The sequence below is a fragment of the Xenopus tropicalis genome, chromosome 3, assembly GCF_000004195.4.
Source record: "Xenopus tropicalis strain Nigerian chromosome 3, UCB_Xtro_10.0, whole genome shotgun sequence".
In the NCBI taxonomy this organism is placed as follows: Eukaryota; Metazoa; Chordata; class Amphibia; order Anura; family Pipidae; genus Xenopus; species Xenopus tropicalis.
The window spans coordinates 11,310,013-11,382,101 of record NC_030679.2 but is presented as its reverse complement, the minus strand read 5'-3'; the positions used below and the strand labels follow the sequence as shown (position 1 = coordinate 11,382,101).

Here is a 72,089-nt window from a genome sequence, read left to right as displayed (position 1 = left end):
AGTCACAATGGAGACGAAAAAGTCGCAGAACATACGGAAAAGTCGCGACGGCGACAAAAAGGCGCAAAAATACTGATCATTACGAAAAAAACGCATTCGGACGCCTTCGGACCGTTCGTGGATTAGTAAATCTGCCCCTTAGGTTCTAGTAAAGTAAAAAAGTTTTTCTGCCAATAGGTGCATACATGCTTCCGGAAGTGACGTCACGTGCGTACGCCATTGGCTGCTGAAGCCAAAGAATTGCTGCTCGTGCAAATACACTATAGCAGTCACAATGGAGAGCACATAGTGGTGCAGTTCATTACGGTGCTTGTGTCCAAACCCACTCCCACACTTCCACATGGTTACCTATGAGTGCAAACTGCCTGTTCTGATAAAAAAAACTGGACCTATTGATGGGAACCCTAAAGCTGCCACCTCAGTGGACCTGGAGGCAGCTCTATAGTTAGAGTCCATATTAATGCATCAAAGCAATTGCACCTGATTTACACAGAGCGCAGCTGCATTTTTACTGGAATTATGGATAAAACATGGAGATTTGGGTCCAAAATTGCACTTTGCTCATAGCACTTGCCTTTTGAAATGTCCCTTTAGAGCAGGGGTGGGCAAACTTTTAGGCTCAGGGGCCACATTGACTTTTATAGTTTGTCAGACGACAAAGCGAGACACACCAATCCTAGGCGGGCCGGATTAAAAAGACCAACGGGCCGGACGTTGCCTGCGGGCTGTAGTTTGCTTTAGAGGATCTGTTGTATGAGCAGAACTTTTATGTATTGGTCTTCCAAAATGGTAGTCATAAATGGGCCTAGGGAGAGTCACCAGGAGAGGATGCTTCAATGCACTAATCAGTGTCGTTTATATATACAGCAGACCCCATGGTTGCAGGGGGGGTCCGGACAACAGGGGCACTCAATAAAATCTTGAGTAGTCAAGTAGTTTTAGTGCTGCTCTAAGTCCCAACCTGGATTTGGGGACCACAAAGAGCTGGGCCTAGGGGGAGGCAGCCAACCTAGGGGTTCCAGTTGGTCCAATTGATTAATGATGCTGCGTGTAGCTCCGCCCTATTAGATCAATGCCCTGCCCATAGGCGGAGGGGGCTTTTTGAGTCCAACAAACAAAAGTAAGAGGGGGCTGGGGAACAGACATTCCTGTATATACTCATACAGGCCCAGATTTGTGGAGAGGCCACAAAGGCCCGGGCCTAGGGCGGCAGAAGTTTTGGGGCGGCATGCCACCCCGCCGCAAGAACATGTCCCCCCGTGCGCACTGGGGGGCGCGTTCGCGCATGCGCATGGGGGGACACCCACAGGGGCGGCCTCGGGGCGCCCAGGATAGAAATCCGGCCCTGTACTAATACTGTCTCATAATTTGTTTTCCTGTAGTTTTCTCATACGTTGCTGCTCCTAGCAGCCAGGCAGCATTTTGATTGACAGGCAAACAAATTGAATAAGAGAGGGTCTGAAATGAATGGTGATGAAACATCTGGCAATCAATTCCCCTGAATATTTAGAAAAAAAATCAAGTGAATAGTTTGCCTTTAAATTCTGACCAGTGAGGTGTGCTTGGAGGACCAAAGTCCTGGCAGCTTCCTAAATCAAACATCATTATCATTCCATAAAACCACAGATTTCTAATTAAAAAAGAAAAACTTCAGTGTGGGCTTTTTACTCTCCAGTTTACTTGTTTACACTCGGAGCAGTTTATTGAGGAAGCAGATTCTTCCAATACCTTCCCATGCTAAGCCGGCCTATAAAACCTTAAGCGCTGGAATATTTGCCATGGGGAGAACGTTCCTTGTGCGGCTGCATTCTCTAGGAGCCGGAGGGTTAATTTAAATGGGCAGATCAGATAGTAGCACTAAGGTGGCCATACACGTTGCAACTACGGTCTTTCCCAAGAACTCCATTCCACTAACGTTAAGAGATGAATCGGCAGATATTCAGGTAAAAACAAAGGAATTCTTACCAGTGTCGGACTGGCCCACCAGGATACCAGGAAAACTCCCGGGGGGCCCAGGTGTCAGTGGGCCCGTTTGCTCACCCAACCATTTGCCTTGTATGCCTGTACCAGGGGTCCCCAACCTTTCTTACTCGAGAGCCACAGTCAAATGTAAAAAGACTTGGAGAGCAACACAAGCACCATAAAAGTTCATGGAGGAGCCAAATAAGGGCTGTGATTGGCTATTAGGCAGCCTCTATGCACCCTATCAGCTTACAGGGGGCTTTATTTGGTAGGAAATCTTGTTTTTATTCAACCAAAACTTGCCCCAAAGTCAGGAATTCAAAAATAACTCCCTGGTTTGGGGGCACTGAGAGCAACATCCAAGGGGTTGGGGAGCAACATGTTGCCCCGGAGCCACTGGTTGGGGATCGCTGGCCTATACCATAGCCACTAATCAATTCTAAATGAGAAAAAGCAGAAGAAATAGAGAAAAGGATAGATAATCGTATGTAAAATGAAGTAATTAAGAAATTAAAGAAAGTGAGTGAACAGGGAAGGAAAAGTGGTCTGGAGAGTGGGCCTAGGGTCTAAGGTTTTCTGGTGGGCCCTCGGCACCCCAGTCCAACATTGATTCTTACCCCATCTGATTCAGCAGTAACGTTTGCCAATGTTCAACTTCAACGGCATCCAATCAAAACTTTCAGTTCAGCCTGATCAAGGAGATGAACAATATCCAAGGCTTTTACTGATGTTGCTCGACTTGTCTCCCATCATACATGCACCGATTATCATAGAAACCTTCGCTTCAATATCAGTGCGTGTATGGGCACCTTTATGTTCTTCCTTAAGCTGACTAACTAAGATATAATTACCCCTTATTGGGGGCAGAACAGCCCTATTGGGTTTATTTAATGGTTAAATGATTCCCTTTTCTCTGTAATAATAAAACAGTACCTGTACTTGATCCCAACTAAGATATAATTACCCCTTATTGGGGGCAGAACAGCCCTATTGGGTTTATTTAATGGTTAAATGATTCCCTTTTCTCTGTAATAATAAAACAGTACCTGTACTTGATCCCAACTAAGATATAATTACCCCTTATTGGGGGCAGAACAGCCCTATTGGGTTTATTTAATGGTTAAATAATTCCTTTTTCTCTGTAATAATAAAACAGTACCTGTACTTGATCCCAACTAAGATATAATTACCCCTTATTGGGGCAGAACAGCCCTATTGGGTTTATTTAATGGTTAAATGATTCCCTTTTCTCTGTAATAATAAACAGTACCTGTACTTGATCCCAACTAAGATATAATTACCCCTTATTGGGGGCAGAACAGCCCTATTGGGTTTATTTCATGGTTAAATGATTCCCTTTTCTCTGTAATAATAAAACAGTACCTGTACTTGATCCCAACTAAGATATAATTACCCCTTATTGGGGGCAGAACAGCCCTATTGGGTTTATTTCATGGTTAAATGATTCCCTTTTCTCTGTAATAATAAAACAGTACCTGTACTTGATCCCAACTAAGATATAATTACCCCTTATTGGGGGCAGAACAGCCCTATTGGGTTTATTTCATGGTTAAATGATTCCCTTTTCTCTGTAATAATAAAACAGTACCTGTACTTGATCCCAACTAAGATATAATTACCCCTTATTGGGGGCAGAACAGCCCTATTGGGTTTATTTAATGGTTAAATGATTCCCTTTTCTCTGTAATAATAAACAGTACCTGTACTTGATCCCAACTAAGATATAATTACCCCTTATTGGGGCAGAACAGCCCTATTGGGTTTATTTAATGGTTAAATGATTCCCTTTTCTCTGTAATAATAAAACAGTACCTGTACTTGATCCCAACTAAGATATAATTACCCCTTATTGGGGGCAGAACAGCCCTATTGGGTTTATTTAATGGTTAAATGATAATAAAACAGTACCTGTACTTGATCCCAACTAAGATATAATTACCCCTTATTGGATGCAAAACAAGCCTATTGGATTTATTAATATTTTACTGATTTTTTAGTAGACTTAAGGTATGGAGATCCAAAATACAGAAAGACCCCTTATCCGGAACACCCTTGATCCCGAGCATTCTGGATAATGGGTCCTATACCTGTATAAAGCTATCAGTAACTGATACAAGAGGTGAAGAGAGCCCTGCCCAAGAGAGCTTACAATCTACAAGGAGAAAAGGTTGAGACACAAGCTTACAATCTATATATGAGAAACTGATGTATTTATAGGACAGGGCCTGAATAGAAAAATAAGGAATAAAAAGTGATAATAACAATAGTGTTTTTGGCTGCTGGGGTCAGTGATCCCCATTTGAAAGCTGGAGAGTGTCAGAAGGCATCAAATAATCCAGCAACTATAAGAAAATGTATTAAAATAAATACAAGTCAAATATTCTCTTACAACAACAACAACACAAAAGAAGAATTAAAGCACTTCTTTATTTATGAGCAATTTTGCTGTTGGGTGAGGACAGAAAGATGCAGCCGCGGTATCAGCTCACAGCTGTTCTGTGATAGAAGAACTCCGACTCCTATCAATGCGAAAACGAGAGAATCCAGCAGAGACAGAATGAAGACAGGGAGACAGCTGCTCGACAAAAATGTGCTGCAAATGCGAGGAAAGCAGAGAGCGCGGTTACCTCAGCCCTCCAGACTCACTAAGTCAGCTTAAAAAAAAAAAAGAGTGCGTTATTTCCAATGGTTTGCACTCGCAGCAAAGGGCTGGTGTGAACACATATGAAACAGGTGGGGGGCACGGGGTGACTAATTACGTGAATCACAATCGCCATTTGCATGTTCAGAATATGACTTATTAGTATTTTCACCAAACATTCAGCAGTTGAGAGCTGACGGGCTGCAGTTTTTCCAGTCAACTGTGCACAAAGAAAAGAAACTGTAGATAGTGGTGGAAGGGCTTTCGGGTTGTTTAATCACACACAAAAATAATCCTTTACAGCTTGGGGGGTAATGCAGTAACAGATAGTCTGCCCCATACCAACCAATAGGCATTTATATATAGATTGTAAGCTCTACAGGGCAGGGACCTCCATCCTCTTGTGTCTTTAAATCTTAACTTATTGCAACTGTATCTTGTGTTTATAGTTATACCTTGTATTTATCTATTATTATATTAATAACCTATTAATGTATTCTACTGTACAGTGCTGCGTACATATGTAGCGCTTTATAAATATATACATACATACATATTGGTCAGTTGTTTCCTACAAAGGGTTACTAGCCCCTAAATTAGCTCTACTAGTACATTACCACCTTGGCACTTCAAAGGTAATATATATTAATGCACAAACTTGGGACTTCATATGATGCCCCTATATTGATTAATTGTACATTTTACGCTTTGCACCGTACAATCATTGCCTTGAATATATAGCTGCCAATATAAAGAAATGCCAGCTGATAAGATGGACACAAACCAACATGTTTTTCCCTCTTGGTGTCCTGCCCTTTTCTGAATTGCCAGTGGTCTCTGTGCTCTAAAATGGAGCGCAGAGACCCTTATGTGCCCCATGAATACTGTGCTCCTGCATTTTTCAGTGTTGTATTTATGAGGGGTGGGTGTGGGAGGCACTTACACACAGGGTTGGACTGGGGGGTGCAGGGCCCACCGGGGCTCCCGCCCCAAGAGCCCTGCAGGTGCCCCCGCCGGCCACGTCCCCTAACCCCCTCCCCGCAGGGGCCCCCACCCGACTTCCTCCCGAGTGCGCGTAAATTTAACGCATCAGGGGAGGAACTGTTGGGCAGGGGGAGCACCGATAAGGTTCAGGTCTGGGCTGCTGGGGCCCACTAGGGCTGGGGCCCGCCGGGATTTTTCTCGGTGTCCCGGCAGCCCAGTCCGACCCTGCTTACACATGCCCCAAATGCCCCCTAACTTGTACATCTTTTGAAATCCAAATCCAGTGCAAGATGCAAAGACCCCATTTTAAATGAAGACTAAGGGCCACACTTTTGCGCCTCTCACACTTTTGCATCCAAGTCCATAGAATATTACCTTTTAAGAGCCCTTCTTGCTTGGTACAAGTGACAGCACTTCCAGCCACACTTGCCCCTAGTTGATTTGACATGAACAGTTTCTTAGCCCAGTTGTGCTTTACAAGTTCAGTACCTTTATTGCTACCAAAGATGAGTAGTTAACATTGTACGGCTGAGCTTCCACCATACATTTTTTATAGGATTTCATATTCCATGATTGGCTGCTTCTTGCTTAATAGGCCCAGGAGTCAACCTGTGTGGTAGCACTTGTTTTCATTGCATTTTATATCCTTCGTTTACTTTTCCTTTACTTTGTAACTTAGTTGTGCTTAATACAGGGGCAAGTAAAGCTGAAATCAGCTGGGGGTGCCAATTTAATACTCATGGGGGCCCATTTATCAAACTACGATTGCTTCCGAATAGAAAAAAAATTGTTTTGTTTTCTTAGTTTTCGTACTGTGTGTATTTTTTCAAAATTTACACAACAAAATCGTATTTGTTGCAATGAGTATGAAAGTTTTGGATTCATTCAAGCTTCGGTATGGTGACTTTCCTTGGGCCGGGTTGGAGCTACAGAGTGCCATTGAGCCCTATGGGAGACTTTCCTTGGGCCGGGTTGGAGCTGCAGAGTGCCATTGAGCCCTATGGGAGACTTTCCTTGGGCCAGGTTGGAGCTGCAGAGTGCCATTGAGCCCTATGGGAGACTTTCCTTGGGCCGGGTTGGAGCTGCAGAGTGCCATTGAGCCCTATGGGAGACTTTCCTTGGGCCGGGTTGGAGCTGCAGAGTGCCATTGAGCCCTATGGGAGACTTTCCTTGGGCCGGGTTGGAGCTGCAGAGTGCCATTGAGCCCTATGGGAGACTTTCCTTGGGCCGGGTTGGAGCTGCAGAGTGCCATTGAGCCCTATGGGAGACTTTCCTTGGGCCAGGTTGGAGCTGCAGAGTGCCATTGAGCCCTATGGGAGACTTTCCTTGGGCCGGGTTGGAGCTGCAGAGTGCCATTGAGCCCTATGGGAGACTTTCCTTGGGCCGGGTTGGAGCTGCAGAGTGCCATTGAGCCCTATGGGAGACTTTCCTTGGGCCAGGTTGGAGCTGCAGAGTGCCATTGAGCCCTATGGGAGACTTTCCTTGGGCCGGGTTGGAGCTGCAGAGTGCCATTGAGCCCTATGGGAGACTTTCCTTGGGCCGGGTTGGAGCTGCAGAGTGCCATTGAGCCCTATGGGAGACTTTCCTTGGGCCGGGTTGGAGCTGCAGAGTGCCATTGAGCCCTATGGGAGACTTTCCTTGGGCCGGGTTGGAGCTGCAGAGTGCCATTGAGCCCTATGGGAGACTTTCCTTGGGCCGGGTTGGAGCTGCAGAGTGCCATTGAGCCCTATGGGAGACTTTCCTTGGGCCGGGTTGGAGCTGCAGAGTGCCATTGAGCCCTATGGGAGACTTTAAGCAGTGAGGAGTGACTAACAAAGTGGCACCCTCTGTGACTTTAGCTTTCCTTGTTGTAGGTATGATTATAGACTTTGAAACACTTTTCTTTAACTATGTAGTTCTAAAAGAGTCCTGTTATGTGCTCATTTGGCCAATTTGTATGCAGCCCAAACAGAAGTGTAAGACTTTCTGAGAGAAGCAGAGGTAATTATCTTGGGAAGAATGAGTAGAGAGATAAATCTGATTATAGCACTTGAATTAAAGAAATGTATATATCTAGGTTTTTTTATTGAGAAAAAATGTTCCTTTGCCATCAAATCTTTTAGCAATGACTATGAATACTCTGATACTGTAATGTAATTGAGCCTTTTTTAGTTATTTTATCCTATTTGATAAAAAAATGTAATTCATGTTACTGTTCAAGGCTCTTTTGGAACAGTTTGGTCTTTTTGTAGCCCAAAGGCATTCTTGATAGCCAGAAATTACTGTCAGTATAAAGAAAATTCATCACGAAGATTCAACATTGGTCAAGTTCTCTCTTGAACTCCATTCCGACAAAAAAAAGTCTTGAGATTCTTAGTAGCTTTCATGATTCTTGTCTCCAGCACTTTCTCGCCAAAGACTTTTAAGAACCCATAGGTCCTGAGATCCAGTTAAACAAATGTGCACATCAGCATGGATTTGAACTGAAATATCACACCACCTACTCCTTTTCTTAAGCATTCTGGAGAATAATGAAGATTTAGGAAAGCTTAGCCTCCCCATAAGGAGACAAACTTCTAAATATTCTTATATAATTATAAATTCTCCAGTAGAAAGCCTTCTGTTGGTAGCCTCCTCAAACTTGAATCATTAATTCGTAAAAAATTAACTGCAGCTATCCTGTATGAGTTAAAATGACCATACATGGGCAGATGTAATCTGCCAGTTTGGGTCTTTCTGACCGATATGGCATCTTATGCCTGTGTATGGGGCCCTCTAACAGGTCTCCCCGACCTATATCTGGCCAAAAACCAGCCACATGTCGATCAGGCAGGCTTGATCTTTCTGTCGGATCAACGACCCCATTGGCTTATTGATGTGGTCCTCGCTCTGATTTCTCATATCGCATTAGCACAATATCACCTGCCCAAGGTGGGCATATTGGGGGAAAGATTCACTCGTTTGGCAACCTCACCAAAAGTGTGAATCTTACCGTTTATGGCCACCTTTAGAAGATTTCTCATGTTATCACTTCTGCAGCAGTTAATGTTCCTGGGTCCTCAAGCATAAGCTGGCCGATATTATCGTACAGAATTTCGTTTTGTACGATATTCTGTGTGTGTATGGCAGCTCGACGAGATGACCGATATCGCAAAGGCTGTGGATATCGGTCGGTGATTGGGCAGGTTAAAAGATTTTAATGGCGCTTAAGCAAAATCTACGTTAAGGGCTGAATCAGCAGGTGGAGGTAGAATCCCTTTTATTGTTTCTATCTCCATATCTGACGATTCAACCCTGAACATCAATGGAGGGTGGGAACGATCTTTCCTGCGTCCTGCGTCCTTTTGTACAAAAGATCGTTCTTGCTATGTGTATGGCTACCTTAAGGACCCACATCAGGGGACCTCGGGACTACCAAGATGCAAACATATCATAGAATATCATAGAATCTAAGGATTACACTAACCAATGAACTATTTAGGACTGGGACAAAAGGACGAATTGTCTAGTTAGATAAAAGAATGCTGATTTTAACAAAGGGTCTATGGAACCCCAGCACTGATTCTGGAGCTGCTGCCACCCCCTCTCTCCCGCTCCCCACTTAGAACTTAAACGTCAGAGCGGGTCCAGAGGGGGGCGCATTGCTAGTGCACTATTGCGCTCTCTGCACTAGCAGAGCTGAATTTTTGTTTTTAAAAACGAAAATTCAGCTCTTAAAGTTACCAGAGGTGGCTTTTTGACGCCCCTGGTAACTGGCACTGTGGAACCCCTTCCAAGAAAACTGTTTCCCCTGCAAGTTGGTACAACCTATAGATTAGCATTTGATTTCTTTATGCTGCTTTCATGATAGGGGAAGCTGACTCTGCAAAAAGGGTTTTGTATAAAGGGCTCAGAGGGACCTGGTCAATAAGCAGTTTCCAGTTTCCTGTATAACAGGTCATCTTCTAAAGTTTCTGGAGGCCTTAAGGCATGGAGAAAATTAGTTGCCTACAATAGATCTCTGCTATCACAGATGACTAGCTGCTCCTAAATGCCTTTGCACCAGCAACAATAGGAGTTGCCAGTGGAAAGGCCTATGGATGGCTTCGGCTATCTGAAGTCAAGTTTCCTCTTGCAGACAACTTCACGTGACCAAAGCAAATCGTAGGTCTTTCCACTGGTGAATCCTATTGTTGCTGGTGGAAACACATTTTGGATTGGTTAGTCACCCACAATAGCAGCGATCAATCGATGGTGACTTAAGCTGGCCATACAAGCACCGATAATATCGTACGAAACCTCGTTTCGTACGATATTCGGTGCGTGTATGGCATGTCGGCGAGTCGACCGATATCGCAGGAAGCTGCTGATATCGGTCGACTCGCCGATCGGCCAGGTTAGAAAATTTTGATCGGGCGCCATAGAAGGCGCCTGACCAAAATCTGCCGTCAGGGCTGAATCGGCAGAAGGAGGTAGAAATCCTATTGTTTCTACCTCCTTATCTGCTGTTTCAGCCCTGATGGTGTGTGGCGGATCTGACGATGTTTCGTGCGACGACGGTCGCACGAAACATCGTCAGATCGCCACGTGTGTGGCCACCTTTAGTCTGTGGGGCATTAGCCTAAATGTTGGTTTATCATGGAACACAGTAAACTCTAGTTATTCTATAAGCTGCTAATCAAAGGTATCAAGAGCGGTGCACAATAGTATGCTCCCAATGGATGTGTCTAAAGAGCATCCATTCCAATGCATCTGATGTTGCATGATTGCATGGAAATGTATTTGGCTTGCAAATGGCCAGTGCAAATTCATAGCGTGAGAATGCAAGACAGGAGTATGAGTTCTATTAATTGTTTTTTTTATGGAAAGGCATTGAAAATGCTTTATTAATACTGGCTCTCCAACTGTAAGAGGTATAGTAAGCTTTGTGTAATAACCCTTCTGTTATGAGTACTGCCTAGCCATTGCTCTACTGCCTGAACACTCACTCACTAACATGCTATCGAACTTTCCACTAACATACATACAAGGAAAAGGGTAGGAGCTCCCTATTCATGAAATATTAGACCTCAAAAGGGGGGCTTGAATCGAAATAGTCAGAATTCCACGGCAATAAAGGTGTCAGCTTTACCCAAAATGCTTCCTATGTAATCCAAGGACTGACCTGAGTTTAGTTCTGGGCAGGGTAGCCCCTCCACTGCGTTTGTATGTTTTTCCTGGATTTACATTGGTTTCCTCGCATAGCCCAAAAACTTACTCACAGGTTACTTGGTTTCTGATTAAACTGAACAGTGAGCTGGTTTGCCAGTTTTAAGGAAATAAGAGTGTGTGATGATAAAATAAAAAAGTGGGTGAAAAGATAAAAAAGTGAGATTAAAATCAAAATATGCAGCATATGAAGTTGTCAATATGTGCAGTCAACATTTGAACACACATAAGAAAGAACTGGATCTCTGATTGGATTCTGTTGTTTTTTTATTGGATACAAAATGGATTCTTATGAGTTATTTTTTAACGTTTGTGTCTGTTTAATTCTATATTAGTAAACTGTATCTTCCCAGCATCTTCCTCAAATGTCTAAAGTTTCTCCAAGCTGCATTCCGAATCATTTCTATTAGAGTTGGATGATTTAGCAGTAATCTCTGTTTGACATTGTGCTTTTAACTGATGCCTGTTGCTCCTTTTTTTGATTAGTTGATTGATTAACTGGACGTATCTAAACCACTGAAATAAATGTACTATAGGAAGTATCATATTTATAATACCAACTAGTTATTGGTATATCGGATAATTAAACCCACTGCCATCGAACATAGACACAGACCATCTTGATTATGAATTTCATCTATTATGACCTTGGGCTTGAATTGGAATTCCAACCACAAAAGCTGTTGTCTGACATGTCGGATTTTATAAATCAAAACAAAAATATTCTTATTATTGCAGGTTTTCTATATTTATGTCATATTAAACTGAATAAAGTAGCTCTTTTACAACTAAAAGTAACTTATTAGTTAAGAAAAAGCATCAAGAATTGTTTTGATGTGTCACAGTTACAAACACTTGGATGTTAAAATGGTACCTTTGTCACTTATTTGTGTTGTAATTTCAACACAATACAAGTTGGACTATGATTGATCACGATATTACACTTTTTTTGTAATGCTGTTAAAAACAGGAATTCATTTTATAAAAATTATTGAAGGTTTTTTTCCTTTTGTTTCCTTTTGAATAAGAAGCCGTTGGTTTTATGAAGCATTTTCTTGTTGTTTTAGGGGAATTTGGAGTGCATTTTTTAAGGCTTGTGATATAAAAACAGTAGGCTTCTTAGGGGTGAGCATCTAAAGAGACCCACCATGGCAACGCAAGGTTAAATGTAACAATGTCATATATTGTCTGCAAAAGTGCATTTACCAAATATGGAAAATTATATGTAAAAGTCAACAGGATCGCTTAAGTTTGTTTTAGCCTTTTTTTGTCTTTTTGGGGAATTTAAATCGCATTTTAGATACAAAAGCAGTGTAAAGTTTGTTGGAGTCAAAAGAGATTATTAAAAATTGAGGCAATTCGCCGTTTAATAGGATGATGCAACATAATGTCTGGATAAGTGTATTTACCACGTTTTGTTGAATGTGAAATTTAACAGGATTATAAATTAGCAGCATTGATTAAATAGGTTTAATTGAAAATGAAAAAGGTTTCTTTGGAAGACAAGACATTAAATGGTTATTATTGCAGATTTTTCAAAATTTTTTTTTTACATATTATGCCCTAACAATCTAATGAGCAATGAACTTAAATAATACATCCAATCTTGAGTTTCTGATGTTAACAGATTTCATGACTTGTTTTACTACTAACTTTGATTTAACAACTAAAGAAGAATTCAGTATATACCCAAGCAGTAACATTTTTGCCCTAATAAGCAGTTTACGCCAGCCAGTAAGTTTTGTGTTACCATCTATGCATACATATGTGGGCTACAATTAACAAGTTATTTCTTGGTTGAGTGCTTGGCAATTATTCTGTTCACACAATATTTCATTGCTTTAGCAAGATAACACCCTAGTAGGAGGATTTAGGGAGTATTTTTCTCTCTATGGAATGTTTTTACGTTAAAATAGCGTTTAATAAAGAGTTAATTTGATACCTTTATATTCTTATATGTTTCCCCAGTAAAATGCTATTGTATCCTTATTATCGCACTTATTTTGTTAGAAAATGAACTTTAAGGTGGAGTATTTGGTTTGGCTGCAGGTGTAGGTTCTTTTTAAGTTTTCAGAAATGCCTGCAATACTAATTGTGGTGTTGGTGTGTTGGTTGGTGTGTGTGATTGTTGTTCTACCAGCACAAATTCCTTTATTCTATATATATATATATTATGGCATATGTTTTATGTTGAATGTTTAGTGATAGAATGTCACATAAAACAGATTGTTTTTGGCATTCTTTTTATCCAAGGCTAAACATGATGCCCCCCCCTGGGTAAAGTCAGCTTTACTGTTGCTGCACAGCCACTTTGGTAAACAAAATTGCATTATTTACATCTTATTTAAGGCATTTTATCTGTGTATCTGGCATTTAACAGATGTCAGCTCACCATCTAAGTAGACAAAAGGGGCAACTGTCTCATGTTTCAGGAGTTAATTAAAATTGTAGGGGATAAAAAACACAATATTTTTTTCTTTGAAACAATTGTGCATGAAAAGCAGCTTAAAGATATATACTGACCTCCAATTGGATTTATAATTCTAGTTAATATATATGACATATCCTGCACAAATCTTTTGAACTTACATTAAACAAGCTCATTTATTGTCAGCTTGATAGCTATTTTTATTTGATTATGTATTTAATTAATGTAAATCTGCTTTATTTAATCTTATGTTTTACAACCAGAACGACAATACTTGTTGATTCCTGTAGTTGCATTGCCCATCAATTGCTTGAAAGTGATTTATCTGAAGGAAATTCTAACATGTATGGGACTGGATGTCATTTTTTCTTCAGAATTTTGTCATAAAATCTAAGCTTTAGTAACAGAAATCATTTGATGATCTTATGTTTAACATGAAGGGTTATTATTGTGTGACTCGCAAATCTGATAGCCAAGCTTAAACCATTACCTACATATCTTTAATGGGGCAATAATAATGATTCAGTCAGGGAAAAACAATTTTAAATCTGTATTTTGATGAAGTATTAAAAATTACTCCTGCAATAAAAGAGAGGTGGAAAAATCAAGATGTTTTTCTTAAACAGATTTATATTGAAAATGTGATATTTTAGAAAAAGTGGTTAGAAATAATATGTATATTTATTAAGATGTGTATGTTTGTGTGCATTTCTACATATCTAGCTATATATAGAGACAGAGAGAAAGAGGCAAACATATATATCTATATATAGATAGAAAAAGAATATACACATATAAAAAGGAAATGTTCTTGTTTCTAAGAATTGAAGCATTTAGGTTTTTGATTTTGTGGAAACAACAGATAGAAATGACAAGCTGTGTGTAAAAGTTTGGGTTGAAATGTAACAAAGTATCATTTTAAATGAAATCTCCACTTATTCATTCAATTGCAAACGAAAAATCTCAATTATTCCTTTTCAGGGAGCTTTTCAAATTCAAGGCAACTGTTATTTAAATCATAAATGTGCTTGTCTTTCGGTAATCCTGTTCTGAATTGTGTAGAAAAGCAGAATGGCATTGTTGTGGATATTTTGTTGGAGTTGCTTAACACAATTAGTGTGCAGTGTGTAAAACTCACTTAAATGATCATGTCCCTGTTTTACATAGGAATGTAGGATCTGTGGAGGTTTTTTTCTTGCTCTTTTTAATTTTTGTAAGGAATTTAGCATTTAAACAAATTGTTTGAGTTTTCTGATGAATACAAAAGTTTATTGTGTGATTCCTGAAACTCTGCTGTAACTGTGTATTAATACAAACAGTATTTGTGGCTTTACGTTTTATATTCTAGTAAACTCTTAAAAAAGTGATATATTTTACAACTTTCTTTTGAAAGCATTTCCTAGACAGAGAAACTTCTAAAGTACAGGTAGGGAGGGGGGGGGGAACGGTTGGTTAGGTTAAAAGTTCAGTTTACAAGTTCCTTCCCAGGAAACTCAGAAAGGAGGTCTTTTGACCCCGGTTAATATTGGGGCCTTAAGGAATAGCCAATCAAACCTTTAAAAGTCTTAATAAAAAACATCGTTTGGGGTTAGTTTTTGAAAGAGCACAAAGCACTGATGCAGAGAGCATGATTTTTATTTCCACAATGGACATTTTGGTTTAAATACTCCTTGATGTTGTCATTTCTTTACAGTTTTACCAATTTTTGTGTAAAGTAGTACAAATGAAAACGCTTTATTCAACTTAATCACTGTGTGTGTTGTAAGTGGGTTGCGTTGTCTCTTACAGAATCAAATTCATTTTTAGAATTGTGTATATAATTTGTAAATATTTCTAATGCTGGAGAGAAAGAAAGGAACTTGCCTTGTAGATTTTTATATTTCATTTGCGTTTAAAATACAAATATTGCAGTACAGTGTGCACACATCAGACAAAAAAATACCAGTAAAACAAATTAACTTGTTCTCCAACGTTGTCTTGAAGTAGCAAAATGTGTAATTAAACGAATAAAATGAATAAAAAAAAATGTAATTAATAAACACCACATTGTAGGAAGATTTAGGTAAATATAATAACATTTGCCTGTGTGTGTCTTAAGTTTTAAGTTTAAATGCAGGAAAATATCAGGAGGATACCATGAAATAATAAGCAATTATTAGAGTGTATTTAGGGGGTACACAACAGGGTGTACAAATTCTAATATTCAACATTTAACTTAGAAAATGAATGAAAAGTAATATTTTCTTTCTTTGATGAACTGTGAAGCTTTAGCATCAAAGGGGAAAAAATGTGTCTCTAGTAATAAATTCTGCAATCACAAATAACAAGAATCTGGAGGAATCTGCACACTTTACACAATCACTGACAAAGAAAAACCCTGTGTAAATTTCAAGAAATTTCTGTGGATTTTTCAGCATATGTGTGTGTTGCCATTTTGAGTCATAGATTAGGGAATTGCTTTAAAGGTGTTGGTGTTTTAGAGAAGGGGCTTTCCAGGGGCAAGCACTGCATGGAAGTGTGCTAGTGCAGGAAGTGAATGGGAGGCATGGGGAATGTGTATTATAACTGCCTGATCAACTTTTATTCCATCTGTAATAGTTAAATGCGGTGGGGGAAGTTGCACAAAGTGAAAGTTGTAGGTCTGCAATTAAAGGAAGGAAATAGAGGACTTGCAGCACTGTGCTTTTTTTTTCGCAGAGTTCAATTTGCTTCAAACAGACCCCATATAAACATATAAACTACTCAAGGCGTGAGAAATAAAGTTCAGGCAATTTTTAATTTTAATTTGCTGCATGAAAAAAAATTGTAACGCTGGTCGGGCAGAAGACAAAGTCCTAATATCTGTAAATGTTTCCCTTATAATAGAAATCTGAGATAAAGGGGACAAAATACATTTTTTAATGTCACCGGTGCTAAAATGTTCGCTATAAATCAGATTAACCTAATAATGTGGTTTAATAAAACTAAAAGAAGCGCTTTTTGGTCGCTATCATTTTTTGTTTAATTGCCAGATGTCATTAACACGTTTCTATATTGCACTTCCGTCCACAACAAGTGGTTTAAAGGGTAATTAAGGCCTTAGTAGCTTGGGAAAGGTGGTTAAGTGCATTTACCTAACTGGCGCTTTCAAATAACACGGTGACTGGCTGATTTTGAGGGTCACTGGACGCCCTTCTGGGCCAAGTGATCTTGTAGGCAATGGCTGTAAAGATATCAGCCTTTTCTTGCCACCCAAGAAGCTTCCTACAGACACCCAAGAAGGGAGATAAGTTGTGTGAACTGCTGGCAAAAGTAATTACAGAGAAGCCTGTAAGGAAAAAAATAAGCAGAAAAAAGTAAAAAAGGCAAACTTCGTTAATGTTTAAAAAAATAAAAGAAGCATCTTGAGATCTTTAAGCCCCCATATAAGATAAAGATTTTTTTTCCATATTTCTTTTATTCATAAGAATTATGAAACAGTGCCTTTCTCCAGTAACATTTTTGGTAGGAAGGGGGTATATTTGTAGTCAAAAAGTAATGTATCACAGTGTTAATTTAGGCTTAAACATAAACATTTGAGGCATAAAAACCTTTTATGTAAAATCTATTCCCCATTTTTAAGTTACCGTGCTACTTTTTATACCTGACACAAAAGCTCAAATTTATCAGGCAAGATATGAAATTGTATTAATGGCATTTTCTGTGCCATGGAACTAAATGTGTATTAAGCTGAATTAAGAAATAAAATGTCTACCTATAAGACACAATGCAATGGAATAAGTGTTTTTTTTCCCACATCCAAATTAAGTTAAAAAGACCTTGTATATGGGATCAGTGAAGCAATAGGAAAGGCCAGTGAATAGGGAATTTAAGAGCTTTTCAAGGAGCTTGAATGGGTTTAGGTTCATTACATTGCTGTGTGTAAATGCAGGCTCTCTGGAGTAGCAAATGGTAAAATCATTTTTGGGAAACGATGAGACCCATGTTTGCCTGCTAAGGAATAGTTAACAAATACCCAGATTAGACAGTGACTGCTAAATATTGCACTTTTCCATGCCGGGAAGCCATTTTTCAACATGGGCTTGAAAAAGAAAGTCGCCAGAACACTCAGAATATGGTTATATGTATTATATTTGATACTGTGAGCAGTTACCTGCCATCAAAATAGCAGTAAATTTAGGTAGGCGATTAGTGGTGGAAAGTAGATGTTGATGCTGGAATAAAGAGAACCCCCCCAACACTGCTGTTTTATGGGGTTGTTCTGATGATGTCACTCTGGTCAATAATTAAACCCCCGATGACAGTTTCCCTTTGGCTTTGCAAACGCACACTTCATGCATAGCATTCTATTTTCAGCTTTTTTTTTGGGGGGGGGGGAGATAATTCTTTACCCAATTTATAAAGTCAGCAAGTTTTTTTTTTTTTTCTTTCTAAGTTACTTCTAATATATACACGAGCTTCCTCAAGTCAAATCTGCCCGGTAACAATCAAACACGCAGCAGCGAGCACACTAGGACTATTGGCTATGCAAATACACAGGGGGGGGGGGGGGGTTTGCTGCTGCCTAAACTGTTACACACGCGCTGTTAAAGTGATATTTGCTCATTTATTCCTCTCACTTTCTTTTTTGCTTGTGAAATACTGCGATGAGTTGGATATTCAGGGAAATCTCAAATTTTTTGGTCAGTTACTTGACGTTATTCTTTTTGTGTGAACTTTTTATTTGTTCGACACATACAGGAAGTATAATACAGTTTAACGTTATACCCGTCATCCAAATTGTACGGACTCACGCGCACACACGCACACACAAAGTTAGTATGTTGTCCTAAAAATGCCAGGATTCCGTTTTTTTAAATCCCGGGCTCGCTAACAGCGTCTGAGGTGATTTTTTTTGATAGAGTGAATATTTGACGTTCGTACTTCATCTGTAAATGGGGCGTGGATTTTGGGGGAGGGGGGTTTATTCTCACGGCAGCTGTGTGGTGCGAATCGGCCTATATTTCCTAGAAAGAACTATCAGCAAGTCCGTTCTGTGCAATAAAAAGATAGCTGCTGCTGCTGCTGAGTGTCACAGACAAATGGAACAGGAAGTCGCTACAGTTTTCAGCCACTAGACCTTTCTAAAATTGCAGCTTACACCGCAAGAACAAAAAAAAAAAGGAAAAAAAGCAAACTTTAACCTAAAACAAATAGCATACTTATTTCTTTATTTAGACTGCAAAACTTAATAAAGCGTTTCTACCCCCCCCCACCCTAGCAACGCACACCAGCTGTCTGCTGTGCTATCTGTGATCCTATCAGATGAATGCTGACAATGCCAATATTTATAAAATATGTATAAGAGACAAGTACACTATCCCTGAGAACTTTCTACAGAGAGTTTGGCTTCACTTTGGAGGCCGTCAGAATGCTGGGAGTTGTAGTATAACAACGTGGACCATCTAGTGCTTGATAGTGGAGTAGAATTCCACATTAGTAAGCTCTACGGGGCAGGGAACTCCTTCATCTTGTGTTTCTGACTCTTATTGCAACTGCACCTTGTATTTATTTGTATTTATTGTTGTAATTTATCCATTATCTTTTGTATTTATCCATTATCTTTAACCCCCTGTCTGTATTAATGAATTCTACTGTACAGCGCTGCGTTCATAAGTAGCGCTTTATAAATAAAGATATACATACATACATACATTAGGTTAGGACATGGAAGCATGACGGTAATTGTATAATAGCATTATAGCCATATACACATTTCCTGTGAAGGTGCGGGGCACCTCTAGTCACACGTTTGGAAAAGCAAATGAGGTTGTACAAATGGTTGCATTTTCATGTCATGGGCATGTGTGGAAGTTTCTGCCTTCAAAGAAGGGCATTAAGAAAGATGCTCAGGCAGATAATGTGTAAGGAATAGAAAGTATGTACATATGTGTTTATGTGCTAAAATATATATGTTTGTATGTATATATATATATATATATATATATATACATACAGGGTTTTACAGAGATTATAAGTTATTCACATTATTTCTTGCCCCAAAGGATGTTACAATCTAGGAGACCCTTGATATTCATACAGAACACTTGAGTCAATTTTATCAGGAACCAATGAACCAGTGCCTAGTTCTGAACCAAACCCAGAATCCCGGTGCTTCATGGAGACAGTGCTCTGTCTGTCTGTCTATCTATCTATAGAGAGATAAAGTATGTGTAGGTGTGGATTTTTGAATGTGTGTTTATGTGTTGAGGTGTATATGAGTTTGTGCTGAGTATGTAAGTGCATTGTAAGATGTATTGTGTGTATATATATATATATATATATATATATACACAAATGCACAGGGTCAAACTGGGCCCCAGCCCTGGTGGCGCTGCCCCGGCCGCTGGTGTCCCTCCCCTGACGAGTTGAAAGTAAGATTCCCTTGCGCGCACTCAGGGGAGGACGTCGGGCAGGAGCCACTGCTGGGGGTTAGGGGGGCATGACGGGGCCCCTGTGGGGGTAGCAGGGGATGCAGCCAGTGGAGGCACCTTGGGGGGTGCGGGGCCCCTGGGGCAGCAGCCCTGGTGGGCCCTGCATCCCCCAGTCCTACCCTGCAAATGTACATGTATTTACACAACACATGCAGATTCACTATGCCTCAGAACTAATTTTGTGTTACCCTTGCCTACCCAAATGTGGACAGCAATGAACTGGAAAACAGTGATAAATGTCATCAGCCACTAAAGAAAGAATCATAAGAACCTTGTGGCTGGTAGCTAAGCTATAGGTATCAGAAATTGTCCCTTACTCCTTTACTGTCTAATGCCTGATTACCAGCAATGGGACTATAGCAAAGAATATTACTCACCCTGGTTGCGTATTAAAGATCTTTATAGGGTGTTGAACATTTTGCCAGTTAAAAGGAGGAAGCATTGTTCTCAGGGAAGCAGAACATAGTTGCACACATCACTTCCTGTTCCACAGATCAGGATGTTTTCTCCTATGTCTAAGTTAATAGGCACCAGGTTACTCTACTCTAAACTTCCTATGGAGGTTTACAAAGGAATGTCTATTGTATGGTTCATTTATTCTAGTGGTTGTAGTTCAACAATAGGAACATAGGATAAACATTCCTAGTTTAGTGGCCAGTAACTGGGTTAGTAACCCCTCATTACCCTGCTTAAAACGAGTCATGTCAGTGTAAATGGAATTGTATGCCTTGTGATTAATGTCCCACTGTTTAGGGCTACTGTAAAACACAGCAGAACATTAATATGGACATTGTTATAACAGGGTTGCAAAAAGTATATTTCCCATGCCAAGTACTTAATATGAGGTTCTTTTGTGATAGCTCTTCATCACATTTGATCACTGCACTGAGCTGATAGCCCAGCCCTGTTCTTTGAAAATAACTAATAACTTGATCATTTTAGACTGTTTTCCTAGTGATTATCTGTTCCCCATTTATAAGGCATTGACATACAGTTTCTTTATTTTCATGTTTGTATTTATTCGTTTGCCCCTCGCACACAGGCTCCATCTTCAGGTGTCCATGTGTCCACCGACAGTTTTAGTAGTTCTGTCTGACCTTGCTGTCTACTTGGGTACAAGTAGTTATTTTAGGATCTGATGAGCCTGCTCCATTGTCCCCCTTTAACCTTATACTGAGAACGGGCAGCTGATTGCTATTCGATTGGATTACTTAGCAACTCGGGTTATTGTGTCAGATCTGAATTCATATGTCGATGAACAAATTGCGTTGGGTGATCATCTAGGGACTGAGAGGGATGTGCAGCTTGTGTAACTTCCTTTCAGGGGAATGACTTCTTGGCATCAGCTGTTATGCAATTCTAAAGGGTCCCTTAAACAAAACACTGGTCAAAAACAATCAAAGCTTGTTTCATGGGTGGCTGGCTTAAGTCACAGGAAGTGTGAGGTGCATAGGGAAAATAGGTTATCCGCAATCCAAAGTTTATCACAGTAAAAAATGGAAAAGTCATAAGCAACCAGTAGTTGCCAGTGCTCTTGCACACCTTTCAAAAGTAGATGAAAGCCTAGGTATTGGTGGGATGTATGGAGTTGTAGATCAATAACAGCTGGAGGACTGCAATAGGCCTGTGTAGCACTCACCTCACATTTTGAGTGCAAACAACAATCTTCTTCAGGGACAAACCGTTAATCCCTGAAGAAGAGTACTTTTGTACTCGAAACGTTGGAGTTTTTTCAATAAAGTTTTTTTCTTTTGCACCAAGTCCTTGAGTGTGTAGTACTCTTTCTCTATATGTCTATTTTTTTGATTATTTGGTGACGGGTGTGCTCCACTCTCTCTCTCTCTATATATATATATATGCTGTTTTATCCATACAGTTGTTTTACAACTTCAACTCTCAGAATCCCACCTTGTAAGATTTCATCTGTTTGAGTCCCTAGGCTTTTTGTGTTTCTTCTGGTCTCTTAAGCTGGCCATACACGTGGCGATCTGACGATGTTTCGCGCGACCATCGGTCGCACTAAACATCGTCAGATCCGCCACACACAGTCAGGGCAGAAACAGCAGATAAGGAGGTAGAAACAATAGGATTTCTACCTCCTTCTGCCGATTGAGCCCTGACGGCAGATTTTGGTCAGGCGCCTTCTATGGCGCCCGATCAAAATTTTCTAACCTGGCTGATCGGCGAGTCGTCCGATATCAGCAGCCTCCTGCGATATCGGTTGACTCGCTGACATGCCATACATGCATCGAATATCGTACGAAACGAGATTTCGTACGATAGTATCGGTGTGTGTATGGCCAGCTTTATTGTAGGGCTCAGTGCAAGCTACCAAAACACACAATTTCATTAGTAGTTTCCAAACTATTTTTTGCTGGAAAGATATATTGATGATAAGATATATTTGTGTCTGAGTTTGTATTTGTTTGCAGTGTCGGACTGGCCCACCAGGATACCAAGAAAACTCCCAGTGGGCCCAGGTGTCAGTGGGCCCTCCTGCTCCTGCCCATTTGGCCTGTTTTCTAGCCATTCCTTATTTCTGAAAGAGGAGAGGAGGAATAAAGAGGAGAAATAGATGGAATAATAGATGTAAATAAAAGAGACTACGAGAATAAAGAGGTTGGGTGAGGAAAGGAGGAAAAATAGTTTGGAAAGCGGGCCTAGGGTCTAAGGCAGTGGTTCTCAGCCTTCCTAATGCCGCGAGCCTTTAATACAGTTCCTCATGTTGTGGTGACCCCCAACCATAAAATGATTCCCAAGACCAGGCCCGGATTTGTGGAGAGGCCACAAAGGCCCGGGCCTAGGGCAGCAGAAACCTGGGGGCGGCCCGCACCAAAATGTTAAAATTTGTGTTCCCATACGGAGCAATGGGGACTTCTCCCCACAACTCCGTATGCTAGTTTGGCCTACAGCCAGCGCCGGATTTCAGATCCGGGCGCCCCGAGGCCACCCCCCCCCTCGCACATGCGCAAACAATATCGCCCTCGCTGTTCGAGCATGCGCACGTGCCCCTAAACACCCCCCCCTTCACGCATGCGCACTCCCGCTGTTCACGCATGCGACCGGGGGGCGGCTGGTTTTAAAATCCGGAAAATATATGTGTTTTCCAATGGTCTTAGGCGACCCCTGTGAAAGGGTTGTTCCACCCCCAAAGGGGTCCGGACCCACAGGCTGAGAACCGCTGGTCTAAGGTTTTCTGGTGGGCCCCTGGGGTCCCAGTTTGTGTTGTATATATGTTTACATCTGAGAGTTTATCTTTTATTTTTGTGAATATGTATAACAGGTTGGGTGTTTGAGTGTGTACTTGTGTGAGTGAGAGGAAAGTGCAGCAGCAGCAGGGGAAGGTGGGCGGGGCCAAGGCCTGTCACATGTGCGAGTGTGTTCGCCCTGTACTAGGGCCTCCTGCGCTCTGAGAGAAAAAAAAGTGGCAGCTGCTGTTTCTACATAATAACCCAGAGAGCTGGGCCGGCCCAGTCCCACGCTGCGTCACCCTCCGGCAGCAGCAGCACAAGCACCAGCATAAGCACAGGCAGCGGCGCTGGGGAAGCAGCAATAAGGCTCAGCGCTAGCGTGGGGCTCATCCATTAACCCGGGAACGGGGGGAGGGAGAGACGTGGGTGGGTGGGGGGAATACATCCAGTGGTAGCGCCCAGGGGTGCCATGGAACTGCTGTGCTGCGAGGGGGACACTGTCCGCAGGGCTCAGGCTGACCCCACGCTGCTGCTGGATGACAGGGTCCTGCACAATCTGCTCACCGTGGAGGAGAGGTACCTGCCCCAGTGCTCCTACTTCAAATGTGTCCAGAAGGACATCCAGCCCTTCATGAGGAGGATGGTGGCCACTTGGATGCTGGAGGTGGGTGCACAAAATATGGGGGGTCCCCCCCCCTCCTCCCCACTTGGTATTGCCCAGCTCACCAGCAGCTCTGTACAAGTCTAAGTACAGCAAGTGCAAAAATATATATAATATATATGTCTACATCAATGCAAGTGCAAAAATATATATATATAATATATATGTCTACATCAATGCCTAAGGAAGTAGGAAGTTATATATTATATTAGAAATACAGTATTCAATTGAATGTTTTCATGCTGTATACCATTTATTCTGTATAATGTATTTATACCATTATGTTTGGGATTGTGTGTTCCAGACCAGGGGTCTTCTGTGTGTAAATGACTGTATATTTCTATTATGTCTATATGGGTGTGTATAGGGACTTGGCATTGTGGCTGCGGGGGGGGGGGGGGATTGGGGGGGACAGTAGAGGTTGGGGGGCACATATTACATGGACACGTGTTGCAGAGTCCAAGGATAATGCAGAAAGTTTTTCTTTCAGGCTGAGGCTTGGGAGGGGGGGGGGGAGATAATGGAAATCCCCTGTTAATTATAGCTGGGGGGGGTTGCCTGTTGAATCATGGTATCATGGTGGCACAGTTTAGTAATGGGGTGGTCTCACCCCCCCCCCCTTTGGTGCCCTGCTGCTTTCGCTCCCTGTGACCCAGTCTGTGCCCACGTATGCATGGAGAGGCTCCATGTCTGCTCTGCTTTCACTCCCAGCACCCCCCCCCCCACACACACACAAACATATGGGGGGGATCAAGGGGTCTGGCATTTTCCCCAATCTCGGTGCTACTTTTTTTTTTTTTTTTAGCTTCTTTTTGTTCAAAAAACGCTGCAGAAATGCAAAAGAAATTGAAACTTTCCAAGCCCATGTTCCTTGGTGGTCACCCTATGGGTGGGTGCTGGGGAGAAAAAAAGCGCAGGGATGTGTTTTAAGCTGTGAAACATTTAACTCTTCCAGTTCTTGGGGTTTTATGGGGGGGCTTACCACCCCCCCCCCCCGTAACTGGCATGTAAAGGGTTAAATACATCTTAGCATTAACTCTCTCTGGGAACTTTAATGTTTAGGGAAGGGGGTGATGGGCTCTGGGTTTCCTTGCCTGTCAGGATTTTATAGGGTTAACCTGCCTTTTGGGGTGACTTTGAGATAATGGGGGGGTCCCTGGGGTGTTCACTTTGGGAGGTCTTGGGTCTGAGATTCTTCATTGTTTAAAAAGAGGGGCATGTATGTAGTTTTGTTTTAAAGTAGGTGAATGTTTGCCATGAACCCCACTATCTGTGTACCCCTGTATCTATCTAGCACCCCTTTCTTTACCCAGTGCTCACCCTTAAGTTTCTAACACTTCCATGCGGTGCAATTAGCAGCTTTTTAGCCCAGCCCCCATCCGCAGCCATGCTCTCTTAAAAAAAGAAAAACCCTCAGGGACCCCCCCCCCTTGCCTTTCATCGATGGATTTGACCCCCAAAACCACCCCCAACCCTTCCCTCAATTGTCGGGAATGATGCACAGGCGTCTGCTGGGGGAGTCCCCGCAAAAACCGAAGCGCTGACTAATTTTTAAGTATTTTTAAATATTTTTTGAAAATATGACGAAGTCAGAAAAGCCCGTTTTTCCCCACGGCTGGCTGGGGTGGATGTTCTGCTAGCTCCGAGAGTGTGACCTGAATTCATTCCTATGGGAATCGTCAGGGGGGGGTGCAGCAGGGAGGCTGCTGGGCAAACTGTACATTTTGCTTCAAATCTGCCCCAAAAAATATTTAGAATGATAAATTCGTTTTTAAAACGAGCAGAGAAATAACTATCAACCCTGTCTCTCTCTCCCTCTTCCCTTCCTCTCTGCATGTGTGTGTGTATATATATATATATTTATATGGGTATATATATATTTATTCCTTTTCCCTCCCGACTTTCCCTTTGCCTTTGCAGGTCTGCGAAGAACAGAGGTGCGAGGAAGAAGTGTTCCCCCTTGCCATGAATTATTTGGACAGATTTTTAGCCGTGATCCCCACCAGAAAGTGCCATTTACAACTCCTCGGGGCCGTCTGCATGTTCTTGGCTTCCAAACTGAAAGAGACTATCCCTTTAACCGCAGAGAAACTTTGCATTTATACTGACAATTCTATCAAACCACAAGAGCTGCTGGTAAGCAGCCTGATCACTAAAAACCACTATTTGTGCCCCTTTTTCTTACATGGGGAAACTTCTGTTTTCATGTTCAGTCCCTCTTATCTCTGGTGAAATTGTTTTACTTTCTGTTTTTGCTGAAAATTGTTTTTTTTATAGTTTTGTACAGGTTCTTACAAAGAAACACTAAATTTCACTGATAGCTATATTAAATTATTTTTTAAAATAGGCAAATTCATTCCCTTTTTCTATAAACCAATAATATCCTGAATCTGATACCCAGTGATTGGCAGAGGAGGCAAAATATCCTTATTTGTGCTTTCAAAGCAGACGGAAGACTGCTTATATTTTAATATTAATTTATATCTTTGCCCGATAGATAAAAAGCATTTCATGTAGATGACATACATGGCGACTTTTTTTTGTGTATCTGCTGCCACCTACTGGTAAAGGTATTTAAAATTCCTTCCAGAGCATTATTAAAGGGCATTTAAACACCATACGTTTTTCAGCTGTTGCTGGAGTACATATTCAGCATACTTCATAATACTAACAGTTAAAAGTTAAGGCATGCTGGGAGCTGCAGTGCAGCAACATCAGGGTTGAATGCCTAAAGCAAAATTACTCGTTTAGCTCTCCAGGGTCTGTGGATGCATTAAAGTGCAGAATAATCCTCCAATGAGAATCCCAACTGATATGTGTAAATCGAACTCTAGGTTCTTTGTTCCTGCATTTGGATTTGGAAGCATTAAGCACAGTTTCTTAGCCCTGAACAAGTCTGTCCGTCCTCCCCATGTTTGGTTCCAGTGCAATATAATGACACCAAAATGGCACAATAATCTCTGTATGTAAGATATGTGCAAGATGACTGACATAGTGCTGGGAAGCAGCGTCGTTGGTCAGTTCTCTTGCGTCTATAATTAGGTTTTTGGCCACCTTCTGTAGAGAGATAGAGGGTACAGTGGAATGATTTTATGGAGAGTTTAGATCAACTTTAAATAATAACAACTCTAAATTAATTTTGCTTTCTAAATGATTCCATTTCAGCTTTGAGGCATGTGTAGGCAATTAAAGATTCAATGCTTGGGTTAATTAGGATCAAATCCATTCAATCAATATGCCAGTGTGGGGATTTAGACAGTTAATTGCCGTATTTACACCCATCCAGTATTAATATCTCATCAGGATTTAAGATCCGAAATTGACCTATCCTGGTGCAATGAATTCCTTTAGAAAAGAACCATTCTGCACCAATTTCTCTGTCCGTGCTGGGTGGTGATGTTAATAAAGCTCTACAAATGGTATTAAAGGTAAACATACCTATTGTTAAGGAGAAAAGATAGTGGCTATATATATACACAGATATATATGTGTATACATCCCCTATTCTGTATTACAGTAGATGGGGAAATACCAACAATGAGACATTACCCTCAGTGACCAAATTATTGGGGAAATGGTCCCTTCATCCTTCATATCAGAGAACTTATTTAGGTTTTAATTCACTGCCCCAGATGTTATGAACATGTGTATGTAAACCATAGCTAGAATGCAATAGCCACTGCTCTCTCTTTAAATGAAAATAAAAGCTGCTGTACAGCTTTTGTAGTACATGAGACTTTTGCAGCGCAATTTGCTTCCTTGATTTCTACTGGCGATCACTGCTAATCCGAGCAGGGCAAGCAGACTGACCACATCCAGAAATTATAATGGGGGCTGCTGTACATTGGTGCCCAGTGCTCTTTTAGAGACTAATGTGGTTATTTAGTGGTTTTAGTTGTTAGTTTCACTTGTTGAACTGGGGGTGCCGGGGACCCATCCTCCAAACTATTTTTCTTCCTTTTTTCTCCCACCTTCTCTATTCTCCTACTCTCTTCTCTTTACATACACTCATCTGTCCTACTACTCTTCGTTCTCATGCAGAGATGGAAAATGGGCATTATTTAGGCATACAAGGCTGAGGTAGGACTGATGGCCCGGGGGCCAATGGGAGTGCTCCTGGTACCCCAGTGGGCCAGTCTGACACTGAGCACACAGCTCAAGCTGTCCCAGTTATTAAGTGGGGTATACATTACCAGTCATTTTCTGTTTATAAGAATGAAACTTCCCCCGATTTGACCACATTGACCTTGGGCTTATCTGTGCCTTTCTTGGTGGGAGTTAAACCAGGATATAGGGAAAGAAGAAAGAGGACTTGGCAGAGGTTGTCCTGTCCCTTTATCATTACAGGAGACTGACATTACCAGGGTTAGGAGAATGTCAACAACATCAAAGCACTGTTCTAAAACAAATGTTTAAGCAGTGTAAATCACGTTAACGACATGATTAGCTGCAAGGACCCCCCCCCCCCCAAAATAAAGTGCCACTATTTTTATTTCTTCCCCAGGAGTGGGAGCTGGTGGTTCTGGGAAAGTTGAAGTGGAACTTGGCAGCGGTAACGCCACACGATTTCATAGAACACATACTAAGGAAGTTGCCCTTGCCTAAAGAAAAATTGCTCTTGATCCGGAAACATGCACAAACGTTCATTGCACTTTGTGCCACAGGTAAGGGCCAGACTTTTATCCCTGCCGCTTTTTTTTTCTCTTTTTTTTTTACCGGAGCTGTTATTGATTAGTTATGTAATTGTCGAGGCATAAAAACCTATTATGGCTGAATGTACCTGATAAGTGAGCTGGAGGAAAGAAGATTGTGGGAGAGGAGTAGGTGTGTCGGAAAAAAAAGAGTGCATTTTCTTCACCCGCCACACCTATTCTTCTAATCCTTATAGTGCACTCAGCTGTGTCATTCTCTCAGCTTAACCCCTTTGGCCTCTGGATCGCACAGAGCATGGGTAAATACGGAGCTAGTACTGACTGAGGCCTCTTAATGCCGAGCATCCAAAAATATTGCAAAGAAACATTTTCTGTGTACGCTCAATTGGACTGTCTGCTCTCAAGGGCACCAAAAGATTGCACTCAATTACATTGGTGTGTTCTCCCATGCACCATTGCACCAATTGCATGCTGCAACTATGGTGCTGTATGGTAAGGACTGTGGCCTTCAATTGGACTGTCTGCTCTCAAGGGCACCAAAAGATTGCACTCAATTACATTGGTGTGTTCTCCCATGCACCATTGCACCAATTGCATGCTGCAACTATGGCGCTATATGGTAAGGACTGTGGCCTTCAACCTGTACAATTTATGACTTGCCAGGCAGTAATGGCTCGAATGTAGTAGTCCGACCCTCAGGTGCACCAGCAATGTCACAGTTATTATCAGTAATAACTTTGCTTTGCTGCCCTCTCACCATGCTGGAGAATGTGCTCAGTTGTACCAGAGGCCATAACCTTAAGCTGGAATGCATGTCAATGTACTTCAAGAATTGGTATTTAACTTCTTAAGGCATATGGGGAGTTTTAATCTCAAAAGCACTGGCAATGAAAATGCCTCTTGCCATTGTATGTGTTACTGACTGCCACACTTCAGCAACATGGCTGCGATATAAGGGCACTTTCAGATGTGGGAAAAACAGGTGTAATGTGATTAAGGTTTCAGATACTTTTACCTGTACTTACACAGGTCGCAGTTTTACCATTCCTCAATATTTGAATTGCCAATCTAAGGGTATAGTTTACCTGGCGACTTGTGAATGCGGAGCCCAGTATGTGGGTAAGACCATTCGGAGAGCAGGAACTAGGTTCCTTGAGCACCGGGCAGCAATAGATAGGAAGGATTTGAAATCTGCTGTAGCCAAACATGTCATTGAAAAGCATGCTATGGAATATACTAACACAAAATATACCATAATGATTACATCATAAGAGATCTAATGGCCTGTTATAAATACATAACATTCATGCAACTAATAGTGTACCTCAACAACTAAGCAAAAAAGATCTATTGGGGATAGACACAGTTATGTATGGTTTATTGTGACAGGTACCACCGGTTTAGCTTCATGTTTGAGATTGTTTTGCAGTTATTTCGATGGTGTAATATATGGACATATGTGCAATGTATAAATGGAGCCTAATGTATAAATCGTATTATATGGGGACTAACACTGAGTTTGGGCTTCTTGAGATAAAGATTGTTGTATTTTTTGATGTTTTCTAACTTCTGTTTTTAAAGGGATTAATTGGTATATATGGGGTTAAATTACATAGAGGGTTTGGGCTGGGGGGGGGTGTGTATTTAAATGCAACTGTGTCATGGCACCTGTGTAGCTTCTGATGAAGTGGCGAGAAGCCATGAAACGCGTAAAGCTGTCCGTGATGGGTTTTAATTGTTTGAATAAAAGTGATATTTTATGGAAGGATGTTCCTGTGCTCCGTCAACAATTTATCTACAGGTCCTTTTCAAAAAATTAGCATATTGTGATAAAGTTCATTATTTTCTGTAATGTACTGATAAACATTAGACTTTTATATATTTTAGATTCATTACACACAACTGAAGTAGTTCAAGCCTTTTCTTGTTTTAATATTGATGATTGTGGCATACAGCTCATGAAAACCCAAAATTCCTATCTCAAAAAATTAGCATATTTCATCCACCCAATAAAAGAAAAGTGTTTTTAATACAAAAAAAGTCAACCTTCAAATAATTATGTTCAGTTATGCACTCAATACTTGGTCGGAAATCCTTTTGCAGAAATGACTGCTTCAATGCGGCGTGGCATGGAGGCAATCAGCCTGTGGCACTACTCAGGTGTTATGGAGGCCCAGGATGCTTCAATAGCGGCCTTAAGCTCATCCAGAGTGTTGGGTCTTGTGTCTCTCAACTTTCTCTTCACAATATCCCACAGATTCTCTATGGGGTTCAGGTCAGGAGAGTTGGCAGGCCAATTGAGCACAGTAATACCATGGTCAGTAAACCATTTACCAGTGGTTTTGGCACTGTGAGCAGGTGCCAGGTCATGCTGAAAAATGAAATCTTCATCTCCATAAAGCTTTTCAGCAGATGGAAGCATGAAGTGCTCCAAAATCTCCTGATAGCTAGCTGCATTGACCCTGCCCTTGATAAAACACAGTGGACCAACACCAGCAGCTGACATGGCACCCCAGACCACCACTGACTGTGGGTACTTGACACTGGACTTCAGGCATTTTGGCATTTCCCTCTCCCCAGTCTTCCTCCAGACTCTGGCACCTTGATTTCCGAATGACATACTTTGGACCACTGAGCAACAGTCCAGTGCTGCTTCTCTGTAGCCCAGGTCAGGCGCTTCTGCCGCTGTTTCTGGTTCAAAAGTGGCTTGACCTGGGGAATGCAGCACCTGTAGCCCATTTCCTGCACGCGCCTGTACACGGTGGCTCTGGATGTTTCTACTCCAGACTCAGTCCACTGCTTCCGCAGGTCCCCCAAGGTCAGGAATCGGTCCTTCTCCACAATCTTCCTCAGGGCCCAGTCACCTCTTCTCGTTGTGCAGCGTTTTCTGCCACACTTTTTCCTTCCCACAGACTTCCCACTGAGGTGCCTTGATACAGCACTCTGGGAACAGCCTATTTGTTCAGAAATTTCTTTTTGTGTCTTACCCTCTTGCTTGAGGGTGTCAATGATGGCCTTCTGGGCAGCAGTCAGGTCGGCAGTCTTACCCATGATTGCGGTTTTGAGTAATGAACCAGGCTGGGAGTTTTTAAAAGCCTCAGGAATCTTTTGCAGGTGTTTAGAGTTAATTAGTTGATTCAGATGATTAGGTTAATAGCTCATTTAGAGAACCTTTTCATGATATGCTAATTTTTTGAGATAGGAATTTTGGGTTTTCATGAGCTGTATGCCACAATCATCAATATTAAAACAAGAAAAGGCTTGAACTACTTCAGTTGTGTGTAATGAATCTAAAATATATAAAAGTCTAATGTTTATCAGTACATTACAGAAAATAATGAACTTTATCACAATATGCTAATTTTTTGAAAAGGACCTGTATATTGCACTGCTACACTTCACTGCTGGACTTGTGTGTCTTTAGCCTTAGGTGTTAGTGCCGGATCTGTCTAATCTCAAACCCTACCTAATGCCCAAGGTTTTACTGTAAGCAGCGATAGACTTACCTGTGTGGGGCTGTATGGACCTTAGCATACACCAGAGGCCATTTTGACTCCATAGACGTAAAATTAGGTGTCCTTATGAGTATAGGTGTCCTAAATCCTAGAAGTTTTTTCTACAAGGTTTAATTCCTAGTATTAAAGATATCAACTGCTTAAAATGACGAATAATGTGAATTTTATTTCGAATATGAGCACTAGGGCCCATTATCTAGTGAAATATTGTGTGTAGTAGTCAGTATTTGGCATCCTTAAGTGTGAGTAGAGCTTTCGACTAGATAAGTCCTCTGCGCTCAGCCTTCCAGACCTCATGCATCAAACCCCCAGCAATAGAGCCGCACTCTCAGCCAATGTCCAATCGAAAAATATATATATAGGGGGGAGCACCTTTTTTGCAGAAATTTTGCATTTTGTCTCGTGCTCCCCCCTATATATATTTTTTGAGTAGAGCTTTCGAATAAACTTACACAGAAAACATGGGGTTCTATGAAAGTATCATAGAAATGAATGCATTATACTCAGTCTGGGTACGACTTGAGGTATCAGTTCTACATTACTGCAGACTCCTCTAGAGATGCTGCATTACCCCCTTTCAACATAGACATCATTTTTGTTTTCTGAATAGCCAATAAGAAGTCAGTACAGAGTGTATATTAATGAATTTATAATCATATGCATTGAGCTGGAAACTGAGGAAAAGTATTGGCTTGTTCTGACATTTTGGTAGCCACTTGGTTATTGCTTGGAGTCACTAGAAAGTCAAAAAGTTGAGCGTCTACTGTTTACACCATATTATGATGGAGAGGCATTAATTACCCTGGGGTGGTAAAGACTATATAGATAAACCAGTTCTTTTGTTACTATGGGAAAAATGAATTTTGGGGAAAAATTAATATTTTTTTACAAGCAGTGGGGACAGTTTGGGGCGTGATGTTTACACTCTTGAGTGCAATGATTAAGGCAAGATAAAGTGTGATCCACTTATGGTGCAGATGTTTTAGTAAATGTTAAGGTGCCTCTGCCCCATGGTAAGCCCTGCCAGCTAGCCACTCATCTGCTCCGCCCCAAACCCCACCCGTTGCTTACATTCCCCACCACATACATATCTTTCAATCTGGATCATTGTGGGTAACCAAGTCTGTTAAAGGGGACATATATATTGGGTCACCCAGGTGTTTGCCTTTTCAGGTTTTTTGATTCATTAGTAAAAGTACATTGTTGGGCCCATTATGGGAGGGTCCATAATGTAAACACTTGGGGTGCATTGTTATATCTAAAGTCTTCCCACTAACCTTTTTTTATATCCCAGTTCCATCTTTTGATGGTCTTTTGCGTTCATCGAGCAGCACCCGTGGTTAGAGGTGTGCACAAAGATGTATGAGTGCTAGACATGCAGTTGGGTTGTGGAAGACGCCATATTGCATTCATTAGCAGAGGTATTTTCCATACACAGCGCCCCTAGTGGTCCTGATACCATAATATCTAGTTCTGTTGTCGGAATGCACCAAAAATGATGGTGGAATAGTGACCGATTGCTTTCTGTGCTACGTTTTCCATTTTTAAGTAAGAAGCAAACAACTGTTCTGAGAAATACTTGTTTACTGCTTTCATAAATACGCACATTGTATGCCGGATCTTTTCCCCCCCCCACATTCCTCAAAATACTCCTCCAGCCAAGGTGAAATGAGTCAATTAATTTTCCTGTGCTGCACCTGTATGATAAACTATGGCCAGGCAACTTTTTTTCTATGTTGGGTTTATTTTTCCTGTAAATCCTCAGCAGAGCATGTAGACGTGGGTTATTCTGCAACAGGGAGCCCCCATACACGGGCCGATTGTAGCTGCCGATATGGGTCCCTTAGACCGATTTGGCAGCTAATCGGCCCATGTATGGGCACTACCAACGGGCCTGCCCGACCAATTTCTGGCCTGAAATCGGCCAGGTCTCGATTGGGCAGGTTAAAAAAATCTAGTTGGGTCAGGGACCGCATCCGCTCGTTGATGCGGTCCCCGGACCATCTTTGCCTATACCCGTTGTGATTATTCGATCGTTTGGCCCCAGGGCCAAACGATTGAAATAGCCTGGATTCTCCCGATATTGCCCACCCGTAGGTGGGGGATATCGGGAGAAGATCCGCTCGCTTGGCGACATTGCCAAGCGAGCGGATCCTAAGGATCCTTAAGAGCAATCACTATGTGGTAGAGTATATTGTTATAAAAGGCACATAGTGATGTCATCAGTTACAATTTAGTGATGTAATCTGTTTCACAAAGTTGTTGTGTTATAAAATAGTATAAAGATCTAATAACTCATCTGAGACCTCCATGACCAGTATAAAAGTACTTCAGCCTTATTTCTTGGTCATGGAGCTCCTCAGTGACTTCCAATATCCTTAACTATTACAACGATGGAGGGGGGGTACATTTTCCCCTATATATTCAGGTTTTGGGGGGGGCAGGGCCTATTTACGCTGGGGTTCAAAAATCCTCTTGTTGAATAGTAGAGACCCCCTCTTGCTTCTGACACACTGGTAGTATTGATCTACAACTAGTATGCAATCTCTAAGGACTAATCATGTATTAAGGTCGGAGGCAAGAGGAGCTGAGAGAGTGGTAAAGCTCTTTGCTTCTTGTCAATCCACTGGTCAATGTCTGCTCCCTATGTGGTACATTATACATTGTCACTACTTTGTAAATATAGCCCTGGCTTTGTCGTTTACGTACATGAAAAATGAAAACTGAACTTTGACATTGGGCACATTCTTGGCAGTGAATCAAAGCAAGCCAGACATGTGTGGGTGGGTGTAATCATAGCCACTATATTGGATCTGAGGCCAGTGAACCAACAGTGCATAGTAGCAGAGAGGCTGAAGGTCTGCGTGCCAACTCCTGTCCTGCATTCTGCCCTTTGATAAAGCTCGTGAATATGTCTCCTTGATTTGCTCCGATATTCCAGCGCAAGGCCTTGCATCGGCCCCTTTCACATAAGACGATTTACTGTCAACAAGTTGAGGTTTTTTCCAGTTATGGCTTTGGTGGTTTCATAAAACAAATATGGACTGGGCAATTTGTCTTCTTCTGGGAAATATGCCCACTGGAAAGGAGTAGTCCCTTCCAGATGAATATCTGCTGACAAGGCCTTCTATTAATGAAGCATTATGAGCCCTAATGGGATTAACCGCTTAAGTGCCCCGGTGACGTTCAGCCACGTCACTGCAGCTGGGACCAGTAAGGACGTTGGTGAATATGACCACTCTTTTGCTTGTTTTGCAAGAGAAGATCCCATTGGGACGTAAAAAGTAAACTATGGTTAAAATAAAAGTGTTCCACAACTACAGCAGTATAGAGAACCCAGCGGGGCCATAACTGAATTAACTTAAAACTTCTGGGGACCCTAAAATGGTTTTTCCTTTTTGTGTAATTTAAAATTTTTATTGAAAAATCTTCATACAGGTACCAGCAGCTTGATTTGCGTACAAAGAAACGTTTTATCAGTCAGTGGTTAGCAGGTTATAATTGGAAGTAGTCGGGCAATGTGGCATAAACCATTAAAGACTGAAGTAAGGTTTGGGGGTGGGGGGGAAGAAAAATATAAGAGTAGAAAGGTGAGAGCAGAACCTAAGGGGAAATCGGGGAGGGGAGATAGGAATAGATCATCCTTAAATCTTAGGAAGTAATAAGAAACAGATGTACAGTATATAAGGATAACCGTTTTATATCGATTACTTCCTAAAATGGTTTTTCCAATATCTTTGTTATACCCAATTAGCCCAAAAAAATTAGTATATGTGAGTTTTCATCTCACAAGAAGATGAACTCTGATCAGTTATAACACAAAGGACAGATGAGCAAACATTCTAATAGGCTCTCAGTCTGGATGTTGGGGTGATAAGTAGACCCCCTGCACAAGCAACTAATCCCAGGGAGCCTCCCAATATGCCGTAGTGATGTCACTAATTTGTTTTTGGGGACCCCCTTCCTAGCTCATACCTTGCCTTCCAGCGGCCATGATTATAGTTAATAGTGATTTGTAGGGTGGGAATTTCCTTACCAACATCTATCCATAACTTCTTCCATGTGAACCTACACCCAGCCGAGCCTGGAAGGAGAAATATATTTGTGTAGGATGACGTAGAGTTCTTCTGTCTGACTATTTCTGGAGGGGCTTTGATTGCTCTGTAATTTCAGCACTACTTCCTGACTCTTGTATGGGCACTTTCCTATTTTCTATTTTATTCTTGTTAAAGACAATGAATCTCCAGATCACTGGGGGGTGGAGGGGTGCCAGTTTGTTAAGGCGGACATATACGCAGCATTGAAATTCATGTTGGGAAGAACAATGAAACCGGTCTGCAGAGCCTACTCTAGGCCAGAGTAGTGGAGTGCCAACCTGGGGTCCCAGGCTGGTGACTAGAATAGCTGGAGGTACTACCCTCTTGGGATTTCTTTGTCTCATATTTATATGCCCTAGTTTACTTGTTAAGTAAGCAGACTTGATTATGTGCCAGGAATATAGAATGTTTGCCTTCAAAATCCATAGAGGCCTAGGTCTCTATTTCACCGACTCATTGGTGAATATTTTCCTAGAGAAACTGAGGAAGCGTCTGGCTTGCAGAAGTTTGGAAGGGTTCAGAATGATGCACTTTAATAATATTAAATTAGCTTTACTGGCATTTCTGACAGGCAATTAAACAGCGATGAAAGTCTGTCATGAGCAAAACTATTTCTCTAATTACACATGAGGTAAGCCAAGTGGACTCGTGTGAGGTAATTTAAAGTGTCTTTGGGTCGTCTGTCACAGCTGTAGAGATCATAATTAATTGACCTCAAGTGGTTATGGTGACCCTTCTAAACGAGAGTGCCGGGCATGCATGTTACGGTGTAATGCCCAGGGCACGCTGCAGTTTTGATTGTCACAGTGAAAAACCACAATAAGTCATCAAAATGATCTTCTCAGCTGGCAGCCACTTGTCATTCAATGAAACGGGAAGCACAGTGCCTATGGCAGACGCTTGTTCTGGCAAGTACTTATGGCTCCGGAACGCAGAACTCCATATTCCCAAGCAGTACTCACCCAGTAGCACAAGTGTCTGCCATAAACAATGCTTTTAGCATGCGAATAACTGGAGAAGGGCTTGGGGCTTGTAGAGGTTCTCCCTAAGAAGTCATGGAGAAGCGTAACTAAAGAGAACATCTTTCACAGGGTGGAGCAGTTCTAAAGTAATGTGATATGTAAGTAAAACGATCTCCACACAAACATTTTGGTACCTTAATAAACTAGTTTGAGTTGTGTCCAAAGCTTGGGGGACATTGGCTGCCACTCATGATAGAGTTGGCAGCTCATCTTTCCTTATATGGGGCTAAAATGGTAGTCCTTACAAAAGCTGTTAATCAGGAGGTTCAAAAATGTTATAGGGTAAGGAGAGGGTTGGATTATGGGTGCTCTCCTTCCCCAGTGGGTCAGCACAGGGACCCCATGATCCAGCCATTGACAAATGTCTTGTTTGGTGCACCACATGATCTTCCCATGTATGGCTAGCTTTACATAACCATGGGATTTGTAGTTGCCATCCATTAACCAGGCTGACTGTTGGTGCACAGACAAAACCACTAAACATCATTGCACCTGTCCCATTGGTTTTGCTTTAGAAAGGATCCAGTCACAATCTCAGCACACCGAGTCGAGACTGAAGGCTTTAGTAAATGATTAAACAATCATCTAACTAGGGCCCCCCAAGTTACCCTATATAAATACATTTGGTAGAGGCAATACTTTTGAAGCAAGGTGCCCCAATAGGCAGTAGCAGAGTGAAGTTGGTGGGAGTAAAGGTCCCCATACACGGCCCGATTCTAGCTGCCAATATCGGTCCCTTAGACCGATTCGGCAGCTAATTAGCCCGTGTATAGGCATTACCGATGGGACTGCCCGACCAATATCTGAACTGAAATCAGCCAAATCTTGATTGGGCAGGTTTAAAAATCTAGTCGGATCGGGGACCGCATCGGCTCGTTGTTGCAGTCCCTGAACCGACTGCCCCATTGCCACTAATATAATTCGATCAAATTAGTCGACACATTCCCCGGTATCGCGCACCCCGTAGGTGGGGATATCGGGTGAAGATCCGCTCACTTGGCGATCTAAATAATGTTCGTTGGCACGTTTTCTTTTGAGAAAAAAAAAAGTTACATTACATCAACTTGTATGAAGGTGAATTGATCCTTTTAATTATAAATTCATATACATTTGCAGGGAACGTTTAAAGGGGCCTTATGCACGTACAGGACCTTACTGAAGGAAATGATACAGGGCTGCATGCTTTATGATTCCTGCCCTGCATTCTGGGCATATCGAAATCTCTACTGGGAAGAGTGCCCGCTGAATGGGTGCGTTCTGGAATGCCTTACATGTCGCCTGCGTGTGGTTAATATTAAACCATTTATTGTGCTCACATCTTCGCTGGGTCTTTGTACTCTCATGTACCTGGTTTCATAAGAGCAATTTTTTTTTTTTAATCGACCAGTGACAAAAGACTTGTTTTGTTGGCACAGACACGTGTGAGGTCTTCGGTGGTGTTCCTTGCTCCTTCCGGGCAAAAATAAAAATGACAGTTGGATTATATAGTGGTGGCTATTGTATGCCACCTTCTTGTACACTCATACAAGGCATCTAAGGATAGCATTATCTAGAGCTGGGCGGTATGACCAAAAATTTATATCACGGTATTTTTCAAAATTATATCGGTATCACGGTATTTGACGGTATATAAATAAAAAATAAATATTGGTGGCCCCCCCCCCCAACAACCCCAACAACAACCCCAACAACCCCAGCCCCCCCCAACAACACCAACCCCAGCCCCCCAACCCCAGCCACAACCCCCCCAACCCCAGCCACAACCCCCCAACCCAGCCACAACCCCCCAGCCCCCCAACCACAACCCCCCCAACCACAACCCCAGCCACAACCCCCCAGCAGAACTTACCCAACTTGTGGTTCCTCCAGCTCCAGCGATGCGTCCTAGCGACGTTGCGTGCGCGCTGACGTCACATGCGCGCCGACTTCACGTACGCACGGGCGCAACCCGGATGTGATTGGAGAAAAACAGCAGGAGGCGCGCATACCGGTATAGCGGTATGTTTAAAACTCATACCGTTTTTTAAAAAAAAAACGGTATACCGGTTAAACCGGTATACCGCCCAGCACTAGCATTATCCTAGAACGCTATATAATCTAGGGAACTGGTTTACAGTCCTACTTCTGGCACCCACCAGCAGCGCAGAGCACCACGTTGGCCACAGTTTAGGACTGGGTGGGTCCAGGATATCTACAGTACTACAAAAAATGCTTATTACAAAATAAAAAGACACAGGGCAGCCATGATTCCCCAGTGAGCCTTAATCTTCATTGAAACCGTCCCTGCCTGTGGTAATCCGGAAACATGCTAGAACGTTTGCTTGGATTTACCAGGCAATGCCTATTAAATGAAGCATCTCTCAGATATGGAATTACATGTGTTTTACTCAGCAAAATGCTGTACAAAAATATAAGTTTTCGTGATATCCTAGAGAACTATACCCTAAAACAAATATGGTCGGAAATGCCATATTTTATGTACGGAACTTAATGCACCAGCCTAAAGGTGGCGATTGTAGCTACCGATATCGGTCCCTTAGACCAATTCGGCAGCTTATAGGCCCGTGTAGGGGCAGTAACGAGGGGCATGCCTGACCGATATCTGGCCTGAGATCGGGCAGATATCGATCGGGCAGGTTAAAAGATTTAGTCGGATCGGGGACAGCATCGGCTCGTTTATGCGATCCCCGGACCAACTGCGCCCATTGCTCTTGTTATAATTTGATAGTTTGGCCCCAGGGCCAAACAACCGAATTGGCCTACATTTTCCCAATATCGCCCACCCATAGGTGGGGATATCAGGAGAAGATCCGCTCGCTTGGTGCCAAGCGAGTGGATCTTAATGTGTATAGCCACCTTTAAGGTTAAACATCTCTGCAGGAGTAATGATCCAGGCCATCACAGGAGTCAGTGTCAGTGGCACTGCACATGCTTAGTGTGCTTAAGGGTCATCGCAAAATAATTCTCAAGCAGAAAGTTAGGTTCACCTGTCATATTAACTAATGCTACAGGGCTGATTTTCTCTTTATTTATAATGCTGCTAAAAAAAACCCTGAATCATTCATAACTGTCGGCTTAACCGGACAGGGGGCAGAAATTGGATGTGTGATTTTTGTACAGGTTGAATGGAATGCCCTAAGCCCCCCCGGAAACGATTAATGGGGCTTTAGGCCCTAAAACAAAAAGATTATATGTGGCCTGACAAGATTTTTTGCATTTCTGTAGAAAGAAATATTGTTAAAAACAACTGAAATATATCTGTACTAATACCTGCCTGTAGGAAATATGTAAGCAACTACATTTTGTTTTTAAAAAAAAGCAGTGCCCTCTATTGACACCATCGGCTCATTTCTAAATGCAAAAGTGCTCAGAAGAGCACTGCATCTTTACTAATACCTGTCCTTGGGAAAAATGTAGTGGACTATTTAAATCAATTGTATGAAACAGCAGCGACCCCTGCTGCTCTGTTCTGCTGTCGGTAAAGTTACTGAGTAGAAAATCATGTGCTGATTCTTCTCTGCTCAATGCGCTGAAGCCTCAGGACTTGCTTTCTTGCTCAGTAATTTTTCTGATGGTGGGCCGGACTGCAGAAGGGAACAGGGTGCCCTGCTGTCTGAAAAGTATTATATTGGCAATATAAAAACTGCTTATCTCTTGGGGCTGGGGTGGGGAATCATGTATAATTCTCAGAATGCTCCTCTGAGCATTTTTGCAATAGTACAGGTATAGGACCCGTTATCCAGAATGCTCGGGACCAAGGGTATTCCGGATAAGGGGTCTTTCCGTAATTTGGATCTCCATACCTTAAGTCTACCAAAGAATCAATAAAACTGCAATTAAAGCCAATAGGATTGTTTTGCATCCAATAAGGATTATTTGTATCTTAGTTGGGATCAATTACAAGGTACTGTTTTATTACTACAGAGAAAAGGGAAATCCGTTTTAAAATTCTGAATTATTTGATTAAAATGGAGTCTATGGGAGACGGGCTTTCCATAATTCGGAGCTTTCTGTATAACGGGTTTCCGGATAAGGGATCCCATACCTGTACATTAATTTGTTCCATATGGATGCTGTGGCAGATAGAGAAGCAAAGCTATTGCTGCATACTGCATAGGGAGCACCTCATACAGGTAATGCAGGTATTACAACTAGCAAGCCAGAGGACCAAAGTGTACCATCAGACTATGGAGAAGTGCTGGGATTAGTAGTTCAGCAGCAGTGATGCCAAAGATAGCTCATCCCTGATAGATGCTTTGCTTAGGGATTTTGGAAAATAATGGAATTTCTCTTGAATCGGTGCCAGTCATGCTCCAAAGAGGGTTTCTGTTTCGACAGGAACAAGTGACACATTTTCCATAAATTCTTCACAGCCCTGCAAGTTCAGATTCCATCGCTCTCTCGTTTTTATTTAGCGGCGGTATCTGCAGTCCGTGGCTTTTGCTGAACTATTCCTGCCAGCAACCCATAGAAACTGGAGATTGCTGGAAAATATAGTGTGTATATGACTGGTTATTCCGCTCAGTCAGATATATCCTGCTAATATAGCACAAAGGCTGGGGTAATTCACCCTAAAATTCACTTTTAGTTTAACATAAATATTATATTTACAGTCTACAGGGAGAGATTCTGCCAAGACAAGCAATCTGAAAGTGGAAGCAGTACATACCTTTATCAGTTTTGGGGAGATTTTTCTGTGGACCCAATTAGCTTTTAGTTACACTGGTGGCTGGGACCTTGGGTTGCCTCCTGGCCATTTTTTCACCAGCCTAGCAGGTAAAATGCCAGCCAAGGCATTTGGGTCCCCCATTCCCTCCCTGTCATCTCCCAGACCCTTTTCCATGACAACTGATATTGCCCCAGGCAAAAGATGGCAATCATACTAGGACAGCATGTCCATGAAGTCCTTAGGTAACCCGATTTGTTACCCAGTTTAATACTAATTATGGAACTGGGGGCTATATATGTTTGCAAATTTTCCCATTAATGTACTTAATGTTTTTGTCGGTTGGTTGGTTGGTCTTGTCCAAGAGAAAAAGTGCCCTATGTATAAACTTACTTTGGCTGTTGTTTCTTTTGGGCCAAGTTGGCAGCTTGTTGACAATCTTATGAGACCCTGGGAAGAACCTGCTAAAAATCTTTCAGATATCTATTGTGCAGATTTAAAAATGTCTTCGGGTCAGCCACTGTGGTCCTAAGGCCTGCTGTGTTATCTGATTTTTGTGCCACAATTACACAACCAAACTATGCATTTATCACACAGTAGAGCCCCTTCCCAGATACCCGCTTGCCTTACTTTTCTCACTATCCCACAGTTGAAAGCACAAATCTCTGCATACAGCTGCTTGCAGCAATTTCTCAAGGACTCTCTGTTCATTTTTTGGCCAAAGCTGGTCTTTTGCATAGTTTTTATGTTATAGTTTCACGGCGAGTTACACACGCATTATTTCAGAAAAATGTTAAATAGCCGTTGACCCATTGAATATGGATATATGGAAATCAAAGCTTTTATGTGACCAGGACTGATGTATTGTGCCTATTCATACTCCTAGGTGGCCTTATACAATGTGACCAACACCCCACCCCCTCCCTAAAGTTCCACATAAATAGGGTCTGGGCTGGTTTAGAAGACCGTGTGCCTGAAATTGGTGCACCCCCCCGGTCCTTTTGTGGGCATGTCAGGTTGAATTTTTATCAGCGACAAGGTCACTGACATAATTTTCAATAGCTTGAGATGAGGTTGGTGACTCCGCACAATGGCGCCACACTCTTCTCTCCCAGACACTCGCCAGACCAGCAGCGGCAGTTAATTAATATGCTAAAATTAGGAGCCACCGATACAATTCGCAGCCTGTTGCCCAACAAAGCCATAAGCGCGTTCAGCTTTGATAGCCGGGCTTATGGCGCTCGTTACGCCAGAGCAGAGCGAGGAGTAATGTTGAATGCTGATCTCGGGGCCTCTCTCCCCTCGCTAGCTGCCTAATTCCCATTTTGAATGACATTAAGAGAGCCAACGAGGTTATTGGGCATCGCAGCGCTCTTATGTGACCACACGTGGAGTCAGACCTACAGCAGTGCGAGTTGGCAGTGGTACTGTGACTCTTTATTCCCTTTCCAAGGATGAAAACTTCTCCCCAGTTCATACATACATATAGAAAAAAAGCACACAATAAGTGGACTTGATTGATCTGATGTTATCAAACTATCAAGTTTGTCATCTATAAAATGCCTGTGGGATACAGAAAACACCTTTTTTTTTTTTTTTAACCCATTCCTGAACGCCACTCTGGGAAAGTCAGTAACTTAGGAGAAATGTTGCCCCGGTGTTGCATGAGATTCCAAAGCACTGTAAGAAGAGGCCAGTCCAAAGGTTAATTAGAGTGAAATCTGAGTGCAATTGCTAATTTTCCCAGGTATTTCTGGAACTGTAGGAGAGATTGTTATAGTTATATATTTATATAGCTGTGGCTGTCTTTTGCATGGACAGGGGCCAGACCAAATGTTGGACAGCAAGGAGGGCCCTTAACCAAAGACCTTAGAGGAAACATTGAACCAGGCTACATCTGTGGACCGTACCAAAGAATTCATGGTGTATGGGAGCATTGCTTAGGACTTTCTGGATGGCTTTAGTGCCAGCCTTTTGGACTGATTCATGTTGGTCAGTGAACCCCAACCAGTGGCTCCTGAGCAACATGTTGCTCCCCAACCCCTTGGATGTTGCTCCCAGTGGCCTCAAAGTAGGTGGTTATTTTGAATTCCTGGCTTGGTGGCAAGTTTTGGTTGCATAAAAACCAGATGTACTGCCAAACAGAGCTTCATGTAGGCTGCCAGTCCACATAGGGGCCACCAAATAGCCAATCACAGCCCATATTTGGCACCCCCAGAATTTTTTTTATGCTTGTGTTGCTCCCCAACTATTTTTACATTGGAGTGTGGCTCAAGGGTAAAAAAGGTTGGGGATCCCTGATGTTGGTTAATGAATCTGTGCAAAGGAGGCTCCTTAACCAAAGAAGATTGAGACCTTAGAGGAAACTTTTGATCCAGGTTACCTCTGTGGACCATACCAAAGATTCCATTGTGTAGGGGAGCATTGCTTAGGAGAGATTGCTGTTGGTTATTAAATTTGTGCAGACTTTGTACCTCTCATAACATAAGGCAGAGATCCCCAACCTTTTAGACCAGTGAGCCACATTCAAATGGAATAAGTGTCGGGGAGTAACACAACCATGAAAAAGGTTCCTGGAAGTGCCAATAAGAGCTATAATTGGCTATTTAATAGCCCCCATGAAGACTGGCAGCCTACAGAAGGTTCTGTTTGACATTATTCTGGGTTTTTATGCAACCAAAACTTGCCTCCAAGCCAGGAATTAAAAAATAAGAGCCTTCTTTGAGGCCACAGGGAGCAACATCCAATGGGTTGGGGAGCAACATGTTGCTCACGAGGCACTGGTTGGGGATCACATAAGGTTTTGAAGAAACAGTACGGTGTTGCCCAAAAAATCACAGAGCTACCCTAACTTCTATGGAGCTGAGGCCAACACATTCCGACCCTGGAGCAGGGCTTCTACAATTGCTGTAAAGGTGCTTTTCATATTTTTACATGTTCAGTGATTTATGAAAAGCACATGATGCATTTAGTCATTGCAAAAGTGGGGGCGTTTGCAATGGCTAGATAGCTATGGCCAGACAAAACGAGCAAAACCATTAATAACCCATGTCTGACTCCTATAGCGACCTGGCTTTTTGTTCTAGGTTTGTGTGGTAATTGCAAGCCTTGGCACGGCTGCCTCTCATTTCCTGCCCTCTAGTTATTTGCCTGTTTTTTCTTTTTGCAGACTTTAACTTTGCAATGTACCCACCGTCTATGATAGCAACTGGAAGTGTAGGAGCGGCAATATGTGGGCTGCAGTTGGATGATGGAGAAACCTCTTTTTCTGGTGATAGTCTCACAGAGCATTTGGCCAAGATCACTAGCACAGATGTGGTAAGTATCCTGTCCATCCCTTTCCCAGGGTAATTTGTTTTATTTCTTTGCATGTTGGGGGAGTGTTAACAGCATCCGTGGAAAAAAGTAGGTAACTCATACTGCTGGTATCACTGTTAAACCTTGGAATTTCCCCTCGTGGCTTATCCAGAATATTATATTTGCAGCTGTGTCAGTGACATGGCTGCTTATATCCTAGCAATCGTAAAAGTTGCAAAAAGCTGAAGTGCCGAACGGTTAGTTTATGAGGTACAACTTTGCCTTGATCCATAGCCACCAGTTTGTTAGAGATGAATGTTCTCCCAGGTCATGTGACGGGAGGTAGAACCTAATGGCAAAAGTAGTCATCCCTTATATGAATTATATTGTTATTCTGTTGTTGGCATTGATATCACCGTAGCCATGGAGAAGACCTCGATGTTATTAGGTTGCACAGTGAGACGACCAACAAAGGTTACAGGAAGTAGAAAGAGCAAAACCACAACATCACGAAAAGGTCAAAAAGACTGAAAAAAATAGTTTTGGTTCTTCAGGCCAGAATGACTTAAATCACTGAGATGTAATAGTACCGTAGTTTCAGGAAAATCAGTGGTGCCGGCTCATAAGGATGATTTTATTTATTACATTCATGCATTTGACTTGTGTTGTTAATGCATTTACACCTTATCTGTCAGTGTATATCCTGTTTTTTATTTTTTTACCACAGTAAAAATCAAAACAAGACTTTATTTTGATCTGAAACTCACAGGCTTGGTGAGTTTAGCTGCTGGTTGCTATGTAATTAATTACCCTAACAACCCAGGCCTCCCTGGGTTGGTACAATGTATTGATACCTCCAGTGTTTTAGCCTTTAGTTCTCCTTTGCAGGTAAACTTCCTATTCAAATAAGGCTGCTGTACATGAGGTTATTAGAGCATGTGTGTACAGGTATAGGACGCGTTATCCAGATTGCTTGGGACCCAAGGGTATTCCAGATAAGGGGTCTTTCCGTAATTTGGGTCTCCATACCTCAATAATAAAGATTAATTATATCTTAGTTGGGATCAAGTGCAGGTACTGTTTTATTATTACAGAGAAAAGGGAATCATTTAACCATTAAATAAACCCAATAGGGCTGTTCTGCCCCCAATAAGGGGTAATTATATCTTAGTTGGGATCAAGTACAGGTACAGTTTTATTATTACAGAGAAAAGGGAATCATTTAACCATTAAATAAACCCAATAGGGCTGTTCTGCCCCCAATAAGGGGTAATTATATCTTAGTTGGGATCAAGTACAGGTACTGTTTTATTATTACAGAGAAAAGGGAATCATTTAACCATGAAATAAACCCAATAGGGCTGTTCTGCCCCAATAAGGGGTAATTATATCTTAGTTGGGATCAAGTACAGGTACTGTTTTATTATTACAGAGAAAAGGGAATCATTTAACCATTAAATAAACCCAATAGGGCTGTTCTGCCCCCAATAAGGGGTAATTATATCTTAGTTGGGATCAAGTACAGGTACTGTTTTATTATTACAGAGAAAAGGGAATCATTTAACCATGAAATAAACCCAATAGGGCTGTTCTGCCCCCAATAAGGGGTAATTATATCTTAGTTGGGATAAAGTACATGTACTGTTTATTATTACAGAGAAAAGGGAATCATTTAACCATTAAATAAACCCAATAGGGCTGTTCTGCCCCAATAAGGGGTAATTATATCTTAGTTGGGATCAAGTACAGGTACTGTTTTATTATTACAGAGAAAAGGGAATCATTTAACCATTAAATAAACCCAATAGGGCTGTTCTGCCCCAATAAGGGGTAATTATATCTTAGTTGGGATCAAGTACAAGTTACTGGTTTATTTTTACAGAGAAAAAGGTAATCAATTTTAAAAATCTGAATTATTTGTTTAAAATGGAGTGTATGGGAAACTAATTTTTTCCCCTTCCTTTATGTATTTCTAAAAAACCCAGTCATGTGTATTGGGCATGTGAGAAAACCAAAAAACCAAAATGAAGAACTAAGGTGCAGCTTTTGCATTTTGCCTAATGGCTAATTGGAGGAAGTTGTGTAAAGCACGTTATGGTTGCCCCCTACTGACAGGGTGGTACATAGAATAGTCGCCAGAAGGCAGAGCTGCAGGATGTTCATTTCTAATCATTTGTGGAAGCGGCTTGGGTCTTTAATTGGCAGAATGCTCACATTCCATTTTGGATAGTGCAGCTGTCATAGGATTGTTAGTAAAGCGCAGTTCAGGCAAGGTGAATTTCCCTGCTATTAATGCACACACTGCCATTTAGTAATGAAACGGCCTGGCTCTTATTATTAGCAAGTGGTTACTGACTTTGAACAAGTCCTTGAAAAGCCCTGCTGCAGTACAGTATTTAAAGGGCCATTCTGTCTTACTAATGTTCCTGCTGAATTGTGTTAAGTACAGGGTAATTCGTATACTGCCCTAGTTTTATGGTATCTGTTCAGGTTATGAGCAAGCTGACTCTTCCTGCTGAATTGTGCTTATTACAGGGGAATCCCTATGCTGCCATAGTTTTATGGTATCTCTCTGTACAGGCTATGAGCAAACTTAGGGGGCTGTTCCTGCTGAATTGTGCTTAGTACAGGGGAATCCCTATGTGCCATAGTTTTATGGTATCTCTCTGTACAGGCTATGAGCAAACTTAGGGGGCTGTTCCTGCTGAATTGTGCTTAGTACAGGGGAATCCCTATGTGCCATAGTTTTATGGTACCTCTCTGTACAGGCTATGAGCAAACTTAGGGGGCTGTTCCTGCTGAATTGTGCTTAGTACAGGGGAATCCCTATGTGCCATAGTTTTATGGAATCTCTCTGTACAGGCTATGAGCAAACTTAGGGGGCTGTTCCTGCTGAATTGTGCTTAGTACAGGGGAATCCCTATGTGCCATAGTTTTATGGTATCTCTCTGTACAGGATATGGACAAACCTTGTGGGATATTACTGCTGAATTGTATAATGCAGAATGTATAATACATTAAGTACATTGTGCATAGACAAGCACAGAATCTTGTTGAGGTTTGAGTACTGTTAAACCCGTTGAAATGATGCATATGGGTTACAGTAAGTTCAGTTATTGGTATTTTGTTTCATAGCGATGCATGTGAATGGACTGGAACATGCAGGCAAACCCCCATGAACCTGTGTTGTGGATGTAAATGTAACCACAATGAGGGGGGAGCCCCCAAATTTTGGGAAATTCAGACATCTCTTTTTCTCTGCATTCTAAAGGTTGTGTTTTTTTCTGACTCATGATGATTCATACGATGAAACTCTAGGGCAGCAGTTTGTATCTCTGTCAGTGGTTCCCATCCTTCCTAATGCCGCGACCCTTTAATACAGTTCCTCATGTTGTGGTGACCCCCAACCATAAAATTACTCCTAAGCCCATCGGAAATATGTGTTTTCCTATGGTCTTAGGCGACCCCTGTGAAAAGGGTTGTTCGATCCCCAAAGGGCTCCCGACCCACAGGCTGAGAACCGCTGCTCTAAGTCTATATATTCTCCCTCTTGCCTTACAAGATACACACCATGTTGCCTTACTATAGGCAGTGCTCAAACCGAAAAGAGAAAAATGTGGAATTGTATATAGTAAGGGAATATGTTATCAGGGCAAGGTGTTAGTTCCCAACTCAGGGGGACAGACATGGACAGTAATGTCACGGCAGGGGTCGGATTGTGGGCAATAATGTCACAGCAGGGGTCGGGTTGTGGGCAGTAATGTCAGAGGAGGGAGCGGGATATGGGCAGTAATGTCAGAGGAGGGAGCGGGATATGGGCAGTAATGTCAGAGGAGGGAGCGGGATATGGGCAGTAATGTCAGAGGAGGGAGCGGGATATGGGCAGTAATGTCAGAGGAGGGAGCGGGATATGGGCAGTAATGTCAGAGGAGGGAGCGGGATATGGGCAGTAATGTCAGAGGAGGGAGTGGGATATGGGCAGTAATGTTAGAGGAGGGAGCGGGATATGGGCAGTAATGTCAGAGGAGGGAGCGGGATATGGGCAGTAATGTCAGAGGAGGGAGTGGGATATGGGCAGTAATGTCATGGCAGGGGTCGGGTTGTGGGCAGTAATGTCAGAGGAGGGAGCGGGATATGGGCAGTAATGTCAGAGGAGGGAGTGAGATATGGGCAGTAATGTCACGGCAGGGGTCGGGTTGTGGGTCGTAATGTCAGAGGAGGAGCGGGATATGGGCAGTAATGTCACGGCAGGGTCGGGTTGTGGGCAGTAATGTCAGAGGAGGGAGCGGGATATGGGCAGTAATGTCACGGCAGGGGTCGGGTTGTGGGCAGTAATGTCACGGCAGGGGTCGGGTTGTGGGTCGTAATGTCAGAGGAGGGAGCGGGATATGGGCAGCAATGTCACAGGAGGGGTCGGGATGTAGGCAGTAATGTCAAGAAGTGGGTGGGGTATGAGTGAAAAAGGCAAGAGCGGGCCATGGCAAAGATTTGCCTAAAACCTGCAGCTAGGGCTACCTTAAGAAATCCTGCAGCCTAATACCTGCAGTCAACTGGGCTCACCAACAAGCAGAATGAGGCCCAATCAAGAAGAGGGGCTCTGCCTTTGTATGCCCATACCCCATTATACCTAAACCCCACCCTGTCCAGTTCACAAGCTGTAAACATTTGCAGTATTGGTCCTGGCTGGATTACCCCTCAATGGTGACTCTAACTCGGGCACCAATAGGTGTTCTAGTGAATATACTATGGCAAGATAGTACTATACGTGGGGGATAACATGCAGAGTAAGCCATAACTGTAGCAAAGGAAGGGGCTTTTACAATATAATAATTCAAGATGGTGTCATTGTATGGGGGTGAGATCACTGAGTATAGTAAGGAAGATGATGGCAAAGGAAGGAGCTGTAAATTTGGGATGGCATGTATAGTAACACTGACATTGTCCAATCAACTGTCAAACTACAATTCCCAGCATGTGCCTACAGACACTAATAAGGGCAGCCTTGTATCTGAGAGATTATCATCTTCATGCATAAGGCTACTGCCCAGAGCTGTATTTATGTTCCACAGCAGACTTTTTATTAGAACACAACCGCATTCTGCATTACTGACTCATAGGAGTTTTTAAATAAAGTCAGCTGCAGCCCTTTCTACAGAGTCACATCCAATAATGCCAGAAAAAAACCCGCTCCGGCAGATACCAAAATATTAACTCTGTCAGTGTACTCTGTGAGAGCAGGAATGGGAAATACTAGACTTTTATTGGCAACTGCTAGCAGAAATAAACCCTTGGCTTGTCTGCAATTGTTTGTATTTATACAGAGAGATTAAGCCTTGCCTTATGGCATTCCTTCTTTGCTTTTCTGTATTTCCATACACTGTATATTCCACATATAGCTGCCATGTTGCTTGTCTCGGCAGATGTACGCATTCATGAACAAAACAGCACCCCTAGTGGTCAGCCTAGTGGTAAGCCAGAGCACACTGTCAGATGAAACCCAGGCTTATTGTTTTAGTAGCAGTTTAAAAACAGTTTAAAAACATTAAAATCCACGATAAATATTATATAGGATATAGTGGTTTGCTGTTAAAAAAGAAGGAAAGGTAAAAACTAAATACAGCACTCACAGAAACGCTGCACCGAGTCCTCTATCAAAAGAATCAGGATTTCTTGTCTCTGTTTTTTCCTGTCCCAGAGACACGCAGCTCTCTCCCCTCTCCTCCCCCCTCCCTCAAGAATGCTAAGAACTCCCCACCCTTAGGAATGTGGATCTGAGCCAATCAGCAGGAAGCTTCCTCATAGTCTTACAAACTGAGCATGTACACCGGTCTTGGTCTTGGTGCAGGAGTGAGGCATTATGGGAACTTTCTTTACAGAGCTCAGCGTTTTTTCTTCCTGTTTGGCTTCTGTTCATCTGAACGGGAGAAATATGGGGAGACTTAAGGGCACTATTGAGACAACTGAAGGAATGCCTGCAGCTTGAGATTAACTCTTTATTAGCCTTTCCTTCTCCTTTAAACCCTTTTTTAATGGGGAGGTGGTTGCCCTCCCCACCTGCAACTTCAGCGTTGTTGATGTTGCAGGTGGGGAAGGCGAAAGTTGAATCGCCCATTTTGTTTTTGATGTCACTGGTTTAATGGAGGTACTAATGTCACATGTTGGGAGGTTTCTGGGCCCACCTAAGAGATAAAGTCTGACCTGCAGAGAAACCCATGGGTCCTGCAGGTTCTGGACTGACTAGCATACCATTAAGATATATATTGGTATATGTCTGACTGTTGTGATCTCTTAAAGCGTTTCCTGGCCATTGTAATGGTCTTACAGACGTATACACCAGCTGAGGTATTGCAGTGATTAGCACAGCCCTGCTATGAACCTATAATGTAGTTGTGTGCATACGTGGTTCCTCAGAATGATAGGAAAAACCCCTACCACTTTAGGCTAGCAGTCATTGAAGAATTGGATTCTGAGACTTCTCTGATTTCCAGACAGGCCTTGGGCAGAGATTACTTACCTGCATTGCACTCTATGGAGCCAGTGAAGATAGGGTCATGGTGGACAGGAGGCTTGGTCCCCAGAGGAATGATTGCTGGTGGAGACATGGTGCACAAAGCACATATACTCTGGAAAGCAGAGGGACTTCAAGTCCTAAGGGAGATGGGGTGGTCATGATATGGTCCATACTAGTCACTAGGTTACTCTCATGTTAGGCCGTAACTTTAAAAAATATATATATTTTTAAGGGTTTTTTTCCCTTTAATTATTGATTTATAAAATATATAAATCTACATTCTAGAAATAAACTCTGCTGTATGCGCAGTCACGCCGTTTAACGAAGGCCTTCATAAGCCCTCGGGTACAGGCCGCATTATGTATGTGAGGAGAGAGCAGACAGAATAGCCTAAGGAGAAAGGAATAATGAGAGAGAGTTTCCTCAGTTGTCTTTGGCCGATTTGGCAGCTGCTCCGAACCCATTCATTTTTTTTTTTTTTGTTCCCCAGTGAGTGCTGTGCGTGTGTGGTAACAATGGGGTGATGCAGTTAGGCCGATGTCTAATGGCGGAGTTCCGTCAACCCATTCATAAATCTAGAGAAGGCCTGAGCGCTGTGAGAGAGCGAGCCAGCGAGCAGAGGAAGTAAGGGCCCCCCTATCTAATGAGCTCCAGTTCACATACTTTTGTTTCTGTCTCATAGACTCGCACACTACCCTCATCTGGTGCGATGCCTTTCCCTATGGAAAGTACAGCAGATGCCTTCTCTCTCTCTCTCTCTCTCTCTCTGAACTGACAAAGGGCATTTATTACAAGCTACAGAGATTTTGCAGGAAGATAAATTTTGTATATTTTTAGCATAATTAGCTTTTTGGCAGAGCCGAAATACAGAACCCCAGATGGCCGAGTTCAAGGAAACCGAGCTGGGCCATTTTTAGCATCTTATTTAAGATAAGAAATAACAGTCAAAATAAGAGACGGCCAAAACAAAACCTTAAACGGATAACCTACATATATGCCTATATATCATTTTATCAATTCTTTTCTTCCTCGAAATTTTATCTGGATCCCTTTGACCATTTTTGGAAAGAAGGAAAGGTACTGAAGGCCAAACCGAGCGCTGCCAAAAAAACTAGAAAGCTGGAAATGATTTTCAGTGGAAGAAATCCCCTTTCTCCTCAGTGTTTATGGAATTGGAATCACTGTCCGACCTCAGATTCTTCTTCTTCTTAACTATATGGGAGATATCATCTGATGGAGTGAGTCATTCTCGGGAGTCATTTGATCGTCATGTTTAGGTCTTAGTGCCCAAATTTAATAGAGTTATTTTAGTAAATAGTCTCATGATTGCATTATTCTTGCCCAATTGCTTGTGCTTATTTATGGGATCTGGTTAAAGGGGTGGTTGACTCTTAAGTTAACTTTTAGTATGTTATAGAATACCCTGTTCCTTTGTAATTGGTCTTCATTATTATTTATTATAGTGTATGAATTATTTGCCTTCCTCTTCTGACTCTCTCCAGCATTCAAATGGGGGGGTCACTGACCCTGGCAGCCAAAAACGATTGCTCTGTGGTGATAGAATTTTATTGTTATTGCTACTTTGTTTTGTGTATCCTTCTGTTCGCTTCATCGCCTGTTCATATTCCAGTATCTCAATCAAGCCACTGCGTGTTTGCTAAGGTAAACAAGACCCTAGCAACCAGATAGCTGCTGAAATTCAAACTGTGAAGTTGATGAATGAAAAACTAAATAACTGAAAAATCACAAAAAAAAAAAAAAAAACAAAGACCAATTGCAAATAGTCTCAGAATATCAATGTTAGATTAAACCTGTTTCATTACTATGTGGAATATAGGTGCTCCTGATTGTCTGCCATAGGTGACCAGGCCCATTTTGTTACAGTAGCCCCATTGACTACTGGCTTTGGGAGGCAGCACAAGCCCATTGCCCTTTTAGTATTTAATAAAATGTGGCTAAATAGCTGCATGGCTTACTCTTCTTTCCCTGTAAAGGAAACTGCTGTCTTGCCTTGTGGTATGATAAAGGAGTCTGTCTTTTTAATGGTCTTTTATCAGGCCATGGGTGGATGGCAGGCCTATGTCTTTGGTGTGTAGGTAGCCATCTTTGTGAATTTTAAGCTTTCAGAAGGAACCAGCATTACACAATAGACCTGCTTTCTGAAAGCTATTGTTAGTCCTACTTAATGTCCAAGTCGCATAATACAGGGTTTCTCCTGCCTGGGTGCTATTCTCATGTCTACCACTTTGTGGGACAAGTGAGCACGTTTAGCAATCCAAACAATGTCTGATTTCATTTGATCTCTACAATGCTGAAATGTCAGAAATCATTGCCTCTCATTGTATTTAATATATTTGAGGCTAAAGTTTGCACTGCCTCTCACTGTATTTAATGTATTTGTGGTGCCACTACCTAGTGTCTCTCACTTTATTTCATGTATTTTGTATTTTTGTATATAAAAGTCAATTACCATTATTTACAAGTGCACACTGTGTGTATATCTACCTCCTTTACTCTACAAGCTAATTGAGGCTAATGGCACACGGGGCAGTGTATTATAGCTGGCAGAGAAATGCCTGAACCACCCTAAATTATTGGGAGGCAGTTCTCTCGCTAAAATTCTGGACAGTACCAGCAGTGCTATTAGCCCATGGAGGCACTGTCAGTTCAGGCAGCTAAATCCTTCAGCAGAAGTGTCAGTAAACAGCAATTTTGTTACCTGCCAGTTGTTCTGCTGATTGGCTGCTGGGGGGGGGGGGGGAAGGGAGAGGGTGACATCACTCCAACTTGCAGTAAAGAGTGATTGAAGTTTACCAGAGCACAAGTCACATGGCTGTAGCCACCTAGTAAACTAAATAAATCCTATGATTCCAAACTATACATCGTAGTTGGGGGCATGGCGTGTTGTCTCCTGAGAGTGGGAGCTTGGGCTGAATAGACGTATCTGGTAGTGACGGCTAACATTACTTTTCTATGCCGTGTATAAAGTTGTCCATACATGGGCTGTGCTTATTGGCCTGTGTGTGAGGGCCTTGGAAAGTCCTGCTTGAACAGTGACCAGATATCTATTGGGCCATCAGATGAGGGCCTCATCAGCAAGTTTATAATGTCCTTGCCTGTCTCTCTCTGGACTTGCATTACCTGATCTGATTTTGGGTCCCTCAAGCAAACGATTGGATGAGCCTTATTTGGGCCAGTGTGTGGGTGGGCCAAATCAGGCCAAGGTCTTTGCCAAACGAGTATGTGGCCAGCTTAAATACTTACAGCACATTACTCCTCTGGATACGACACAGTTAAGCAAAGACACATTCTGAGGTTAGACTGTGCTTAATCCCTATATGGGTTTATATCTTCATGTAGGTGTATGTTTGCTCATTAAGAATTCTGCTCAGGGCGCAACATAAAATTTATAGCCCTATATAAGAATAAAGGTGTCATTATTTATTACTGGAGTAGCATGAGTGCAAATCTTTTCATGCCATTTATTTAATTCCCCCCCCAAAAAATGTTTAGTTTTATTAAGCCATTTCCCTATATGTAATAGCCTTTATAAAATCATTGATGTGCTGGCATTGTACCCATAGTAGACATAAAGTGCACATTGTAATATCTCGGGGAATGACTGGAAAGATAAATGCATTAAATATACATTCATTTGAGGGGGAAAAAGAAATTATTAAATCTGAATGACGCCAATGGATTAGTGAAATTACCGAGGCACTAAGGTGTTATTGACGTTGTGGAATGCGAACCAAATGGAACTGTGTGTTTTAATAAGGAGGGAGGAAGTTTGCACTGTTAGTAAGGGATCCAGATCCTATTTCATGTCTTATATCGAACACTTAGGCGTAATATGAGAATGTCAGGGCTGTGGGAGCGCACAAATTTCATCCAACCTATCAAAACTGTACCTCATTGTTTTCTTACGATACCAAAATAGGACCCTACTCCAAATCGATGATCTTCTGCTCTGATTAACTCCCAGGCTGCCAAAAAGGTCTCTGTTTTATTTCCAGGGGCTGGACGTCTCATTCCTTGGGTTATGCCAAATGTTTCCTTACTTTTAAAAATAACAAATCAGTCGGTTCATAGGTAGGATGTATCTTCCATGATCTTTCACATAAACCCAATGGACAGTATTGAGACCTATTTTCTTCTCTCTCTACAAACTTCTAAGGTCAGTGGCATCATTCATTCTTGATAGACTTCAGAAGATGAAGAAGCACCTCTACTGGTCTTAAGCAGACTTTGCTATTCCAATTTAACCTAGCGCCCAGGCAGTGGTTTGAAAGAGAGACAGGATTATACATAGAGGAGGGCCTAAATAGAAAGGATAAGTAACAATGTAGCCTCACAGGACAATAGTTCTTTGGCTGCCGAGTCACTGACCCCTATTTAAAAGAAAGATTCAGGTAAATAATTCAATATCTATAAAAAGTTAAGGATAATTACAGAGTTGCTAAGAGTAGGCCATTATGTAACATACTAAAAGTGAAAGGTTTACATTGCAAATTAACTCTACCATATAAAATTTTATTGTGGAACCAACAAATGTATTTTTTTAGCTGTAATATTGCTGCATAGGCCGCTATCTCACTGTATTGTAGCCGATTCTGAGCTTCCAGGAGAGGCCAGCACTACACAATAAAACTGCTTTCTGATAAGCTGTTGTCTCTCCTACTTAATGTACTGTCAGTACAACCCAAGTCATATAATAGCAAGACAGGGTTTCTTCTTCTTGGGTGCTATCCTCATGTCTACCTCTAGGTGGGCCAGTTTAGCAATGCAGACTATTTCTAAACTCCTTTTGATCTTTACAATGTGGAAATCATCTCCAGCCTTCAGGAAACCAGGTTTTTGGAAGGGTAAGGGCTTAAGTTCCCACTGCATTCAGGGGTAAACATTCAGGACAGTACCAGCAGTGCTATTAGCCAGTAGAGACAATATCAGTTCAGGCAGCGGAATCCTTCAGCCGAGATGTCAGGGAGCTGCTATGTTTTTGTATTGTGTATGTACCCTGGCAGCAACTCATGTACTGTGCATCAGCAGAATAGTAGATGGGGGTCACTGGGGGCATCTTTGGAAGCGTAGATCTTTCCTTCTAAGGGCCGTGGTAGATGGGGAGATTAGTCGCCCACGACAAATCTCCCTTGTTGCAGGCGACTAATCTCCCTAATACGCCATCCCACCGGCTTGAATGTAAATCGCCGGTGGGATGGCATATGCGTTCCTCGCAAGGCATCTTCTGCGATTTTGGGAAATGGCGGCGCCGCATATGCCATCCCACCGGAGATTTACATTCAAGCCGGTGAGATGGCATATCCGGGGAGATTAGTCTCCCTTGTCGCGGGCAACTAATCTCCCCGTCTACTACAGCCCTAAAGGGCAGAAGTCTTAAAAATTAGTTTTTTAATAGCCTAATTCTTTGCTGAGCTTTAGATCTCCTTTCAATCCATGGGATTATAAACTCCCATTGTGGTTAGAAAGGAACAAGCAAAACACAATGTATATACTTATTCCTAACTATTTAATAAGCGTTGCCTACATGTTCTCATTCAGTATATATGGCATTAAGGGTCAGCGGGATTGTGCACAGCTATTAAACATTGGCAGACCTCGAATTTACGCAACTTTATCCTCGTGATTTCCTGTCCTCCCACAGGAAATGCCTTCTGGAAACAGGCTTCAAAGTCAGTTTTCTTTTTACCACAAAAAAAATTGAGTATGACAAATTATTTCTATAGCGAAGAAGGAAATTCTATTGAAACCATGCACTGTCTCTAATGGCAAAAATCTGTTGTGCTGATTATTCCAGAAGATAGGAATGTTACACGACAGGGTGATCCATGCTTAATCACAGGCTACATTTAAAGAGGCGCAGTGTCTGGAAATGAAATCTATGGCTTAATCTGCACTAGTTATATTGTATGGACGACTATTTCAGAAGTTGGGTCACAGTGCAGAGCAGTTGTGTTTTGGGTTTAAAATGACTGTGCTTGGAATTATGCATGGAAACCCAGGTAGGCATTCAGGGCCTAATTCTAGAATAATTGCAGTTTTGGCCTATGAAGTTCTAGTGATGTTCCTGCAGCTTTGGGTAATGTCTCAGCCGGTGAAACACTAGTTGTGTGTTAACAGCTCTAGCTTAGGGCGTGGGTTTGCCCAATTAGTCCAAGGCTGGTATTTAGCTCAGAGGTTGCTACCTTTGTCCTCGTGTTCCATGGTTTAGCCAAAGTAGTTTCACTTTGACAGACAAGCAAATGTTATCTGGGCCACTTTTCCAAAAACATGTGCCTGTGCCTAGGACTTATATACACCTCAGTCCACATTGGTTGTGGTACATTGGCCAATACTGAATGGGCACGGACTGTGTGAGTGTTTCTGTAGGATAGGTTTGGCTGTCAACCAGAACAATTTACAGTAAAGTAAAATCCCTTTGCTGTTTCATGATAGCTTGGCCAACACGGTGCTTTTGTAGGTGACATTTTCCAAGACTGACAAACTGACTGACAACTACAGTGCTGTACAAAGATATTGGGATTGTCCCTTAACATACACGTACTGAATGTTTAGCTGTAGGAGCAGAGATACAGAGATACTTTATTCTGTATAGGCCTGTACAATTGTAACACATGGGGGCCCATTCATTAAACCACAATTTTTTTAGTGGTTATGATATGCAAAAAATTCGGAGTAACCACAATAATTTCTGATGTCCAAAAATAATTTTATCGGTCGTGCAAGAAAATATCGTAGTTGCGTTCCGAAAGTCACAAATTTTTCGGATCCGGACGTTCATAACGGCGTGAAAACCTTTCTGGCTTTGAAACATTCAGTGCATGATTTTGGAAGCCTCCCATAGGGCTCAATGGCACTCTGCAGCTCCAACCCGGCCCAAGGAAAGTCTCCCATAGGGCTCAATGGCACTCTGCAGCTCCAACCCGGCCCAAGGAAAGTCTCCCATAGGGTTCAATGGCACTCTGCAGCTCCAACCCAGCCCAAGGAAAGTCTCCCATAGGGCTCAATGGCACTCTGCAGCGCCAACCCGGCCCAAGGAAAGTCTCCCATAGGGCTCAATGGCACTCTGCAGCGCCAACCCGGCCCAAGGAAAGTCTCCCATAGGGCTCAATGGCACTCTGCAGCTCCAACCTGGCCCAAGGAAAGTCTCCCATAGGGCTCAATGGCACTCTGCAGCTCCAACCCGGCCCAAGGAAAGCCTCCCATAGGGCTCAATGGCACTCTGCAGCTCCAACCCGGCCCAAGGAAAGTCTCCCATAGGGCTCAATGGCACTCTGCAGCTCCAACCTGGCCCAAGGAAAGTCTCCCATAGGGCTCAATGGCACTCTGCAGCTCCAACCTGGCCCAAGGAAAGTCTCCCATAGGGCTCAATGGCACTCTGCAGCTCCAACCCGGCCCAAGGAAAGTCTCCCATAGGGCTCAATGGCACTCTGCAGCTTCAACCCGGCCCAAGGAAAGTCTCCCATAGGGCTCATTGGCACTCTGCAGCTCCAACCCGGCCCAAGGAAAGTCTCCCATAGGGCTCAATGGCACTCTGCAGCTCCAACCCGGCCCAAGGAAAGTCTCCCATAGGGCTCAATGGCACTCTGCAGCTCCAACCCGGCCCAAGGAAAGTCTCCCATAGGGCTCAATGGCACTCTGCAGCTCCAACCCGACCCAAGGAAAGTCTCCCATAGGGCTCAATGGCACTCTGCAGCTCCAACCTGGCCAACAGATAGTCACCCATAGGGCTCAATGGCACTCTGCAGCTCCAACCTGGCCAACAGATCGCCACAATTCCGAAGCTTGAATGAGTTCCGAAATGGTCGTGGAAGTTAACGAAAACCACAAAAAAGTAATGGAATTTTAACGAAATTATCGTGGACATTACGAAAAGTTCTATAAGTTAGAAAAAATACAAAAAAATGAATGGTTTAATGAATAGGCCCCATGGACTTCCCCTATGAAATTCAAGAAAGAACTGGCAGTTAGACTAAAGTTACCATCTTTAAAGGGATGGCTCATCTTTAGGTTAACCTTAAGTATTTTATGGAATGGTGCATTATTAGCAACGCTTTAATTGATCTTCCTTATTTGTTTTTTAATCGTTTCCCTTCTTCTTTGACTCTTTGCAGCTTTCAAATGGGGGGTCACTGACCCCAGCAGCAGAAAAAAGCTGTTGCTCTGTAAAGGCTACATTTTTATTGTTATTACTTTTTATCCTCTATTCATCTTCCAGTCTCTCTTTGAAACCACGGCCTGGTTGCTAGGTAAAATTGAACCCTAGCAACCAGATAGATGCTAAAATGCCAAACTGCAGAGCTGCTGAACAAAAAGCTTAATAATTCAAAAACTGCAAATAGAGAATCACTTAAGCATGTCTACAGTTTCCCTCAGAGCAGAAGAGATTCTCATTGGAAGATCAATGGGGTCAGTTGCCCAGGAAGACTTGGAACAACAAAGAACCTAATTTTTTTTCTTTCTGAGTTTTCTTGCCGCCATTGATCAAAATCAATTAGGTTTTTGCAACTTATGAATGTAATTCTATAATTGCAGATTTTAGCTCTTTTGCAGAAATGACAGATTTCTTCTACAGTAAGATGTGCTTACAGGATATATCTCAAGCCTTAACCTGTTTTCATTACAAGGTGTTAGTTTCCTTTTTAGTTGACCAGTTTCTATTTTAAGGCGCATTGCTAAAAGGCGAGGTGCGGAGTTCTAGAAATTGTACTCAATTACATAGGTTTTAAAAGAAAAGAATGTAAAATGACATTGCAGCAGCCTTTATTAACTGCTTGTGGGGTAGGTTTTTCTTTCCATTGCCCATTATACCCACTGCTACTATAGGCACCATCTCTCCCTACTATACCTGCTATCCCACAGCCCCAGTCCCTTCCCAGAGGCTATTATCCCCCACTGCTACTATAGGCACCATCTCTCCCTACTATACCTGTTATCCCACAGCCCCAGTCCCTTCCCAGAGGCTATTATCCCCCCACTGCTACTATAGGCACCATCTCTCCCTACTATACCTGCTATCCCACAGCCCCAAGTCCCTTCCCAGAGGCTATTATCCCCCCACTGCTACTATAGGCACCATCTCTCCCTACTATACCTGCTATCCCACAGCCCCAGTCCCTTCCCAGAGGCTATTATCCCCCCACTGCTACTATAGGCACCATCTCTCCCTACTATACCTGCTATCCCACAGCCCCAGTCCCTTCCCAGAGGCTATTATCCCCCACTTGCTACTATAGGCACCATCTCTCCCTACTATACCTGCTATCCCACAGCCCAAGTCCCTTCCCAGAGGCTATTATCCCCCCACTGCTACTATAGGCACCATCTCTCCTACTAATACCTGCTATCCCACAGCCCCAGTCCCTTCCCAGAGGCTATTATCCCCCACTGCTACTATAGGCACCATCTCTCCCTACTATACCTGCTATCCCACAGCCCCAGTCCCTTCCCAGAGGCTATTATCCCCCACTGCTACTATAGGCACCATCTCTCCCTACTATACCTGCTATCCCACAGCCCCAGTCCCTTCCCAGAGGCTATTATCCCCCCACTGCTACTATAGGCACCATCTCTCCCTACTATACCTGCTATCCCACAGCCCCAGTCCCTTCCCAGAGGCTATTATCCCCCCACTGCTACTATAGGCACCATCTCTCCCTACTATACCTGCTATCCCACAGCCCCAGTCCCTTCCCAGAGGCTATTATCCCCCACTGCTACTATAGGCACCATCTCTCCCTACTATACCTGCTATCCCACAGCCCCAGTCCCTTCCCAGAGGCTATTATCCCCCACTGCTACTATAGGCACCATCTCTCCCTACTATACCTGCTATCCCACAGCCCCAGTCCCTTCCCAGAGGCTATTATCCCCCCACTGCTACTATAGGCACCCATCTCTCCCTACTATACCTGCTATCCCCACAGCCCAGTCCCTTCCCAGCAGGCTATTATCCCCCCACTGCTTTACTTATAGGCACCATCTCTCCCTACTATACCTTGCTATCCCACAGCCCCAGTCCCTTCCCAGAGGCTATTATCCCCCCACTGCGTACTATAGGCACCCATCTCTCCCCTACTATACCTGCTATCCCACAGCCCCAGTCCCTTCCCAGAGGCTATTATCCCCCCCACTGCTACTATAGGCACCATCTCTCCCTACTATCCCACAGCCCAGTCCCTTCCCAGAGGCTATTATCCCCCCACTGCTACTATAGGCACCATCTCTCCCTACTATACTGCTATCCCACAGCCCCCCCCAGAGGCTATTATCCTCCCACTGCTACTATAGCACCATCTCTCCCATAGCTATCCCCCCCAGTCCCTCCCAAGGCTTATCCCCCACTGCTACTATAGGCACCATCTCTCCCTACTATCCCACAGCCCCAGTCCCTTCCCAGAGGCTATTATCCCCCCACTGCTACTATAGGCACCATCTCTCCCTACTATACCTGCTATCCCACAGCCCCAGTCCCTTCCCAGAGGCTATTATCCCCCCACTGCTACTATAGGCACCACCTCTCCCTACTATACCTGCTATCCCACAGCCCCAGTCCCTTCCCAGAGGCTATTATCCCCCACTGCTACTATAGGCACCATCTCTCCCTACTATACCTGCTATCCCACAGCCCCAGTCCCTTCCAGAGGCTATTATCCCCCCACTGCTACTATAGGCACCATCTCTCCCTACTATACCTGCTATCCCACAGCCCCAAGTCCCTTCCCAGAGGCTATTATCCCCCCACTGCTACTATAGGCACCATCTCTCCCTACTATACCTGCTATGCCACAGCCCCAGTCCCTTCCCAGAGGCTATTATCCCACTGCTACTATAGGCACCATCTCTCCCTACTATACCTGCTATCCCACAGCCCCAGTCCCTTCCCAGAGGCTATAATCCCCCCACTGCTACTATAGGCACCATCTCTCCCTACTATACCTGCTATCCCACAGCCCCAGTCCCTCCCTGAGGGGCCCCAGATACCCGTGTATGTGTGCATATTAGAATTAGCATTCCTTTAATGACCTGTGTCTACCTTTCCCCCTGATAGATAAATGTAATAAAGGTACAAGTGTAGTGCATGAACAACCTCCAGATTCAATAGCCAACAACTGTGTGTAGAAACTATGCTAAATATCTGCAGTATTCTGTGCATTCACACTTGTAGACACGTGTATTTACACAGGGCTATATCTAGATGTATATTCACTTCATACTTGAACTAACGCATGATCATATTTTAGATTAAACTCCCTTTACTTGGGCCTAGGATATTAAAGGAACCTGCTTATTTGTTGGTGGGTACACACACCATATCCTAGGTACACACACACACACACTCACAAACTCGCTAGGAAACCCTGCTTGTTAATATTCCGAGGGCGTGAAGAAAGCTGCACATTTTCCTCCTTTCCCTGGTTTCTAAATTGTATGAAAGTGCTGAGGAGAATGGGGAGTACTGTACACAGAATTGTTCCCACGCTAGGTCTTAAGCTTCATTCTGACTGTAAATAATGCCCCGGCATCTCTGGAATTCCATCTATCTTGCACCATGAAAGTTGATGCACACATATTAGATGTTTCGGCAGGCAGGTAACCTCAGACTGGGTGGCAGCTTGCATATTTCCTGAGAGAGAGGAAATCTAACACAGATATTTTGGCTCTTCGGTTTAAAGAACAGAAATACACAGTTAATAGGCTTCCTGTATAATTCCTTTCACGTTTAAAGGGGTGTTTGTCTCCTTCCTTTCCCATGGATTTGTCTAGTGGACATTCTAGGAGATAAATACAGGTATGGGACCTGTTATCCAGAATGCTCGGGTCCTGGGGTTTCCCGGATAAGGGATCTTTCCGTAATTTGGATCTCCATAACTTAAGTCTACTAAACATCATTTAAATATTTAATAAACCCAATAAGATTGTTCTGCCTCCAAAAAGGGGTAATTATATCTTAGTTGGGATCAAGTACAGGTACTGTTTTATTATTACAGAGAAAAGGGAATCATTTAACCATGAAATAAACCCAATAGGGCTGTTCTGCCCCCAATAAGGGGTAATTATATCTTAGTTGGGATCAAGTACAGGTACTGTTTTATTATTACAGAAAAAAGGGAATCATTTAATCATTAAATAAACCCAATAGGGCTGTTCTGCCCCCAATAAGGGGTAATTATATCTTAGTTGGGATCAAGTACAGGTACTGTTTTATTATTACAGAAAAAAGGGAATCATTTAACCATTAAATAAACCCAATAGGGCTGTTCTGCCCCCAATAAGGGGTAATTATATCTTAGTTGGGATCAAGTACAGGTACTGTTTTATTATTACAGAGAAAAGGGAATCATTTAACCATTAAATAAACCCAATAGGGCTGTTCTGCCCCAATAAGGGGTAATTATATCTTAGTTGGGATCAAGTACAGGTACTGTTTTATTATTACAGAGAAAAGGGAATCATTTAACCATTAAATAAACCCAATAGGGCTGTTCTGCCCCCAATAAGGGGTAATTATATCTTAGTTGGGATCAAGTACAGGTACTGTTTTATTATTACAGAGAAAAGGGAATCATTTAACCATTAAATAAACCCAATAGGGCTGTTCTGCCCCCAATAAGGGGTAATTATATCTTAGTTGGGATCAAGTACAGGTACTGTTTTATTATTACAGAGAAAAGGGAATCATTTAACCATTAAATAAACCCAATAGGGCTGTTCTGCCCCCAATAAGGGGTAATTATATCTTAGTTGGGATCAAGTACAGGTACTGTTTTATTATTACAGAGAAAAGGGAATCATTTAACCATTAAATAAACCCAATAGGGCTGTTCTGCCCCCAATAAGGGGTAATTATATCTTAGTAGGGATCAAGTACAGGTACTGTTTTATTATTACAGAGAAAAGGGAATCATTTAACCATTAAATAAACCCAATAGGGCTGTTCTGCCCCCAATAAGGGTTAATTATATCTTAGTTGGGATCAAGTGCAGGTACTGTTTTATTATTACAGAGAAAAGGGAATCATTTAACCATTAAATAAACCCAATAGGGCTGTTCTGCCCCCAATAAGTATTAACTATATCTTAGTTGGGATCAAGTGCAGGTACTGTTTTATTATTACAGAGAAAAGGGAATCATTTAACCATTAAATAAACCCAATAGGGCTGTTCTGCCCCCAATAAGGGGTAATTATATCTTAGTTGGGATCTATTACAGGTACTGTTTTATTATTACAGAGAAAAGGGAATCATTTAACCATTAAATAAACCCAATAGGGCTGTTCTGCCCCCAATAAGGGGTAATTATATCTTAGTTGGGATCAAGTACAGGTACTGTTTTATTATTACAGAGAAAAGGGAATCATTTAACCATTAAATAAACCCAATAGGGCTGTTCTGCCCCCAATAAGGGGTAATTATATCTTAGTTGGGATCAAGTACAAGGTTTTATTATTACAGAGTAAAAGGGAATCATTTTTAAAAATTAGAATTATTTGCTTATAATGGAGTCTATGAGAGACGGCCTTTCCGCAATTCGGAACTTTCTGGATAACGGGTTTCCGGATAAGAAATCCCATACCTGTACACACATGCTCTAATAACCTCATGTACAGCAGCCTTATTTAAATAGGAAGTTTACCTGTATATATTCTCATTTTGCTTAATTGCTCCCAGTCTTCTTTGAACACCCTTCCCCAGTGGGAAACACGTTACTTGCCCTTTGACGTTTGCTTATAGCCGGTACAGTTACAATAAAATCAGGCCAGATGTACTCAGCACAATTCTGCAGAAACAATAAAAAGTATAGTTGCCCTTTATTTATATTTATAACTAGTGACTGAGTCACTGGAGAAAAAGATTTTTGGTGTGAGGTTGCCAGTTTGTTACATGACTACTTGCCTTGAACCTGGACCAACGCTTCCTACAGCAGCAAGGGGATCCCTGGGAAACCCTGAAAATGGCAGCGTTGCATTCCTTAAAACAGCCACCTTTAACAGTTAAAGAAGTTTTCTCAGTTTGCTTAAGATAGCAGCTGCCATTTTAAGTAGCTTCCTTGCTGCTCCAGCTCTAGCCGTTATAGCTTAGAGCTGGGCGGTGTGACCAAAAATTTATATCACGGTATTTTTCAAAATGATATCGGTATCACGGTATTTGACGGTATATAAATAAATAATAAGTATTGGTGGCCAGGGCCCCTAAATAGTTTGCAGGCACCCCCCCCCCCCCATATACATAAAAATTGGTGGCCACCCTTCCCCCTCCACCCTCCACATAAATAAAAATTGCTGGAGGCCAGGCACCCCCGAAGACAGCGCCCCCATGCGCATTGGTGTTCAGTGGAACTTACCGAACTTGTGGTTCCTCCAGCTCCAGCGATGCGTCCTAGCGACGGCGCTTTTGTAGAGCGCTGACGTCGTGTGCGCACTGACGTCATGTACGCACGGGGCGCAACCCGGATATACTTGGAAAAAAATTGCAGGAGGCGCGCGCACACCGGTATCGGGGTATGTTTAAAATTCATATCATTTTATTAAAAAAAAAACGGTATTCGGTTTAAATTGTATACCGCCCAGCACTATTATAGCTGAGATCAAACATTCCTAAGGGGGGAGGGAGTTCTTAGCATTCTGGTGGGAGGGGGGAGAGAACTGCGCAGACTCTGGCCCTGGGAATTAAGGATGTTCCTGAGAGAGGAAGTCAGACACTGGAACATCATGTTTATAAAAAGAAACAAGAAATCCTGTGTTTCTTTTGATAGAGGACTCAGTGCAGCGTTACTGTGAGTGCTTATGGCTGTATTTACACAGACCTTTCTGATAAAGCTTACTGAGTTTTTACCTTTTCCTTCTCCCTTAATGCATGGTGCATTGGTAAGCATATTTCAGTATATTTGTTCTGTATTAGTAACATCTGCCTTCTCTTTTGTGTCGGTAGGATTGCCTTAAAGCTTGTCAGGAGCAGATCGAGTCGGTGCTGGTAAGCAGCCTCAGACAGACCCGGCAGCAGGCGACGGGAAGCAACTCCAAGTCTGTGAATGAACTGGACCAGGCTAGCACTCCTACAGATGTGCAGGACATCAACCTGTGAGGAGCCCCACCCCCCCAGCATTGAAAGAGCCTCCAGAGTTCTTTATTTTTGTAGAACAAAACCGTTTCTATCTGTTCCCAATTAGAGAAAAATATTTAAAACTATTTTAAATACAAAAAAACAAAAAAAAAACAAACAAACAAACTGATTATGGTGCCTGCAATGTCCTGTAGAAGGGAACCCCCACCATATATCTAATTGCTACGATATATATATTGTCCATTTGTAAGTGCTATGGAAGCATACAGAGAAGTAGCATGACAATTTCAAGACTGCGTTTGTGGTTTAAAAAAAAACAAAAAACGCAGGCCTGATATTAATATTGTTAATGTTCTTATTTCTCAGTACATTGTAGTCGCTTACAGAGCCGCCTTAGAATTTGGGGAGAAAATGAGCGTATATGCATTTTCACACAACGAATACTCATGTTTTCAATTAGAGCGCAAAAGCAATAGACTAATGAATTCTAGCTGAGAAAGTAACAATCCCCCCCCCTCCCCAAAGTGTTTCCATCTTTATATATCGAGGGAGAATCATTTGGGATCTGCTATTGATTGTTATTTAAAGAGGTGGATCTCTTCATTAGTTCTGTTTACTCTTGCTGTATCTGGTAGCTGCTACCGAAGAAGAAGAAGATGCTTTATTTTTTTCTTTTCATTTTTTTGCAAGCCTAGGGCAGGTGTTTTTATTTGTTTGTTTGTTTTTTAATTCGTTTCCATGATTTTATTTTTGTTTTCAATAGATTTCTGAGTTCCCTTCAATTTTTTTTTTTTTCAAATTGTTTGATTCCATTTGTATCAGGGACTAAAAAGAAAAAAAGTGGGATTCTACTTTATTAACTGTGGACCAATCCAAAATATTGAGTGCTTATTTATGGGGAGGGGGTGGGGGGACTTAAGTGAAAATATTCCCTGATTTTGAAGTGTATTCTCTTGTACGTATGAGGGCATAGCTGTAGCTTGTGCTGTTCGCAGAACAGTCCTTCTGTTTATAGGTGTATTAAAGGGGACATATAGCCTACCATCTGATTGAAAGAAGGAGGAAAGCCATAACGGCTGGGGCGCCCCAAGTTGTTTGGCACCCCCAGTGATTTTAATCTGTAACCTCCAGACTGGTGCTTTTCTAAGCTTAAAACAATACCATCATGAGATACTAATGTAGGAGTTGCCCTACCATCATTTTCTTTCCTCGTGCATCCTCTCTGCTGCCCTGGGTGCACAAGCATAGTAGAGCAGAACTCCCCCTTTTGCTTCTAACTTTGGTTTACTCATATCTGCCACAGGGTAACCCTGGAAGAGAGAAGATGATGGCAATAAGCACATTAACAGTAGTATCTCAGGCTGAAGCAGTAGCACTGGCCTTAAGGTGGCCATACACGAGGTCGCCAAGGGAGCGGATCTTCACCCGATATCCCCACCTACGGGAGGCCGATATCGGGCTATTTCAGGCTAATTCAGTCGTTTGGCCCTGGGGCCAAACGATCGAACTACAACGATAGGTATAAGCGCAGTCGGTTCGGTGACAGCATCAACAAGCCAATCCGGTCCCCAATCCGACTAAATTTTTAAACCTGCCCGAACGATATGTGGCTGATTTCGGGCCAGATATCGGTCGGGCAGGCCCATCGTTAGTGCCCATACACGGCTTATAAGCTTTCGAGTCGGTGACCCATATCGGCAGCTACAATCGGCCCGTGTATGGCCACCTTTAGAGTCTTAATTAGATGCCCCTAGGTCTGATTTTTCTTATCCTTCCCAGGCGAAAACACTGAAATAGGAGGTGTCACTTGATACCTACCTGCTCAGTTCCATTGCTCAGTGTTCAGAAGTGTGACTTGAGGCTACCTGCTTCGGTTAAATAAGACTGAATGGGTGCTCAGGCTACACCTTCATGATATTAACCGTATAAAACCTGAAAATGTGTTCAGAGAAGCGCCCTGAGCAATTTCACAGAAACAGTAGGCTATATGTCCCCACCTATATGTAGAAATGTAAATATACACAGGATGAATGAATGTGAGGTGCCCTCAAAAAGAGAAAAAAAAAAGAGACCCCTCCCAATTGGATATACATAACACTGGGTGAAATGAAGAATTGACCAGTTTGAGCCCCTTTTTCCCCAATAGTTTAGGCTGTATTCCCCCCAAATCTAGTTTTGCTGTTTCTTACGAGGTCATGGGACCCAGTTCTATATGTAAAAGTGAATTTGTGTTTGTGGTCTACACCGTTAGCATTGTTGTAAACCATTTCATTCGAAAAAGCACTTTGATAATTGTTCCTAAGGGATAAATGAAGTGGTTTATGAAATTAATGCGGAGCGTAGGACTTTTTTTTTTTTTTTTAGCCGACCAATGTACCCTCCACTGCCAAGATTTATAAAACTGATTTAGGGTGTCGCTGGGAGTTCCGATACCTGTCTTTGGAAGACATTCCTTTTATAACATTCCAGATCCAGAAAGAAGAAAATAAACATGTGCATGATTTTATCCTAAAGGGTTCGTACCCCATATTTAGGTGCATTTGAGGATTGTCTTTTGGCCGTGCATTGGTTTATTGCATTTGTAAAGGTCCCCATACACGGGCCGATTCTAGCTGCCGATATGGGTCCCTTAGACCGATTCGGCAGCTTATCAGCCGTGTATGGGCACTACCGACGGGACTGCCGACTGATATCTGGCCTGAAATCGGCCAGATCTCGATCAGGCAGGTTTAAAAAATCTAGTCTGATCAGGGGCCGCATCGGCTCGTTGACCGGACCGACTTTGCCAATGCCCGTCATTATAATTCGATCGTTTGGCCCCAGGGGTGCCCCGATATCCCCCACCTCCCGCAGGTGGGGGATATCGGGAGAAGATCCACTCGCTTGGCGATGATCTTAAGGTGTATGGGGACCTTTAGACTGTACTACAATGCGGCTTCACCTCCCACCCTTGTATTGCTTATGGGACTTGTCATTGGGTCCATTAGTGAGAGTATAACCAGTGGGGGAGTTTTGGTTCAACAAGTGTAATTTTGATGCCGCCTTCTTATAGAGGTGAAACGAGAAACATGGCAGGAAAAAAACGATATCTCGCTCTGCCATTGTCTTATAGCCAGCAGCTGGTGACAAATGCTATATTTATCAATATAAAAATATGCACCAGTGTACTTGAATTTTCTTCTTTAAGTTGAAGTTGCCCCAGCGATCAGCCATTTTGTTTTCCTTATTATTATTATTATTTTTTTTTTTTTTTTTTTGCACAATTGAAAGAAACAGTTGACAAATTCACAAAGCTGTTTTTGATATTACGGAGAATGCTAGGCGTTGTGTAATAAGTGGTCTCACCATGGTTTTCGGCCATTAGTACTGGCAGAAAAAAAAAAAAGGATGAAATGATTATATATATTTTTTATTTGTTTTTTTGCGCTGCTAAGGAGCTATGTTTTTTTTTTTTGTTTTGTTTTCATTTTTATTCACATTAACAGTACTTAGCTGTATTGTTTCACTGAGTGTGCTGCTATTTTATAAACATTTTTATAATATATTATTTTACTGCTTAAATTTCCAATCCTGAAGTACATGGTTACGTGGAGATCTGAGTTTGATTTTACTGGAAACGCCCGTGTATAGTTTTTTTGGGTTTTTTGTCTTTTTTGCCCCCCCAACCCCCAGAAGCAGATTAATAACTTGCTCTTTTCTGTTTGTTTCTGTTAGCAACCTGCGACATTTGGTAACCTTAGCTCAGGTTTACTGGATACAGAATGGTTCCTATATTCACAATACCTCACACAATTACAGTTTTTCTTCTCTCCGGGAGCCATGGGCAGTAGTGCAAAGGCAGCTGAGCTGGGCCCTGTGTTTGCACTTTTTGGCTATTCGTCCCATTATCAGTTAATGGGGGGGGGGGGAACGTTTAAGGGCAAACCATGCCCAATTTATGAACACAAGTTTTATTTTCCATATTATTTCAAGTGCATAACTTACTAGGCTTAGGAAATCATTTATGCCTATGAATTAGCATCATAACCTTTGAAGAGGTGTTGAGACTGTTGGCAGCCATGTCCCAGCAATATAAAAGGAGACATGGTTTTCGCAAGCAATATTTTTTACTCTTGTAACATGGTAACTACACACTTCTTTTATATTGCTTACAGGGAACATTCTGCAATATTCCCATATAGTGTGCATCACTGTTTCATTTTCTAAGTCATGAATTGATTTATGACCAACAATCAAAGCCTGTAGTGAAGGGCCGGGCCAACGTTACGCCGTTTCCACTCGTCAGTCCCCAGACACCAAGTCTCGCGTGATGAGATTTGTGGAGTTAAAGAGACTTGCGGATTGAAAAGACCAATGGGTCGGACGTTGTCCGCGGGCCGTAGTTTGCCCACCTCTGCTGTAGTGTAATTATCTCCCATTTTGTTGAAACTATAACCCAACAGGACTGCTACTAATCACACAGTTTGAGGGGGTGATGATATCGCAAGAAAGAACCAGGTGCTAAGACTGTGTTTTGGTTGCTGCTTCACATGTTATATAACGTTTCGATGGTTGGATTAATGTCACGTAAGTGCTTGATTGCCCCAATGCGTAGCAGTCACTGCAGGGGTTATTTATTTATGGAGATGCCCATCGTGATCAGCTTAGAATTCAGATTCTAATTCCCTGTATGGGCAGTTCTTCTACAGCCAGATGGGTAATGTCACAAATGACACTCAAGGCCAGGGGTGGGCAAACTTTTTGGCTCAGGGGCCTCATTGACTTACAGACGGGCTGGACCAGCGTTATGTCGTTTCCGCTCGTCATTCCCCAGATGCGTGATTATACTTGCGGAGTCGGTGGGCCAGATTAAAAAGATCAACGGGCTGGACGTGGCCCATGGGCTGTAGTTTGCCCACCCCTGAGTCAAGGCTGTGTCTTGCTGTACCAGCGTTTGACTGCACCCCAATACTTGGTGGTGTGACCAATCTTTCACCACATCGGCAGTGACGTTCCAGGATCTCGGTTTCACTCTCTGCCCCCAGTGAGAACAAGAGGCGCAAATATGTTACTAGCTCCTAAGCAGAGTTGGCTAAACCATATAGTGCCATGCTGGTCGTGCTAGCCACCCTTGTGGCCCCAGCTTTGCGCGAGTGTCTGGCTTAATGATCTATTGTCCATATTTTGAGCAGTGCTGTCTGTATTTTACCTGTGACTTTTGAGCCGGAAAGTTGGCAATGAGTGATTCAATGAAGTATGACTTGTGCGTGCTAACGGGTAGGTGCTTTTGGTCACATTTTAATACCAGTTAAGCTACATTCTACACTAGCCTAGAGGATCGATGCAGCTTTTGATGCCCAGCCTGGTTCCGTAATTCATCATAACAAAAACAGAAGTGGGTATAGCGGTAGCAGCACATAATTACCATTTTATTTACCTTTTGCTAGGTATTTGCTAATGATTGTCATTCTTTTTACTGGGGGTGGTCATAATTATCTAGTTTAGGAGTTAAGGGAAAATTTAAATAAAGCCATGTATGGTTAAGATTTAAAAAAAGAAAAAAAAAAATCACTTTTTTTTTCTTGGAAAAAAATAAACAAAGTAGGTTGATGGGCGTACAGCATTTTCACAAACCGCTTCAGTTAGCTTGGCCTTAGTTTGAAATTTTTTTTATAGTAGTAATCAGATTTAATAAATGATAGTCTTATCCTAGTGGATTTTTTTTTTTTTTTTTTTTGGATTAAAATAATCACTAGTTATATAC

General features: G+C 42.4%; 1 protein-coding gene across 1 annotated transcript; it reads left to right on the top strand.

Moving 5' to 3' along the window:
• Window positions 1-23,056: 23,056 nt before the first annotated feature.
• ccnd2 (cyclin D2) lies at window positions 23,057-71,539 on the top strand. The gene is made up of 5 exons (XM_002940302.5): window positions 23,057-23,509; window positions 25,427-25,642; window positions 28,011-28,170; window positions 44,628-44,776; window positions 66,215-71,539. The coding sequence occupies exons 1-5, from the start codon at window positions 23,315-23,317 to the stop codon at window positions 66,365-66,367; spliced, it is 873 nt and encodes a 290-aa protein (XP_002940348.2). The 5' UTR covers window positions 23,057-23,314; the 3' UTR covers window positions 66,368-71,539.
• Window positions 71,540-72,089: the final 550 nt, after the last annotated feature.

Coding starts and splice junctions, on each gene's coding strand:
- ccnd2 (XM_002940302.5), top strand. CDS start 23,315: ATGGAACTGCTGTGCTGCGAGGGGGACACTGTCCGCAGGGCTCAGGCT. Junction 25,643..28,010: donor TCAAACCACAAGAGCTGCTG/GTAAGCAGCCTG, acceptor TTTCTTCCCCAG/GAGTGGGAGCTGGTGGTTCT. Junction 28,171..44,627: donor CATTGCACTTTGTGCCACAG/GTAAGGGCCAGA, acceptor TTCTTTTTGCAG/ACTTTAACTTTGCAATGTAC.